Source organism: Amblyraja radiata, chromosome 12 (assembly GCF_010909765.2).
Source record: "Amblyraja radiata isolate CabotCenter1 chromosome 12, sAmbRad1.1.pri, whole genome shotgun sequence".
NCBI lineage: Eukaryota > Metazoa > Chordata > Chondrichthyes > Rajiformes > Rajidae > Amblyraja > Amblyraja radiata.
In genome coordinates this window covers 47,096,061-47,158,127 of record NC_045967.1, presented here as the reverse complement: position 1 = coordinate 47,158,127, position 62,067 = coordinate 47,096,061, and the positions used below count along the sequence as shown (strand labels likewise).

At 42.0% G+C, this 62,067-nt stretch overlaps 2 protein-coding genes across 5 annotated transcripts in view; one reads left to right on the top strand and one right to left on the bottom strand.

The window, feature by feature from the left end:
* Positions 1-1,881: 1,881 nt before the first annotated feature.
* On the bottom strand, positions 1,882-29,783 carry LOC116979179 (myotubularin-related protein 8-like). Of its 4 annotated transcripts, none has more exons than XM_033030714.1 (15): positions 29,603-29,773; positions 24,588-24,819; positions 22,842-22,964; positions 22,091-22,253; positions 19,129-19,286; positions 15,921-16,049; positions 15,702-15,836; positions 14,097-14,229; positions 12,789-12,898; positions 12,094-12,219; positions 11,447-11,496; positions 9,984-10,184; positions 8,503-8,631; positions 7,061-7,187; positions 1,882-5,988 (listed from the first exon to the last, which is right to left on the bottom strand). In XM_033030714.1, exons 2-15 carry the CDS (start codon positions 24,636-24,638, stop codon positions 5,686-5,688), a joined length of 1,938 nt encoding a protein of 645 aa, XP_032886605.1. In that variant the 5' UTR covers positions 24,639-24,819; positions 29,603-29,773; the 3' UTR covers positions 1,882-5,685. The 4 variants fall into 4 exon arrangements, with proteins under 4 accessions (XP_032886605.1, XP_032886606.1, XP_032886608.1 ...); XM_033030715.1 differs by having other exon boundaries at positions 1,882-5,985; XM_033030717.1 differs by lacking the exon at positions 24,588-24,819 and having other exon boundaries at positions 1,882-5,985; positions 29,603-29,783.
* Positions 29,784-50,073: 20,290 nt separating this feature from the next.
* LOC116979178 (protein shisa-1-like) overlaps positions 50,074-62,067 on the top strand; it is a 15,424-nt gene continuing 3,430 nt past the window's right edge. The window contains exon 1 of the mRNA XM_033030713.1: positions 50,074-51,010. Coding sequence (XP_032886604.1) covers positions 50,722-51,010 — 289 coding nt within the window. The 5' untranslated portion in view covers positions 50,074-50,721. The remainder of the gene's footprint in view (positions 51,011-62,067) is intronic.

The window sequence follows — 62,067 nt, the reverse complement described above, 5'->3', positions numbered from 1 at the left end:
AGCATTGGCAGTTCCAGTTAAACTTGTGGTCAATGGTGAACTCAAGGTAATGGTAGAGGATTTAGCAATGGCAATGCTATAGATGTACACATGACCCCTGCATTAAGCAGTGAGGGGTAGGGGTCCATTCCTAGAAAATGGTCCATGTCCCTGTTTTTTGCAAGCTGCGTTATACTGAAGTTAGTAGTAGAGGATTTGGCAATGGCAGATACAGTAGATTATGCAGAAGACTCCCACATTAGCAGGGGAGGGGTTAGGGATTCATTCCTAGAAAATTGTCCATGTCTCACTTTTCTGTAAGATGCAGCTGCATCTCCTGTGCATCAAGAAACGAGAGTTGAAAGAAAGTTGGGTGTTTATTTTATTTCATGTGAATTCTGAGAGCTAATTTTGCTCTTTACCTGAAATTTCTGGGTGGTGATTTGTTAATTTGTAAATCTGAGGTAAGTAGTAAGGGCCGGTGGAAAGATGAGCCAACAAGTCTGTTATAAGGATAGGAGAAGAGGTTGCCAAAGGAAATTCTGTCTTGTTTTAAAACATGAATAATGAAATAAAAGGTTGGAGCCGGACAGATTTTTCTCAAGTCTTTCCTCACAACTCGTTATCACCTACCCCACAGCCAACAATTAACCATTGTGGGCTCAACCTTTCCTTGATCATCATTGTTTTTTGGATATCATTCATTCACACAATGTACCTTCATATCCCTCATTTCCCTTTACCCTGACTCTGTGTGAAGAAGGGTTTCGACCCGAAACATCACCGGTTCCTTTTCTCCAGAGATGCTGCCTGACCTGCTGAGTTGCTCCTGCTTTTTGCATCTATTTTCCTCAATAGACCGCCAGACCCAGGACTTCATTAATGGGTAGAGTGCATCAGAAAAGTGGTGGTTTGCATTGGGGAAAATTCCTACACTTGGAATCTGCCGTGTGTTTTATTCTCACAAAATACAGGAACATTAGAAATGGAAGAGTCTATATGGTCGCGCAAGCTCATTTTGTCATTCAGTGTGAGGTATGGTCAGATTTTGGCCTGAACTCAATTTTCTTGTCTGATCCCCAATGTAATCGATTCATTTCTGGATTACATTGGATTGATTCAAGAAGGCTATGGTTACAGATTTGTACTAACTGTGCCCCTCTCATTAGAAAAGGCAACCATTAACTTCTTCCATGATCAGTATCCTAATTCCTACTGGAAGACCAAAAGCATAAATACATATCTGATCACATTTCATCCTGATATAATACCAACTATTACCAAGAATATTTTGTTTCAATTCTGTGATTATTCATGTTATCAGAGGACATCTGGTGTTCATGGAACTAAACTTTCAAGGTATCATCAGAACAGGAAGGGATGGGATAAAATTGGCACGGTAACAGGACGCACAGGAAACAACTGTCCTGCATTAATTTCCTTATGGGGAAAATCCAACCTAACATTTGTATTTTCTATACAGGACCCTGGAAACAGGCCATTTGGCCTACCGAGTCTACGCCAAACATCAATCGTCCATTCACACTGGTTCTACATCCCACTCCCTCATCAACTCCTTGCACACTAGGCTCACCCGCCAACATTTCAGTCACTTGCCCGTCTCAGTTTTCTATGAGTGGGTCAAACTTTGCCCTCTCCCTTGTACTCTCTTTACACATTGCCAAAGGAAACTTTCCTGAACACATTTGACAAATTCTACTCCATCTATGCCCTTGGCACTATGGCAGTCCCAGTCTATATTAAGAAAGTTAAAATCCCCTACTATGACAACTCTAGATCCTACAATCCCAACCCTGTGGCATGTGGAAGGTAACTGGAGCGCTCGAAGGAAACCTATGCTGTCACATAGAGTATGTGCAAACTCCACACAGGCAGCATCAAAGTGTTTACAGGGAAATTTGTCCATTTATTTGGAAGGAAAAACGTTCAAAATTACAATATCAAGTTTAATAATGTAAAGGAATGACACAGTCCTTTTTGTAGAAGGCTGAAGCTGGGACGATACAGATGGGAACATTTTAACATGGCTGAACAAACAGTTCCAAAACATTACTGGCCAGAGAAACAGATCAAAGTGATAACATTTCAGTTTTGTGTTAGAGATAAATTAAATACAACCGGTCAAGTGCACTAATAGAAAAATACATTTTTGAGCCTGTCATTAAACATCTTGATAATTCGATAAGACAATTGCAAAGTGCTGTACAAACCAAGAGGCCACTTTTGCTTGTTTAGTTAATAATTGAATACAGTTTGAGCAGCAACAGCAAAGTTTCATGGTTTAAACACTATGTAAAAATCACCAAAGAAAAAAATACAGGTATTGGAAATCTGAAATAAAACATTGCAAACCAGTGTCTGAGTTCAAGTCACAATCTTGATCAGTTCTGCTGTGGCACGTGACATACATGGCACAATGCAGGCAGCATAAAGTAAATGGCGGTCTACAATTAAATTATATCACAAATAGAAATGAACAGTTTTAAATTGGTCCAAAGGCAGAGGTGGACTGTTAGTGGTCATTTCTGAGGCAAAGACTACTGCTAATAAAAGAAAAATCTCACGAGTCATTTTCTACAAAATCTCTTTGGGGGTCACTTTCTTTTTGCTTAAATGGCATCTTACGCTACGTTTTAAAATGCCGTCCAAGAGTCTGTAAAATTCAAACATGGCAGACCATTAAATGCTTACGACGAAAAATATATACATGACGGATGGTTAACTGAACCATTAAAAGCACAAGATCTTGGGCTGATGCCAAGTCTGTTCTGCATTATCTCATTTAATCTAGCATGGTTGCAAAGTGCTATTAAATCCATTGGCACCCTGAGGGAGGAAATGTCTTTGTGGAATGTCAACAGAATTTGGCTTCCTCCCACCAGCAGTTGATTAGATCGCTCACATCATGTGGAATCCTGCATCTTGGTTGAAGCCATCGGCATAGCAGATGTTTGCACTCATACGGAGGAGAACACTGGTTAGTAGTTTAAAGAAATGAGCAAAGAAAACTGGAGCTATTTTATAAAAAGATCTCCTAATCTTTCACAACTTTCTTTAGACATGCTACTGGGACACCAACCAACAACAAAAACATAGCATGACAAAAGTGGTTCATAAAGTAAAGGGTGGCATACAATTAAATTATATCCCCAATTCAAAAGTTTTAAATTGAAAGACTAACGTTTTAAACCATCCATTCCACAAATTGCTGGTTTCAAACAATTTTTGCATATTTACCAAATATGCAATAAGTTACATTAAAACAGTTATCCTGGGTATTGAAAGAATTTAGCTAAATAAATATGTTACTTCCTCACAATTTTATTTATTCATCACAGTATATTAGTGTTGCGGACTAGGGCAGTACTCGTTGCTAGCAGTAACTGTCCCTGAACAGAGTGGTTTGGAAAATCCTTTCCAAGGGCATTTAAGAGTGTTTTGTCACCTGTGGCCCAGTCTGCTGAAGGATGCTAGATTTTCTTCCCTTAAGGACATAAAGGTGATTTCATGGAGCCCATTTACTGATAACATTTTTTCATTCTACGTTTTATTTAATATTTGAATTATGTTCACTCGCTGTAATTGTGAATTTCAGTCACCCAACCAGCTCAATGTTCCAGGCCACCAGCGACTTAACCACAAAGCTATCATATCCAGCCTTGGTTGTGCTATGGTTCATAAGCAAACTAATTGGATTTCACGTTAAATGTTTTTGAAAAATACCATCTCTAATCCAATTATATTCAACAGAACATGTACTGACTTCGAAGCAAAACATAAAGTGGTCCAAATGCATCTCATTTGCAGCACTTTGCAGCTCCAAGTGAGTAGACAGAGAAGGCAAGGAGAGCAGGACCTAGTTAGCAAATTAATACATTCACAAATATGAATCAGTGTAATTTTAATTGCAACGGCTCATATTTAAGCAAGCACTCTTGGTCTCACTGTTAAAATGTGAACCAAATGTCCACACGGCACACGAACAATACTTAAGACAATATATGGTCCATTTTAGTCACAAAAATCCTGTACACTTTCTGCATTTAAAACAAAACTATGACAAATAGTCTTGAAGGGAAGCTGAAGCTTAACAACTTACAATTAAATTAAAATGTACTCATCTGCTGTTGACGGGACTTTGTCACAAACAACACACAACACCAGTGGACATGGACACTGCACTTCTGCCAAAAGATTCTGCACATCCTCAGTCCTTGAACCATTTCTCCTAAAGGAACCGCAAAGGAGAAAGCCTATCTGAATGACTCACTGGGGCATGCATTTAAGGTCAGCATCGAGAAGGGTACTGGGGCTTTCCAGATGAGATTAGATAACTGAATCTGGAGGCATAGCAAAAATAATAAATGAAATTTGACTAACCTGGCGTCCACCGTCAGAAAAGAAATGATAGAAAACAATAAACCAAACATGTTACAAATACATATGACAACTCTTTAATGATTAGAAAAACATACTGTTTTGAACCGCTTGAAAACGTGTGCTATTTCTAATGCCCAATAAAGCAAGAAATCAAGATTAATTTGGCAGTAATTATAGCACCAGAGCTACTTTTGAACAGTGAATGTCAAGTGATAACCTCACAATAACATTGAAAGAACACCAAAAACGTTTGATAATGTTCATAATTCACAGATTGATAGTACAACCAACTTACAAGGCATTCGGCAAAAATAACTGAGTTACACAACCTCATCCACTGACCCAACCGACTAAGGTCTTTCCACATTAAAATTGAAAACCATAAAACCACAGATGTATTTCCTTTCTTGTGGTGACTTACTTGATCATAAGTGAGACAGCAGCTGGCCTTCGCTGAGGTCCGTCCTATCCAGAGTTAATGCATAGCATTTAATAACAGCAATTCAGCTGATTGAGGTCTTACCTCAAAATGCTCTGCACCAACTATAGACGGGGAATGCAAGTGTTGAGAACGTAGTAAGATTCGTTTATAACTGGGGGATAATTTGGCACGCAAAGAATAACCAATTAGCCAAAATATCAGGCAGGTATAAAGCCATAGCAAAAAATATGTAACTGAAAGGCAGCTGAGGGGAAATAAAATGAATTAATTAAAGAGGGAAATACAATCATAATCTGATTAAACATTAAATCTAACACGTAATAATTTTTAATTATAGAAAACATATAGAATATACTCATTATATACAAAGCCGTCAGTTTGGTTTTCAAAAAGGCCTTGTACCAAATGTTGATTTCCTCAAGTTTACTGCAAAGAAGCTACTTGCTAAGATTGGACTTTCAAAAGTTGAGAAATGCAATAAGACAAACTTGCAATAACTGGACAGATTATAACATCTGAACCTCATCTCTACAAACACATCAGAAATTCAGGAGCCTCACTACTCGGGACCAGAATAACCAGAATTTTCCATCCATTATGGACATTCACCTAAATATCCACCAGGGCTTCCTAATGGATAAATATTCACACCAAGAATGTGATTTTTATAAAATTGTCTCTCTGAAGTAAGTCATGCGATTTAAGCAGTGAGATTCCCTTTCCAATCCTGAAATATCTTCCCTCCATTACACAGCTATTTCTTGGCATTTTTTCCCTTTTTGACACTTCAGCAGATGATATAAAAATATCGAGAACAAATATGTTTGGGAACCAACACATACGATTTGTTTTAAAATGATGAACTATTTTTCATCCTTAGTTGGACATATTTCAAGGTGTTCTTCATCTCCTTGTGCGTTCAATTTGTTTAGGGTAAGGGAGTCACTGTGATTTGAAGCTGACTGGTGCATTAATGAAGAATCCAATACGTTTTCCCTTTCTTCAGTCCCATCAGAAATAGTTTCTACCAACTCTTCCATGCCATTTGCCAGTGGATTTTTGTGTTCTTCTGTACTGTCCTGAGTCTGGGGAGAGTGTTCCTCATTGGAAAGCTTTGATGGCAAGTTAAGAGTGAAATGGGATTCATGTGGATGGAGAGGTTTCTGCTTGAAGGAAAATAGAAAAATCAACAAAGCAATATGTACCAGCTCAAGCTATTTAGGCTAAAATTCAAATTATAAATAGGACATAAGTCACATAATAGTGGACAATTTTTCATAGCTTAAAAACACCAGGTGGCACAGTTGCGCAACGGGTGGTCCGAAGGCGTGACGGTAGAGTTGCGGCCTTATAGTGCCAGAGACTCGGGTTCGATCCCAAGACTACGGGTGCTGTCTGTACGGAGTTTGCATCTTCTCCCTGACCACGTGGGTTTCGTCTGGATGATCCAGTTTCCTCCCACACTTTAAAAGGACGTACAGGTTTGGAGGTTAATTGGTTTTGGTGAAAATTTGTAAATTGTCCCTAGTGTGCAGGATAGTGTTAGTGTACGGGGTTATCGCTGATCAGCGCGGATTTGGTGGGCCGAAGGGCCTGTTTCCGCACTGTATCTCTAAACACCACTAGCACGGATTACTATTTTGCATTCGAACTGATGCACAAATGGGCAGAGTTTTAGTAATCATTCCAAAGACATGGAGTTTGTTATCCATAACCTGTGCACAGCTTGGTTGGCTACGTAAATAGTCCAGCTACTCTTATTGTACTTCTGTTCTAATGATGGTCTGGGTTCATAAATTCATATGTTCTAAGAACAGAATTAGGCCATTCGGCCATTCAATCATGGCTGATCTATCTTTCCATGGCTGATCTATCTTTCCCTCTCAACCCCATTCTCCTGCCTTCGCTCCATAGCCCATAGCCCAACACGTTTCGGCCCGAAACGTCGCCTATTTCCTTCGCTCCATAGATGCTGCTGCACCCGCTGAGTTTCCCCAGCAATTTTGTGTACCTTCGATATTCCAGCATCTGCAGTTCCCTTTTGAACACCCTTACAAAGCAAGCTGTACACTGGCTCAAATTTAGATACTCACCAGATAAGCAAGTAGTTATCAGATTCTCTTCTATACAAAACTAAAAATATGTTGGCACAAGGAACTGCAGAACATTTATTTGCATTACAAATGAAAATATCAAAAAATATATTTTCTTGTTTTGAAGACCTTTTAAACCTTTTACCTGATTCAGATCTTCCACAGTTTCTTCCAGTTCTGTTTTCTGTTTCATTGCAGCTTGCAGAGATTCTAGAACCGATTGCTTTGGTTGCATTCCTCTATCAAAACGATTATACATTCCACACCAGAACCTAGAGAGAAGTAGCAGTGATATTTTAAAATAACTGTTATGATAATTCATAATGCCCAAGGAGTTTGGCCAAGAATGGAATAAACAGAAACTTACAAAGTTATTATTTTTTCCTTTCAAATGTGTGCCAGCGAGAACATGCATTGCTTGACCCAAGGGCAGCAGATTGGCTGGTAGCTGGTGGAGCTGCTGCCTCACAGCGCCAGAGACTCTAGTTTAATCCTGACCTCAGGTGCTGTCTGTGTTGTTTGCACATTTTCCCTGTGACCGCGTGGGATTCCTCTGGATGCTCTGGTTTTCTCCGGCATACCAAAGATGTGCGGTTTTGTAGGTTAATTGACCTTTAAATTGTCTCTAATGTATATTGAGCGGATGTGAAAGTGGAATAACACAGAACTAATATGAACAAGTGACAATCAAAGTCCCATACATAGCCATCTACACTATCATTTCAGGGACAAAAAACCTCTAGTTCACTCTTTTGACCGCACTATATCCATTCCACTTTTCACTGCCCTTTTGCCTGCAACCACAGGTATTGCAACATCTTTTATCTTACCAACCAACTAGAAAACAAAACACTTTCCAGCTGAGAGATTTTTGTATTTTTTCTACTTAATACATGACATGCAATTGCCTACAATGAGAACAGTGAGAAGATCAAATGCAGGTTGAGTGACGTCTTTGACAGTCTCCTTTGTGCATACAGCAAGCATGATCCAAGCTTCTAGATATTGGTCACTAATGCTCTACCCTACCTTCCCAGACTTCTGTTTTCTTGCTTTCAAACTCAGTTTTAACTAAGGTCAACACTAGCTCAAGGACCAGCAAACGAAAACAAAAGATTACAGATGGCACAAAACCAGGAAAGCTGAATTGTGCAGAAGGCCTTCCAGGAAATGATATGAAGTGATTCTCTTTTTTGATTCTCTTTCCACAGATGTCATCTGATCTGTTCAATATTTTGTAGTTACAAGTCCTTCTGACTAACCTTCTGTTCACTTGCTTGCCACTTTCCAATCCACTTTCACCATTATCCCTTTGTCATTAAATGTATCCTGCCTGCCATCTTCATTCTCTCCCCCCTCACTGTTCCTTGCATCTAGAATCCTGTTCACCTCACTTTTCCTGGTCCTGATGATAGATCTTGAACGTTAACTGTTTCCCTTTCAACAATGATGCATGACATGCTGCTTCTGATACGTCTTTACAAGTCAACTAACAGCTGTCTTCTCATAAAACTACTTACCAAGTTTTTTTTTAAAAAGGTAGCACCAAACCAAAACAAAAAGTTTAAGTTTCAGATTCGCACTTACCTGAAGTTAAAAGGGGCAGTATTAGGTTTCAATACAGTATTAATTGCGCTGGGCTTATACAGGGGATTCCGATACTGGTACTGCTTCTCCAGCAGGAATGGCCACAAGGAATGAGTCCTTTCTTGGATTCTGTCATCACAAGAAAATATCTAAAATTATATATGAAATTATAATATCTAAGTAGATGATTGTAATTTTTTATTAATTGATGAGAAGTTAACAAGCGCCATTAAATCAAATTGTCCTCTCCGCAGCAGATCACATTTAAATGAAGAACAGGTGTCTTTGCACTTTTTTTTAAACTCCATCCATCTCATTCAAATACCCATTTAGTAACTGTGATCGACAATTATTGAGAGCATCAAATAAATAACAAAATCAGATTTCATCTGGCAGTCAGTTAAGAATTATAAAGCATCTAGGAATGAGACTTCTTTTTTTGTCAACATCATGAAACGATCTGTGGCGATCTGTGGCACTCCTGTTGCTACGGTCCATGTCAGCTAATACTACATTAACTAGCAGTTCTAATCTTGATGGCCCAACAGTACTGTTCCTTACACAGACAAAATGTACTTTGTTTCTCACCCTATAGTTCCAATGTAAAACAATTAATATTAGTCAGGTCATTTGTTGTATTTGATGCAAAAGTACAGAACTGTACATGGCAGGAAAAAGCTCTTCAGCTCACGTTTGTGCTGAATATGATCACGACAAACTTTTATCTGCATGCATGTGATCCTTATCCCTCCATTCCCACTATATCCATGAGCCTATCCAAAAGCCTCTAAAACGCCACGAGTGTATCCACCTCCACTACCACCCCTGGCAGCTTGTTCCAAGGCACTCACCTCCCTCCCTGTAATATAAAAATTGCCCCGCTCATCTCCTTTAAACCATGCACCTCACACCGTAAAGCTATACCCTCGAGTATTTGATATTTCCACGTTGGGAAAAAGTTCTGACTGTCTCCCCGACTATGCCTCTCATAATTGTATATACTTTATCAGGCAAGCCACTCTTCAAAGGGGGAACTGTTTATTATAAGGCCTTAAAATTACAATGCTGGGATCCAAAGACAATTCAATACAACATAATGGTGGGGCGGGCATACTGGCCAGAGGCCTGGGTTCGATCCAGACTATGGGTGCTTGTCTGTACGGAGTTTGTATGTTCTCCTCGTGACCTGCATGGGTTTTCTCCGGTTTCCTCCTACACTCCAAAGACGCGCAGGTTCGTACGTTAATTGGCTTGGCATAATTGCAAATTGTCCCTAGTGTGTGTAGGATAGTGTGTGTGTAGGATAGTGTAAGTGTACGGAGATCGCTGGACGACGCGGACTCAGTGGGCCTAAGGGCCCATTTCCACACTGTATCTCTAAACTAAACAATAACCAATAAGCATAAAACTAAATAGGGCTTCAAAACCACAATGGTACTGGTCTAGTCGCTTCATAATGTAAATGTTTACATTAAGCTCACTTTAACTCTTGACGTTCTTTCTGGGAGTTTCCAATGAAGTTACCAAACTGACAGGAGTAGATGTGGTCATGGATCTCCAGCAGATACGTCTCGTTAAACTCAAAAGAGCACGGAAACTGTTCCATCAGATGCCAGATACATTCAATAAATTGAGTAAACACAGGTGAAACCTCCTTAGGGTCACTATCTCGATGGCCACATCTGTGAATGATAAAGGGGAAACCGAGTTTAAAAAAAACACAACCTTAAAATGAAATATTAAAAAAATATAATCTGCTCTAACTGCTTTATTTGACCTGAAGCTCCCTGCGACTGGGTGAGTTTCCTCCCATTTGTTTTGGTTGTAGTTTGTTTTTAAGGAGCAATGTGCTAGGAGTGATCGAGGAAGGTACAATAAGATGTTTAAAATACATTTGAACAGATACATGGATAGGAAAGATTTAGAGGGAAACAAGTCAAATGCATACACATGGTACTAGCTTTGATGGGCATTGTGGTTGGCAGGGACGAGTTCAGCTTATCGCCATGCTGTATGACGCGATGATGCTTCTGTGTGACTTACTGAGAGTTTGGAGCATTTTCTGTTCTTACTTCCAAGTGCAAAATTCGCACAGAGGGCTACCAATGCAGTTACAGCAAGAATTAAGAAAGCAATTGTAGAAAGTAATTAAGAAAGTAAAATGCCTGGGGGGGGATTTGAATACGAAAGGGGGGGGGGGGGTAATGATTCAGTTACATGGAGTATTGGTGAGACCTATCTAGAGTGCTAGAGGTCTCCCTATTAAAGCAAGGTCTCCTTATTAAAGAATGAGTTGTCAGCAGTTCATTGAAAGTTTACAGATCAATACTTGTAGTCTGCAGTTTGCCTTAAGGGAAATTTGATAAGGCTGAGATCATGTTCACTGGAGTTTAGATGTGAATGAAACATACATGATCTTGACAGGGTGAATGGGGGAAGCATTTAGAATAAGTAATCCCCTTTGAAAAATAATGCAGTCCATTTTTTTCTGAGAGTTTTGAGTCTGTGGGGCTCATTTTCTCAAAGGGCTGTATTACCAGAGTTTTTGATTTTTTTTTTTAAGCAAAGATAGAAAGATATTTATTAAGCAATTGGTGGTGGGATTATAGAGGAGGTCAAACAGCCACACTCTTATTAAACGGCAGGACAGGCTTGAGGGACCAAGTGACCTACTGCTGATGGGTGACGTTTCGGGTCGGGACTTTTCTTCAGAGTCTGACGAAGGGTCCCAACCAAAAACTCCACCCATCCTTTTTCTCCAATGATGCTGCCTGCACTTTGTGTCTTTCTTTGGTATAAAGCAGCATCTGCAGTTCTATGTTTCTACGTTTCCTCATATATTCACTTGTTGTATACAATAGGACAAGTGCCATAAAAAGGATCTGAACATGAGGATTATGTTTATTTTGACATCGTTCAATTGTCCACAAGGGAGCATAATTACCTTTGAGAAAATTTGTGTCCCATAGAGATCCATTCTTTTTCTATAAGAACCTTGAAAAGAAAGGCAAGTGAGAGACAAATCATTAGAAATAAATAATTCTTTATGATGTCCTTTGTGTAAAGAATCCAAATCATCAATAATGGAAAAATGAGCAATTCTCATTAAATTTAAATAAAGGCATATATAGTCCAGACTTTCTTCTCATGTTTTCATGAACAGACCCCTGCTGTCTCTCCACACATCTCCTATCCCAATAGCAATTATCCCACACAAAATGCATTAATAGTTCAATAGGATTACTGATGGAAAGACATTTGGACAGATGGATATGAAGGGTTTAGAGGAATATAGACCAAACGCAAGCAAATGCCTGCAAGGCTCGCTCAATATGCCAATTTTGTAAGCAAGGAGAAAGTGGGCTGAAGGGCCTGTTCCTGTATACAACTCTATATGACTAATCCAGTTCTTGGCTGCACACGATGATGCCACACAGACCAATCATTTAACTACTTGACCTGTTAAATAATATTAAATTAATAACACAATATATTTTTATCAACAGAATTTAAACACAAGTCCACCTGGTTAAGTCATTGGACAAAGGTAACAAAACCCTCAAAATAGGAATATGTCGGGTAAATTCTCACCATAAATCCCTTTATAGTCCGATAGTAAGAGTCTAAGAGAAGGCCAGCCAACGAGCAAACTTGAACCGTTCGATCCCACCCATCAGAACAATGAACCAACACACTGGCATTTTCTTCAGCCACTGCCTAGAATCAGGGAAAGAGTTATGAACATGAAGTTCTTTATTAATACCTTATAATGAAAATTTGAATCACACAACAGATTTTTCCCAATTACTTTGCTTTATTTAAGGACAATTTGAAGATACTGTAAATAGAAATGTATTAATTTGTTATGTTATATTGACAGTTTATTATTGTCGTGTGTACAGGCACAGCGAAAAGCTTTTATTAATAACAGGAGGAGATTTTTTACAGGAAATACTACTTTAAGAATACATTATTTCACAATTACGATTCAAGAAATGTTTCTCCATGTGTTAAGGCAATTAAGGATGTAAAAAAATGGGCAAAATGCTAGTGATTTGAAAGAATTTTGGATACCAAAATCTATTTGCATGAAGAGGCTAGAACAATCTGCAAAACTAGCTGTAAAGTAGTACATTTTTACCTTTGAATATATAGAAAGTCTGATACGATTGTTTCTCAGAAGAATTACATAGCTCTATTAATGGCTCAGCCACTGAATCGTAGTATAAAAGGATTCAACATCTGCATGAATATTGACAAATTAAAAAAAAAACTCAAGCCATTACCTTCGATATAAAGAAACCAGCATCCATGACAGCTTTAATATGCCGCAGCCAGCCAGAGTTTTCCAAGCCCGTGAGAAAGTCACTCATTGAAGGCGTTTTCAGCTCACATACTAAAAGTAAAATCATTCCCTTCATTTATATTTCAACATAATTTTATTTGCCTCTTGCCCATTGACACAAATAAAGACTGAACGTTTGAGGCTCGCACATATGAAGGTGCATCATCAGTTCCTCATATTTTTCTTTTATTGATTTTTTTAATATATTTTTTTATTAAAGGTAATCAATTACAATGCTTCAAACAACTTTATATCAAATTAATTCAATTTGCATTAAGTAAAACACTAGTAATACTTATCTACTGTTTTTTTAGAAATAATGATAGAGAAAGAATAGAGAAAGAATAAATCATTAAGAGAGGGATTAAATAATAATTTGATTATATATAAGAAAGAAAAGAGAAACGAAAAAAAATAAAAAATTTTTAACTACTTATTTCAGCTTCTTCATGATATTCTTTGCAATTACATATTTTCTTTTCCAATTGAAACTAATCCATTCCTTCAAAATTAATGCAGAGTATTCTGCAGAGCAATATTTGCAGATAAAAGTAGATGCAGTGAGAATATTCTTAAATAAACATAATTGTTGAGAGCAATTTGCATACAATGGTAGTTTAGTTACAGCATGGAGTTACAGCGTGGAAACAAGTCCTTCGACACACCCGGGTCCATGCCAACCATCGATCACCTGTTTACACTGGTTCTATGTTATTCCATTTTTCTGCACACCAGGGACAATTTTACAGAGGCCAGTTAACCTACAAACCCGCACATCTTTGGGATGTGTGAGGAAACCGGAGCATCCGAAAGAAACCACACAGTCACAGGGAGAACATGCAAAATCTACGCGGACACCAGAGTTCAGGATCGAACCCGGGTCTATGGTGTTGTGAGACAGCAGGTCTACTCCTGCGCCACTATGCTGCCCTCATATCATTGCTTAAGCAGCTTACATCCCAGGAACCAAAAATAATTCTGTATTCATGTTATTTTCTAAACAATTTTTAAGCCAACAAATACAAAAGTTTAGTTTTGCTATACAGCATGGAAACTGGCCCTTCAGCCCACCATGTCCACACTAACCATCAATTACCCATTCACACTAGTTCTGTTAACCCACTTTTGCATTCGCTCCCCACACACATTTATTGAAGGCAATTAACTTACAGACCCCAGGTATTTGGGATGTGGAAGGAAACTGGAGCTTCTTTTTTTAAACAATGGCAGAAGTAAAATGGTAAATTACCTTCTAAAAGCTTTTGCAAGCTATTCCTCATCACATGTATGTTCTCAATACCAACAAACTGGAACCTAATGTTGGAGTAATTATCTTCATTTTCATATCCTTTCCCAGCAGCCCGATTTGCCATGGCATTCAGCTAACAAAAAATATAAACCAGGAACAAGCAGCTTAATAATTCCCATGCATGGAATTTTATTATATATTCAAGATTCATGATTCAAGAGAGTTTATTGTCATGTGTCCCTGATAGGACAATGAAATTCTTACTTTGCGTCAGCACAACAGAACATAGTAGGCATGACTACAGAACAGATCAGTGTGTCCATATATCATTATATAAATATATACACACATGAATAAATAAACTGCAGTCTTCAGGCAGCATATTGACAATGAAGCACAAATTGAATAATCCTCCTGCAAAAGTTATCAACATAACAAGAAATGCAGAAAATATTGAAGCCAGGGAGCATCTGTTGATTGAGTTAAACCTTCAAGTTGACTGCTTGAGCGGTTTAGTTTAGTTTAGAGATAAAGCGTGGAAATAGGCCCTTTTTGCCCACCGAATCCACATCAACCAGCTGTCTGAAGAAGGTTCTTGACCCGAAACGTCTCCCATTCCTTCTCTCCAGAGATGCTGCCCGACCCACTAAGTTACTCCAGCATGTTGTGTCTACCTTCGACCAACAAACACCCGTATACTGGTTCTACCCCACGCACTAGGAACAATTTACAGAAGCCAATTAACCTACAAACCTGCACGTCTTTGTAATGTGGGAGGAAACCGGAGCACCCAGGAAAAAACCCACACGATCACAGGAAGCATGTACAAACTATGTACGGACATGATACAGAGTCAGGATTGAACCCGTGTCTCTGGCGCTGTAAGGCAGCAACTCCATTGCTGTGTAATTGTGCCACCCCAATTCAATATTTCCAGCAGTTTCTATTTATTTTATTTTTTTAAATTCCAGCAACTAAAGCATCATAATCAATTTAGCCTGGTGAAGATCAAGGTAAATTTTAAATTAGGTTTCATTAGCAATTAGCAATTAGCAATTCATTCTTTGTGTTGCCTTAATGTTGTGCAGAAATTCCTGGACATACTCAGCAAAGCAGGCAGCTTCTTTTGATAGAATTAAATGTTGCCGGCTGATGACCAACGAGGAGTTCTGATGGAGCATGAACACTTTCCTGACAAATGTTGCCCTGCTCACCAAGTGTTTTCAGTAATTTTGCTTTTATGTCATATTCCCAGCAATGAGAGTCCTTCGCTTCTGTGTCACTTAAAATGACTTTTCCTGCTCGCTCATCATTTATATGATGTGATCACATATCTACAGATTTGAACACTCATAGTTAACTCCTCAGGAATAAATTTGAATTGCAGATAAGTGATATTTGCTCGTGGCATCAATAACAGGTTTCTCGGTGATGACAATGAAATGGTTTGACAATGGTATTTGATCCTGTCCTCACACTCATGCACGATAGCTATAGGTGAATTTTGGTATTAATTGCGAAACAATTGTAAAATCTGAAAATCGCAACGTGCCAACCTATTGCCTCGTACGCAGTCTTGAATGAACAACTGGCAAAGTAAAATACCTTTGGTCTGGTATCCACCACATATACGACAGAGCTGTCTGGATTGGAACTATTGATTGCTTGTAGCATTTGCTCATCTTCCACACACCTGGTGCTGAATCCTGATAACGGCTGACTACACCTACAGATGGCAGCCTGTTGAAACACAATTATCAAGGAATAAGATGGTGGAAAATAATGTTAAATTAGCAAAGTTCACTTATCTACAAAGATACCCACATTGTTAGCCTTGAAAAAGTAAGAAAGAACAGGAAATCGTCCTTTACTTCTGAACTTTGAGCTGCCCACTATTGTTGGCTTGGTGGCTTCTCTTGGTACGTACAGACTTGATGAATAAGTGTTACAAATCTAGAAAAAAATCAAAACAAAATTACACAGTAGAATGTGACAAATACAAATGTTCATAAAACTGATTAACACTACAATAAAAGAATTGTTGTTATCAAAGTATAAAGCCACAGAAAAGTTGAGAATACTTCATGCCGACAATTCATATTTCAAAATGTAGTTAAAAAGAACTTACTACGATAACCTTGGGGCAAATAAAAGGACACAAAGTGCTGGAGCATCTCAGCAGGTCAGGCAGCATCTCTGGAGCAGATGGATAGGTGACATTTTGGATCGAAATCCTTCTTCAGACCTTCCACATATCAATCCAATCTGCCTGAAGGGTCTCAACCCAAACGTCACCTATCCATGTTCTCCAGAGATTCTGCCTGATCTGCTGAGTTACTCCAGCATTCTGTATCCTTTTGTGCGTTAGCCAGCGTCTGCAGTTCTTTGTTTCTAGCCTTGGGGTAAACCTGAATTGGGGGAATCATAGAGCCCTGGAGGACAGAAACAGGCCCTTTGTCCCAACTTGCCCATGTTGACCAACATCTACCTACACCTTTATCTATTCCCCTCTTGATCATATACACCTCCGTAAGACCATCCCTCATCTCTCTGCGCTCCAAGGAATAACTTCCAAGACTGCCCAACCTTCCTTGGCTGGTTTCCGTGCTCTATGACTATTAACCATAAAAGCTTCTCTTATCAAATAGATTACGTGCAATGGACTAGACTAGGATTCGTAGGACTAAATTCGGCTCGAAGGAACGAATGGCCTCCTCCTGCACCTATTTTCAATGTTTCATGTAAAAATGGCTACTCGATGGATGGCACAGACCGAAGGGCCTGTTTTTAACATGTATATCTCCATCACTACATGGGAGCCTGAGAATGCCTCCAGGAATTAACATTCTCGCTGAGTTCAAGGCTTTGAATATTTATTCTTCTGATATCTAAAGTTTACACAGTTGCGAGAGGATTTATGTCAAGTACAACATACATTTTTCTGCCCACCTTTGGATTAGGCTGCACTGCAAGATATTGCATTTAGATCTCTTCAGAAGAATTGAAGACATACTTAAGCACCGATCATTTGTACGAGGCATGGAAGAAATGTTTTACAAAGTCTTTAAAATATAATAAATTGCAGATTTGTTTATATCTTTCGTCCAGATGTTCCAGAGAAAACTAAATTGGACTCCAGACTTCAGAAGCAGACTAAATTCTTCAATTAAAATTTGAAGAATGGCGTTCAAAACTACATCTGACAATCCAATGAACTGTAAAGCCTTAAACTTGTTAAAGTTTTATATTCACATCAGGAATGTCAGCTACTGGAAAGCTGAAAGGTATTTTTCACCAAATAATTAAGAAGTGGTTTGATTAGCTCAACAAATTGAATCAGCAAAACGTAACAAAGCTTGTGTAAACAAAAACATGACATATTTTAGAATAGCTCCCTCTTAAGGGACATGTAAAACGATTCCACCATTAGCCTGCCATTCAGCCTAGTAAATTCATGCCAAGGATCGAACCAAATAATTCCACTCCTGCATGTTTTTCTAAGTCAGCAGTTGATCTTATTTCCTTTTCAAAGTTGTTTCTGAATAAGATTCCATTACCTTATCAGGCTACTTAAATTAACTACTGTACCCTTAACTACTTGGAAACTTGTTCAATGCCAAGAATGGCAGAAATTAAATAACAAAGGTAAATATAAACAAGTTAGTCAAATTGACGTTTTCTTGAAATTAACCTATCACTGGCAGAGGGAAAGTGAAATTCCAGTTTGGAAATCCATCAGGACACTGAACAGGATATTAATTCAGCTCTTAAAAACAAGGAATGCAGCTTCAAAAGTCAAGATTCCAGGAAATGCAGAACCTTACTAAAAACAACTTAAAATAACATAAATGTTGAAAACATTGTATCATTTAGATCCAGACTTATTTTGTGCCTGGGTTGAAAATAATTTAATGTTACATTAGGAATCTGTACGATTCTGTTATTATTCCAGGGACACTCATTCTCGTTGTGTTATGGTTTTAGATCGGCTGCCTTCCGAAACCTCAAATCACATGGATTATTTCCAAATACAGGTAGTTCTACTATATTGCCGGTTTCCATAAGGTAAATTGTATATGACACGGTTGATGAACTGGGGAAAACTATTCGGATTATGTGATTTGTATTTGTATACAACATGATTTTGGTCAGGAACAAGAAAACTGCTTAAAAGTTGCTTTGGAAGCTGGCAAGCAGAAAATAAAAGCCACCTTGGGAAAGCAATATGTAGCCTCCCACAGAAATCAAACACCGTTGCCTCTTAAGAATACTTTCACCATGGGAGACCATTGAATTCTTTTGATACTTGTGCTATGATATTCTATTAAACAATGTAACATTCAGCCATAAGTATTTTTATTGCTGGAACTAAAATTATTTAACGGCAATTAAAAAATACCTCTATTTTTGAAAATCCTACAGGGAAAAATAACTTTGTTATTGTGAGTGTGAAACTGACTAGTTCCTAACCCCATTTTACCGATTGACCAATGGCTTTAATGTTTCTTAATAATAATTTAACGTTTCTTAATAATGCAACTACTGCATTATAGCAGAACTACCTATATAAGTAGTGTTAGAAGGTGACTTGAGAGGACAACAAACTTATTTGATGCCAATTTTCACACTATCTGGAGTAAATAGGAAAGTAAGTAAAACTGTAACCAAGTTTTTCCTCTTTTTTATATCCAAGTACAGGTAGTTATTTTATAAAACCTGTTTTTACAATGCAAATTGGATATGACACAGCTGATGAATTGGGGAACACTATTTGTATTACGTGATTTGTATTTGTATATAACATGATTTTGATCGGGAACAAGTTACTTGTTCTGCTCAATAGTTACTGCTCAAATTAGTTACTGATCTGCTCAAAAGTTACTTTGAAAATTGGCAAGCAGAAAATAGAAGCCGTCTTGAGGAAAGCAATATGTAGCCTCCTGCATGTTATCACAACTATTTGGGAACTGTGATCCTATTGAATCATGGACATAACTGGCCAACAGGAAATGTACAAATCACCATTACTCACCTCATAATTTTCATTTACATCAGTCTGTTCCCAATGCACATTAGGTACTCCCATTCGTTGAAATTCTTCCCTTATATTTATCATTTTCCAACCTATGCCTCTGTCCATTTCCTTCTGCTTAGGGTTGTATGAGATAGCATATAGCTCCTCATAATCCACTGAAATATAAACAATTTTGATGGAAAGTTAATAAATGTTAAAACATTTGTGGGGAAAAAGGAATGTTCGTAACCATTTAGCACAGAATGCCATAGGACATCGTTTTTCCCTGTGGCTAACAAACTGTGAAACTCCTCCCCTTTCTGTCGGGGGGGGGGGGGTAGACTGACTCCCATTACCCTTCCCCTTTCTCCCCCCCACTCTCCCCAATCTTTGCACATCCCAAATCCTAGACTTTCCACATCTCTTTAATTTCATGTTCCATGTATCGTGTTGTGCTTTATGACTGTTGGCAGACTAATTTCCCTCCTGGGATAAATAAAGTTGTATCGTATCAACAATTATATGCATATATAAACTATAATTAAAAATTTTGTTCCATGTCACGTTTTTTTCTGATCTACCAAGTCTCCTAAGATTTTTATTGAACTGAACATTGTCAAATTCAGGTGAGGGTTATCAATTGAAACATCCACAACCATCCATAAGATTCTTAAATCCTACTTTGTCCCACCCCACCTCTTTTCCAGCTCTCTCCCCCACGACAATCAGCCTGAAGATGCATCCCAACCCAAAACGTCGCCTTTCCATGTCCTCCAGAGATGAGATGCTGCCTGACCTGCTGAGTTACTCCAGCACTTTGTGTTGTACGTAATATTTTTAAATCAGACTGCTCCTGTATGACAAGTCTCACAAACCAAAATCAATAGCATTCTGGTGCAGGTTGGTGATTGAAGGCATGGGGAGCTTTGGATGGAGGAAGGCCATAGGTGTGCAGTGATGCTGCTGAATATTTTACAAGTAACAAGAAACAAGACAATCATGCCTTTACAACGTCCTATATATTGAGTGAGGATCAGACGCCAACTTTGATCCAAATGAGCCCCTATGAGAAGACTATAATTGGGTTTTGCATGCAATTCAATTCAGGTAGACCACTTTGCTTTTCTTGGGTATGATAGATATGGTCTTGAAGCGGGTGAGCTATCCACAGACGCGAGAGGTTGAAAATGTCCTTGAATACTCCAGTTAGTTGGTCTGTACAAATCTTTAGCACTCAATTAGGTACGCAGTCTGGCTAGATACTTTGTGTGGATTCATCTTCTTGAAGGATGCTCTGACATTAGTCTCAGTGGCTGAGATTAGAGTAGTCAGGGACAGTGAGGGCTTGTACAGGTACATGCATTAAAAGATGTTGAGCTCATCTGAAATGATGCTTCATTGCTACTGGTTTCACCTTGTCGGAGGTGATAGCATGCAAGTCTTTCCGTAGCTGGTGAGTGTCCGTCTGTGACTCCAGCCTGGTTCAAAACTGTCTGTCCGCGCTCCTGGTGGGCTTCAAGATTATGTACCTGAACTTCTTGTGTGATGCTGAATCACAGTCTTAAATGTTACAGATTTTGCCCAGAGGAGGTGATGTCTCCTAGTTCATCCAAAACTTCTAGCTAGAGAATCATATTATCAGAAAGCTAAACAGTATGGAATGTCCACCCTTTGTCCACCTTGTCCATGGTGACCAAGGTGGGTATACTGGGCTGGTCCCATTTGCCTTGCATCCCTCCATAACTTCCTCTGGACCTAGTGTGAAAAGGTTACCCCCAAGGCTCCTCTTAATTCTCTCTCTTCTCACCTAAAGCCGACGCCCTCTAGTTTTAAAATCCTCCACCCTGGGAATAAGGACAGTGAGCGTTACTTTATCCAGGCCCTTCTTGTACACCTCAATAAGGTCAGCCTCCTATGCTCCAAAGAAAAAAGATGAAGCCTAACCAACCTCTCCCTATAACTCAAGCCTGCAAGCCCAGGTAACATCCTGGCGAGAAAAACAGCTAAATGCTGGATAACTCAGCAGGTCAGGCAGCACCTCTGGAGGACATGGAACGGCGACTTTTCAGTTCAAGATCCTTCGAGAATCTGAAGAAGAATCCCGACACAAAACGCTGCCTATGCATGTCCTCCAGAGATGCCGCTTGATCCAATGAGTTACTGAGTTATACCAAAGCCAATTAACCTACAAACTTGCACGTCTTTGGAGTGTGGGAGAAAACCCACAAGGTCATAAAGAGAACGTACAAACTCCGCACAGAGGGCCAGGAACAAACCCAGGACTGTGGTGCTGTAAAGCAGCAACCCTTCGGCTGGGCCACTGTGCCGCCCCTAGTTCATTCAAAGTAACTAATAATATCCCCATTTTGAAATATGTGACAAGGTATTATAACAATGCATCAACTAATGGAGAGAACCAAATTCATACTCAAGTGAAAAATGCCATGAAAATTTACACAGCATGGTTTGGGTATAGCTCCATCCAAGACTGCAAGAGATTGCAGATTTGTGGAGGTAAGTCCAGACAATCACACAAACCAACCTCCCTTCCATTGACTCCATCTGCACATCACACTGCCTCGGTAAACCACTAGCATAATCAAGGATGAGTCTCACCCTGGTCATTCCCTCTTCTCCACTCTCCCATCAGACTAAAGGTACAGAAGCGTGACAACGCATATCCCCAGATTCAGAAATATTTTCTTCCCAACTGTTTTCAGGCAACTGAACCAATCTATCACCAACTAGAGAGCGGTCATGACCTCACATCTACCTGACTGGGGACCTTCGAACCATCTTTAATCGGACTTTACCTTGCACAAAACTTTATCCGGCCTTGGTCCTGTATCTGTACACTGTGAACAGCTTGATTGTAATCAATGAATCGTTTTTGACTGACTGGATAGCACGCAACAAAAATGCTTTTCACTGTATCTCGGTCCGTGTGACAATAAATGAACTAAACAAGGATGTACTGTACCTGGCTGTGAGAGCCTGAGAAGTGAACTGTAAACATCATGACAATCACGCTCTCGAGTAATAACAAAGTGTGCAACTCTGAAGTTCTTGCAATGAATCAACAACGGGCACCCTGCTGAAGTAAGGGGAAGCTTCTCCAATGTTGAAATATGATGGTGCAAAATCTATAAAAAGTAATATTGAAAATAAATTAGTTTTAAGTGTCTGGCTGTGAACTCTATCTTTTTTTCATTTGGCAACAACAGTTTCAATCCTGCAGGGCGTTTTCAATTCTCTTGTCAGATAAAGTTATCAAATGAATCTGAAAACAAATATCACTGTTAGCCAGAAGAAATCCAAATAGACCTTGAAAAGGAAAAGGAAAATATTGTTCATATTCCTGACTGACACTAGTCATAAATACTTTAAATTATGCATTGGGATATTGAGGAATACATAATCTCCCTGCTGATTATGGGAAACCAGGAAAATTTAGAAATAAACAGCAATTAAGATTTAAGGTTTTAAACTTGCCTTTTTTTTAAATTTGCTTTTCATTCACAAAACAAATTTTCATGAATTTAGTGAAAAATTGATCCTGTTCTCGAGGGATGCTACCTGAATCGCTGAGTTACTCCAGCATTTTGTGTCGTTTTGTAAACCAGCATCTGCAGTTCTTCGTTTCTACTAAGGTTTAAGTTGAATTGGGTACTCTTACTTTCAGAGTCAGAAGGTAAGACAAACGCAGTGGGCAGCAAAATGCAATTACATACCCATGTCTCTTTACGGATCTCCGATGACGATTCTACAAATATCAGATGTGTTGCAGTCAAGTAAAGTGTTCCCAAAGTTGGTTTCTTGGAAGTAAACCGGTCAAGCAACTTCACATACTCTACCTGCAAGATAAAACGGGCAAATAAAAACTAGACTATGACATTTCTGTAATATTCGAGCTGTTAAATTCACGGTGGATGAATTAATTGCCAGGCAGTTCACAAAGACTGGCCAGATACATATGGCAATAAGCTTAGGCCATATGGAAGCCACCAGGACAACTTATCCCTGAGAAAAGCACGGTGTGATTTACGTTGACAACCAGCCAGCCAAGGCCTTCGTAAAACTCATTAAAAATTCCTGTTATAATCAAGAGTTGGTGTATATTTCCAATGTTGCAGAACATTAACCTACTAATGCCATTGGCAGCAGATAGGCACAAACATTTATTACAAATGTGGACGCAGAAATAAATTATGGAAAATTGGCATGACGGCAAACTTACCAAACATTACACAATCCGGCATCAGAATGAATGTTTTAACTAGAAAATGACTAACATCGATACACTACTGCTGGAGTATCTCAGCGAGTCAGGCAACATTACTGGAGAACATGGATAGGTGACGTTTCGGGTTGGGACTCAACCCAAAATGTCACCTGTCCATGTTCTCCACAGATGCTGCCCGACCCGCTGAGTTAATCCAGCACTTTTTTTTAAACTCAAAATTCCAGCATCTGCAGTTTCTTGTGTCTATCTATATAGTATTGTCTTCCTTCATTAGAAGCATAGTTTGTCCATCTAATTATTAGGTCTATTCCCAACTCAATTCTGCCACTGGCCTGCCTTTTAGTTTATCACTATGACTGTGCAAATCAATCTGAAGCAGCAGCTTTGCCAACAAAAGCGACAACATTTACTTAGCAATTTTATATTTTCATACAAGGGAGGCAGTAAAACTGAGTGTTTGTTCAAAATATTTTTTTTAGTTTATCAGCAGCTGTCAGAGCACTTTGAAGCATGGTATCAGTTTATGCTTTATATTTATTGTAAATAATACAACAGATAAAGGATCAAATAGATTTGCATAGCATTTCAATTTAAAATAAACTTTGCTGCATTCAACTAGTGCTCCTCATCAACAACAAACGAAGGAGACTATTTGTAGACAACATTGTAGAAGACAAAATGTTGTTTTTTAAACAACCGATACTGAAGTGAATGAGTATCTCGATTTCTACCATAGTACAACTGTTACACAAATATAAAAAGTGAAGCAACAAAAACACTTCAACAAAATGCCATTTATCAGAGTAACATTGATATGTCAGAGATTTTATCTTTAATGTTTACACAGGCCTTGTAGGTATAAATGCCCAAACGGAAAGTGATAATCTGAAGGAGTCTCGACCAGAAACATCACCCATTCCTTCTCTCCTGAGATGCTGCCTGTCCCGCTGAGTTACTCCAGCTTTTTGTGTCCATCTTCGTGATAATCAGATTACTATTTCTTTATTGCCATGTAGCTTTGTCACACAAAGCAATATATTTCCAGTTCCAAAAGTAAAAATACCATAAAATGTAATGTATTCTTTCTTTGCTCAAAATTCTAGTATCTGCAGTTCCTTGTGTCTTTCTATATAGTATTTCAATTAATTTTTTCAATTATTTAGGTTCATAATTTTAATAAGTTATTGAAAGACAGACATTTATATTTTTCAAACTTAATTTTTGACAGACCAACCAGCCAAAGTTGAAGACGAAGTTTGCCAGCTGTCAAAACATTTAGTGACATTTTATCAATCTAGCACTGTTGCCTCCATTTACTCCCAGGACCTGCATACTTAGGCCCAGTGAAATTGCCAGTCTGCTTATGAGTCAGTTCATTCTGGATGTGGAAAGACCTCATGTGGCACTTCTAGATAAGCAGACTGGTCCAAAAACATCCTTGTCTCCATCACCATCTCCATTGAATCCTGAATTTTAAAGATCAATATCAGTTCACTTCTAATCACTTTATTATCTAAAAAGCCAAGTCCCTTATCCCTCCAATCTTTCCTCAGTTGTTTGTTTTCATTCTGATACAATCTAAACATTGTTTGGACTTTCCACATTGCTTCTTTGTCCTCTTTATAGCATAGTTTGTCCAACTTAGCTTTCTAAGTACAACCTGACCAGAATATAAGGGAGAATATCTTTACAGCGTTATGAAAGGTCTAAAATTTGAAAATCAAGGGTCTTAGATACATTGAAACAGAAAATAGGTGCAGGAGGAGGCCATTCGGCCCTTTGAGCCAGCACCGCCATTCATTGTGATCATGGCTGATCGTCCCCTATCAATAACCCATGCCTGCCTTTCCCCCATATCCCTTGACTCCACTAGCCCTTAGAGCTCTATCTAACTCTCTCTTAAATCCATCCAGTGATTTGGCCTCCACTGCCCTCTGTGGCAGGGAATTCCATAAATTCACAACTCTTTGGGTGAAAAAGTTTTTTCTCACCACAGTCTTAAATGACCTCTGCTTTATTCTAAGACTGTGGCTCCTGGTTCTGGACTCGCCCAACATTGGGAACATTTTTCCTGCATCTAGCTTGTCCAGTCCTTTTACAATTTTATATGTTTCTATAAGATCCCCCTCATCCTTCTAAATTGGGTCGTGCACCCTTATTATAATGTACAAATCATCCACTAAAATCTATCTGGTGCACATTGGATCTCACCAGTCATAATTTCCAGGGCAAACAGTAATCAATGGGAAATTGTCCCAGGCACAATTAATTGCAGCTAACATCTGCCTGGAATTAGCCCCACATCTAAAGACATCATAGGTAGCACAGTGCACGTTTCCTCAATTGCCAGCAGAAATTGGAGCTCTGAAAATTAAACCATGATTTTAGTTCCCAACTCAAAAAATAGCTACAGGTCCTCTGTTTAGACTTTAGAGATATCTGTAGTCTTTAGAGATACAGTGCAGAAACAGGCCCTTAGGCGAACAAGTCCACGCCAACCAGCAATTGCGCTATACACTAGCACTATCCTACACACTAGGGACAATCTACAATTTACCAAAGCCAATTTACCAACAAACCTGCATGTCTTTGGAAACTGGAGCACCTGGAGAAAGCCCACGTGGCCACATAGAACGTACAAACTCCGTACAGACAGCACCCATAATCAGGATCGAACCCGGATCCATGGCACTGTAAGGCAGCAACTCTACCGCTGCACCACAGTGCCATCCTGACTCTGGGATACACCTGTATATAGAATCATGAGGTAAATAGATAGGATGATTGCACACAGTCTTTTTCCCCAGGATGGGGGAATCAAGAACCAGAGGGCTTGGGTTAAAGGTGAGAAGGGAATAATTTAATACGACTATGAAGGAGATCTATTTTTTGCAGAGTGTGCTGGGTAGAAGAAATGAGCTGCCAGATGAAGTAGTTGAGGCAGAAACAATAACAATAATACATATTTGGACAGATATATGGCAATGAAAGGTTCAGAGGGATATGAGCCAAGCATGGGCAAATGGTACCAGCATCTTGGTCACCATGGATGAGTTGGGCCAAAGGGCCTGGTTCCATGCTTGGTAATTTTACGACTCTATCACCCGTGGAAATCCCATACATATGAACAAGCATTTGGGAGACCGGCAGGATGGAATTGCTGGCTAAAGAAAGGCCATGGGCACATTAGTATCTGCCAGATACTAATGGGGCATTTTTAGGTGCCTTTTCTCACCATAGGGACCCTCTCCACCCAACTCCCTGCCACAAGGCACAACAATGGGGGGCTGGGTCAAATCAAGCAGAGCTGGGATTGCTGAGCAGACTCACTTGCTGAATCAGTGATGCTCGTCCTGCACTCGCTTGCTCTCCCCTCACAGCTATTTCAGTGATCCTCTCCCACACAACATACATCTGTTCATAAATAAGTTGTCCCTCCAACCCATGTTAAATCTTTCCCCTCTGGCATTAAACCTATGCCCTCTTGTTTAGTTCGGAGATGCAAGGCAGAAACAGGCCCTGTGGCCCACCGAGTCCACGCCAACCAGCGATGCCCATACACTAATGGGGCTGTCCCACTGGAAGAGCTAATTCAAGAGTTCTCCTGAGTTTCCTTTGATTCGAACTCGGAGAATTACGGTAATAGCCGCTCGTGGGTACTCGGGGCTCTCATGGACCCTCATTGTGAAAAACTTGCCGCTCGTGTTCCTTTTGAATCTTTCCCCTCTCATCTTAAATTTATGCCCTCTAGTTTTAGACTCCCCAACCCCGGTAAAAAGTCAGTGATCTAGTAAAGTAACAATGGTGAGGCATTTTTCTGATTCGCAGAATTCAAACACTAAGTAACATTCACAAACAGGTCAGGGTTCACAAGCCTTGGAGCCACAAAATGTCAGTGTTCAAGGCCAAAGGGAAATATAAACCACGACCAGACCACCTAAGTCTTTCCAGCTCAAACTGTCATTTAGTGAAATCATGTTTCTCAAGACCTAACCCTCTAGCTTTTAACGTCTTTAGTTACAAAAAAGAAACTGTCAATCTTCATTCAAAATTAACAATTGATCTATTTACAGCAACTGCATATTTGTTTTGATTTTCAACTTTTATCTCATCTTTAAAACCTGTTGCTCAAATCAAAATGCCTTAATAGCTGGACGTTTGTGCATTCACCAACATCGGTTTCTGTGCTACACCTGCTCACCAATTATATACATTCAGCTATGGCTTTGTATCGGGACAACATTCTAATTGGTTTGGGAACAGCTCCATCCAAAACTGCAAGAAATTGCAGAGAATTGTGGACGCAACCCAGACCATCACACAAACCAAAGAAGGGTTTTGACCTGAAAAGTTACCTATTTCCTTCGCTCCATCGATGCTGCCTCACCCACAGAGTTTCTCCAGCATTTTTGTCTACCTTGTTCCCCTTCCACTGACTCCATTTATATCTCACGCTGCCTCTGCAAGGTCACCGGTATAATCTAAGACGATCGCACCATGGCTACTCCCTCTTCTCCCCTCTCCTATTGGGCAAAGGGTATAGAATTGTGAAAATGCACAATTCTGGAACAATTTCTTTCCAGCTGTTATCAGGCAACTAAACCATACTATCAACAACAAGAGAGCAGTCCTGAACTACCAAGAACTGCAGATGCTGGTTTAAATCGAAGGTAAACACAAAATGCTGGAGTAACTCAGCGTGACAGGCAGCATCTCTGGAGAGAAGACATGGGTGACGTTTCGGACTCGACCCAAAATGTTACCCAATCCTTCTCTCCAGAGATGCTGCCTGTCCCGCTGACTTACTCCAGCATTTTGTGTCTAGTCCTGAAATACTATCTACCTTTCAAGAGGGAGTTAGATTTAGCTCTTAGGGCTAAAGGGACCAAGGGATAAGGGGAAAAAGCCACAGGAATGGGGTACTGATCTTAGATGATCAGCCATGATCATATTGAATGTCGGTGCTGGCTCGAAGGGCCGAATGGCCTACTCCTGTACCTATTTTTCTATGTTATTGTAGACCTTCGAACTATCTTTGATCTGACTTTACTGGCTTTATCTTGCACTAAATGTTATTCACATTATTCCCTTTAACACTGTAAATGGCTAGATTGTAATCATGTATCGTCTTTCTGCTGATTGGATAACACATGGGTTAATGGGGGAAGTGGAGGAAGGGTGTATGGCGGGGGGGGGGGGAGAGGGGAGGGTGGATGAGGGGAGGGTGGATGAGGGGAGGGCGGATGAGGGGGGGAAGAGGGGAGGATGGATGAGGGGGGGAAGAGGGGAGGGTGGATGAGGGGGGGAAGAGGGGAGGATGGATGAGGGGGGTGAAGAGGGGAGGGTGGATGAGGGGAGGATGGATGAGGGTGGATGAGGGGGGGGATGAGGGGAGGGTGGATGAGGGGAGGGTGGATGAGGGAGGAAGAGGGGAGGATGGATGAGGGGGGGAAGAGGGGAGGATGGATGAGGGGGGAAGGGGGGAAGAGGGGAGGATGGATGAGGGGGGGAAGAGGGGAGGGCGGATGAGGGGAGGGCGGATGAGGGGGGGAAGAGGGGAGGATGGGAGGGTGGATAAGGGAGGGTGGATAAGGGAGGGTGGATGAGGGGGGGGATGGGGGGAAGAGGGGAGGATGGATGAGGAAGGGGGGGAGGGTGGATGAGGGGGTAAAGTAGGGAAGGTGGATGAGGAGAGGGTGAGGGAGAGGGAGAGGGGAGGGTGGATGAGTGGGGAAGAGGGGGAAAGAGGGGAGGGTGGATGAGGGGGGGGGGGATAAGGAAGGGTGGATGAGGGGGGGAAGAGGGGAGGATGGATGAGGGGAGGGTGGATAAGGAAGGGTGGATGAGGGGGGGAAGAGGGGAGGGTGGATGAGGGGAGGGTGGATGAGGGGAGGGTGGATGAGGGGAGGGCGGATGAGGGGGGAAGAGGGGAGGATGGATGAGGGGAGGGTGGATAAGGAAGGGTGGATGAGGGGGGGGAAGAGGGGAGGGTGGATGAGGGGAGGGTGGATGAGGAAGGGGGGAGGGTGGATGAGGGGATAAAGTGGGGAAGGTGGATGAGGAGAGGGCGAGGGAGAGGGGAGGGTGACGAGAGGAAGAGCAGGGTATAGGGGAGCGGACGGGTCACGGGTGGAGTGAGAGGAGGAGAAGGGAGAGGAGGGTGAGAACAGGGGCCGGTGGGTTGAGGGAGAGTGGAGGGTAGATGGGGGAGGAACTCTGAGGCTCTGACTACCCTCCAGCAGCCCCTACCTTTGGCGTGATGATGTGCTCCATGGCCGGGTCTGGCAGCGTCCCCTGCCCCGGGTGGGTGGGTGTATGCGGGCGGGCGAGGGGTTGTCAGGCGCGGGCCCGGGACAGCGCCTCAGAGCGGCCGCCCGTCGCCATCACCACCGTCAGTGGCCGCCATTTCCGGCAGCACCACGTGACCCGCGGACGCCAGCCCCGCCCCCGGGAAGGAGGGGCATCGTGCTCTCGCGAGACCCGTGGCTGAGCAGGAAGATGGGCGGGGCTATCTGGGGGCGTGGCTAGATGCGGGCGTGGCTGAGGGCGGGGCCTCCTTGCCCATCAAACTTTGGCTTAAGGGGCTGTCCCACTGCGGCAACCTAATTCGCGAGTTCAGACGCGTTTGCCCTCAACTCAAACTCGCATCATGGTCGTCATGAGGTCGTAGGAGGTCGTAGATAGGTCGTGATGCTAGTTGTAGGTACTCGTGGCATCAAGTAGGTCGGGGCGTTTTTCTAGCCTGATGAAAAATGTCCACGAGTAAAAAAGGTTGTGAATTAGGTCGTTAAAGTGGGACAGGCCCTTAACTCTCCTTCATACTCGAGAGTAGTCCCCGTGTACTCGAGGCTTCAGCTTGGCCGTGGCGTATTTTTCAACATGCTGAAAAATGCCCGCGAGTCGCCAAAGAAAAAATAGATTTTTTTTTACTCGTGGGTTTAGTCGAGGTAGGTCCCAGTAGGTCATAATGCTATTTGTAAGTAGTCAAAGTCAATTGAAGTTAATTGAATGTAGTTGAAGGTAAAGCTTGTTGAGAAAAAAAAGGTAAGTAAACCGACCAGTAATGTTAAATGCCCGCTAAACTTTATTAAACGTTGTCTGGCTTCTTAAAAGTGTCTCTACTCATTCTCTCCCCCCCCCCCCCATCTCTCCCCTACTCTCCCCCCCAAACCGTTTCTCCCCCTCTCTCCCCCCCTCTCCTCCTCCCTCCCCCTCTCTCCCCCTCTATCCCCCTCTCACCCCCTCTCTCCCCTTCCCCCCCCCCCCCCCCCCCTCCGCGCTCTCTAAAGGACTTACCGAACTGTGCCAGCCCTCTTTTACCTTCCTGTTCATCGCGGGTGTAAATTTCAGACATCGTTCCCCCGCTTTTGTGTGTGTGTGTGTGTGTGTGTGTGTGTGTGTGTGTGTGTGTGTGTGTGTGTGTGTGTGTATGTCTGTGTGTGTGTGTGTGTGTGTGTGTGTGTGTGTGTGTGTGTGTGTGTGTGTGTGTGTTTGTGTGTTTGTGTGTTTGTGTGTTTGTGTGTTTGTGTGTGTGTGTGTGTGTGTTCGAGTGTTCGAGTGTTCGAGTGTTTGACGGGCGATCCGGTTCGACGTTTTTCGACAAATGCTCTTGAGCTTGAAGGTCGAAGACTGTCGCTGAAAAGTCGCGTCAGTGGGACAGGCCCAGGATGTGTGTAACATCCGGTAATAGCAGCAGAGAAGGTGGACACACAAAAAGCTGATAGTAATTCAGTGGGACAGGCACTGTCGCACTGTTTCGGGTGACGTTTAGGGTCGAGACCCTTCTTCAGACTGATGTTAGGGGAGTGGGCGGTAGCAGAGACCCAGGCCCTTTGGCTCAGCCTGGCCAAGGTGCCCCATCTACACCAGTTCCCCCTTGCCCTCCATTGACACATACCCTTCTAAACCTGTCCTTCTATCCATGTCAAAAGTGAAGAGTCATATGGCCCAAACGGAACAATGAAATGACAACAGAACAAAGGAGGATGAGAGGGTATCTTATAGAAACATATAAAATTTTCAATGGATTGGACAGGCTAGATGCAGTAAAACTGTTCCCCATGTTGGGGGAGTCCAGAACCAGGGGTCACGGTGTAAGAATAAGGGGTAGCCAATTTAGGAGTGAGATGAGGACAAACCTTTTCACCCAGAGAATTGTGAATCTGTGGAATTCTCTGCCACAGAAGGCAGTGGAGGCCAATTCACTGGATGTTTTCAAGAGAGAGTTATATATAGCTCTTTTCTCAAACGTCACCCATTCCTTCTCTCCAGAGATGCTGCCTCTCCCTCTCAGTTACTCCAGCTTTTTGTGTCTATCTTTATGTAAACATAGTACTCTGTAAACAATATAATAAACAAAACAAAAGGCCGGAAAAAATAACCATGTTCTGCAGAGATATTGGCTGACCCGCTGAGTTATTCCAGCTGTGTCTCCTTCACAGGGGCCAGGCTGTCAACTGACATCTACAACAAAGCTACCAACTCCTGGACTACACCTCCTCCCACCGTGCCTGCTTCTCTGAATTCCTTTGGGTCTGCCGCATCTGCTCCCAAGATGAGGCTTTCCATTCTAAGACATCCGAGAAGTACTCTCTCTTTAGTAAATGTGGATTTCCCACCCCCTGCTATCATAGTTAGATCCATCACCTGTGCCTCCTCTGTGTCCCCTGGTTTGGCTCCCACTCCCCCTCACCCCAGATGAAATAAGGATCGATGGAGGTTCTGCGTACCTTTGACTGCGTAGCCGGTCTTAGTGCGAACTCCATCATCAAGTTCGCCGATGACACCACTGTGGTTGGACGAATCACAAATGGAGATGAGTCAGAGTATAGAAGTGAGATCGTCCGACTGACCAAATGGTGCCAGCACAACAACCTGGCTCTCAACATCAGTAAGACCAAAGAACTGATTGAGGACTATAATAGAGGAAGGATGACGGCACACAATCCTGTTTATATCAATGGTGGAGAGGGTCAATAACTTCAAATTCCTGGGCGTGCATATATCAGAAGATCTTTCCTGGACCCTGTACACCGATGCAATTGTAAAGAAGGCGACTCTACTTCCTGAGAAGATTACGTAGATTCAGCATGTCGAAGAGGATTCTCCTAAACTTCTACAGGTGCACGGTAGAGAGCATTCTGACTGATTGCATCGTGGCCTGGTTTGGCAACTTGTACGTCCAGGAGCGAAAAAGACTACAAAAAGTTGTGACCACTACCCAGTCCATCACCGGCTTTGACCTCCCCACCATCGAAGGGATCTATCGTAGTCGCTGCCTCAAAAAGGCAGCCAAAATCATCAAGGACCCACACCATCCTGGCCACACACTTATCTCACCACTGCCATCAGGAAGAAGGTACAGGAGCCTGAAGACTGTAATGTCCAGGTACAGGAACAGCTGCTTCCCCACAGCCATCAGGCTATTAAACACAACGAATAAGCTATGAGCTCTGAATTGCAAAAAACACTTTATTATTATTTGTTACTTGCACCATATTTGTTATTTATTGAACTTTTTTTATATTTTCCCGTTATATACCATGTTTACATATTCACATATTCTGTTGTGCTGCAGCAAGTAAGAATTTCATTGTCCCGTCCAGGACATATGACTCTTGACTTGACTCTTTCACAAGCCCCCTCATCCAATGCATCATCCCCCTACATTTCCACCCTCTTCAACATGATCCTACCACTAGTCACATTTTTCCTTCCCCACCTCTTTCCACCATCTGTAGAGACCATTCCCTCCTCAACTCCTCGGTTCATTCATCCCTTCCCATCCAAACCGTCCCCTCCCAGGTACTTTCCCATTGTGAGCGTAGATGATGTAACACGTGTCCCTATGCCGCCTCCCTCACATCCATCCATCCAGGGATCCAAGCAGTCCTTCCAGGTGAGACAGAGGTTCACGTGCACCTCCTCTAACCGCATCTACCTGGCAACACTATGTACGTGTAGCAAAACACAATGTGCTGGCTGGCAGTCGTCAATGGGTCAGGGCAGCATCTGTGGAGGAAATGGACAGACGACATTTGCTGCATAATCCTTCATTTCATTTCCTCCACAGATGCTGCTTAACATGCTGAGTTACACCAGAACGTTGTGTTTTGAACAGGATTCTAAAGTTCTTTATGTCTCCTACATTTGTATGAACTATAAATGAAAAGAAAGCCCTATACTGTTTTGTTTTTCTTGTATATATATTTTTTAAGAACATATGATTTAAAAAAAAATTTAAACTTCCTCTGCTTTTACAATCCCCTTCACTACTTCAAGACCACCTGTTTTTGTGCTGTCAATGGAGTGTCTGTTCTGGACTCAACATTTTTTCCTCTTGGCTAATCTCCAATACTTCAACTTTGACAAAATTCAGCTTGTCCAGTTTGCCCAACATCATGTTTATATTTATTGTCGTTGGCTTCCAGGTTCTGAAGACCTTGGTTAAACATTGTCACCATCGCCTCTGAATACTCATTGAGCCTATTATTTTTTTTATCTCAGTAACTTTCTATAGATCATTACCAAATTTTCTGCCCACTTCAGGCTATCTTTGCTCTATTGGTAGATTGTGGCTGCAGTCCCATCTTTTGTGATTCCTTTGTCAAATTCATCCACATCTGCTCTAATAAAGGATCCCGCATGGTCACAATATGAAATATTGTGGAACATTTTCTATATTAAAGCACTGTATAAAAATGCCAGCAATTAACAATGGTATACCCAAATCTTCTTTGTCTGCTGGGAACTAAAATAAACCAGTTCTGGCCCTTGGAATCCATCATATTTTAAACTCTCCAATTTGCACCAAATTAGTTAATCTGACCGACCATCTATTTTCAATCCATTTTATTCCACTTATAATTGCAATAAACACGTGCCTTGACTTTGCAAGTAAACAGCACAACACAAAGAGCAGGAGTAAATCAGAGAGTTACAAAAAAAGACAAAATGTGCTGGAGTAACACAACGGGATCTAAAGAAGATACCATGTGCTTGAGTAACTTAACATGTTACATAAAAAGACACAAAAGGTGGAGTAACAATGCGGGTTACAACCATCTCTGGAGGACATGGAATGGCAAACTTTTGGGTCGGGACCTTTAAACAATAAAATGCTCAGTACAGCTGATTCCCAAAATCTAACCATTCGGGTAATGGCTTTCATTGCTGGATTCTCAAATACCAAAGGACAAAGGACATTTATTGTCACATACTAATTGGTGCAGTGAAATTAGAGTTACCATGCAGCACACAAATAAGATAAACACAGCACGATAGAATTTAACATAAAACATGAAGAGCGGAATCAACGTTTCCCACTGTGAGGGAAGGCAACAAAGTTCAGTCCTCTTCCTCTGTTCACCCATAGTCGGGGCTTATTGAGGTCTCCGCAGTCACCGCACGGCAGCCCGATGTTTTAGGCCCTCGAACGAAAGAACACTCTTAGCGGCCCGGAGCCTCCGAATCGTCCGCTTCCTACCGGAGACCGCTGCTTCCGAAGTCCACAGGCCGAGCTAGGCGAGAGATCCCAGGATCTGCGATGTCAAAGTCAGGGCCACCAGTGGCTGGAAGCTCCCGCCGCCCGTGGCTGGAAACTCCGCAGACCACAGCTCCACGGCGCTCGAAGTCGACAGTCCCAGCACTCCGGAGCTCCAGCATGGTGACTCCCGGTAAGGCATCACTGGTTATCATTGGAATATCATTGGATTCTTTCAACTTTTCTGTTTCTCATATCTATTCATTATTTATTGACTTATTCGCCACCTTTATTATCCACTCGATTTGTAATACATTATGTATACCTTAACCAACTTTGCCCCAAATGTTTTGTTCTTCAAGGCAATGGTTACCTTTGCCTAATTATTCTTCTGTTTTGGTGTGAGTTACTTGCTCCTTTTATTGCCTGAACAAAATCACACTTTGAATAATATCAATACTGAAGGGGAAAAAATGGTCTTCCTAGAAGTCCTGGATGAATTCTATAGTCATTCACCACTTTGGTCAAATGGTTTATTCCAACATATTTTATACAGGTCATGTTGTACAATGTCCGTGCCTGTTCTTGTACATCTCACTGAAATACCTACATCACCTGGTGAGCCGTGATGCAAAATGAGAAATTGTTAACTTTGCCTTTCTTAACTCAGTCCATATGGTTTCTGTCTCAATGCAAACTCCAGAACATCGCTGCATTAGTTCTGTGATGAAATCCTTTACCGCAAAAGCCATCTCCTTTCTCTTCTAATTTTTTCTAAAAAACTTAACATCCAAGAATATTAAATTACCATCCTGTCCAAAACGTGATTGTACAAAATCATTTGCTCGGTTACTAATGTTTCAAGCTCTTCTCGTTTGCTTTGAATACTTTGTGCATTCATATGCATTCCAATCGATCTCAGCTCTGATTTTCTGAACATTGATATTTTAATTGTTTGACCTCTTTGCGGTAAAACAAGTATTTCACTCTTTAGTAGAATTCCACACTTGCTCCTTTCTCTAATATGTTCATGCCATTCATTTTTAACAGCGCCTTCTGAATCCAACTGAATACGTTTTTTGTTTTTTTTAATAGACAATAGACAATGCTGGTGCAGGAGTAGGCCATTTGGCCCTTCGAGCCAGCACCGCCATTCAATGTGATCATGGGTGATCATCCCCAATCAGTATCCCGTTCGTGCCTTCTCCCCATATCCCCCACTTCGCTATTTTTAAGAGCCCTATCTAGCTCTCTCTTGAAATCATCCAGAGAACCTGCCTCCACCGCCCTCTGAGGCAGAGAATTCCACAGACTCACTACTCTCTGTGAGAAAAAGTGTTTCCTCGTCTCCATTCTAAATGGCTTACTCATTATTCTTAAACTGTGGCCCCTGGTTCTGGACTCCCCCAACATCGGGAACATGTTTCCTGCCTCTAGTGTGTCCAAGCCCTTAACAATCTTATATGTTTCAATAAGATATCCTCTCATCCTTCTAAACTCTAGAGTGTACAAGCCCAGCTGCTCCATTCTCTCAGCATATGACAGTCCCGCCATCCCGGGAATTAAACTTGTAAACCTACGCTGCACTCCCCCAATAGCAAGAATGTCCTTCCTCAAATTAGGTGACCAAAACTGCACACAATACTCCAGGTGTGTTCTCACTAGGGCTCTGTACAACTGCAGAAGGACCTCTTTGCTCCTATATTCGATTCCTCTTGTTATAAAGGTCAACATGCCATTCGCTGTCTTCATTGCCTGCTGTACCTGCATGCTTACTTTCATAGACTGATGTACAAGGATCCCCAGATCCCGTTGTACCTCCCCTTTTCCCAACTTGACGCCATTTAGATACTAATCTACCTTTCTGTTTTTGCTACCAACATGGATAACCTCACATTTATCCGCATTAAACTTCATCTGCCATATATCTGCCCACTCCCCCAACCTGTCCAAGTCACCCTGCATTCTCACAGCATCCCCCTCACAGTTCACACTGCTACCCAGCTTTGTGTCATCTGCAAATTTGCTAATTTGAAATGCATTGAGAAGACACAATTTCCATCCTGGGTATTGGAAAGGCACCCTGCTAACAACATTTTAGATTTTTACGCTAGGTTGAGTTAAAGCCAAAGGTAATTTCCTCTAGAATGAATAAATAGTAAATACTCAGCCTTAATTTATTTATAGGTGCACCCTTACTTTCCAGCATGAATAATATTGCATGAAATTTTGGACTCCATGACAGATGCAAACCTTTTGTGAGATCTGGGAATCTGCCAAAACGTTCGAGAAACCTTTTGCCATTCAGGCCCTGGCTTTGAGGTGGTTTACATTTGGAATTACTGACATTTCAGTAAAGGTCTGATACTCATCAGTGGTTCTGTGGGTCACGTGTTAAACTTTGCTTTGACAGTGAATGATGCATCATTATTTCATTTAATCCGCGTTTTAACATGAAGAAAAAAAGCTGCACATTCCATGAACCAGCTGCCATGTGAGTGGGAAAAATCCAAACAATCAGTGTCACGGGTCTGCGGGAACAATAAAATGAAGATGGAGGTTAACACATAAAAGGTGTGTCGGCAGAAACTGCAGATGCTGATTAAAATTGAAGATAGACACAAAATGTTGGAGTAACTCAGCGGGACAGGCAGCATCACTGGAGAGAAGTAGTTTTGGGTCCACACCCTTCTTCAGTCCACTGCAGATACTAGTTAACACACAAAAGGGCACAAAGTTCTGGAGCAACTTATTGGGTCAGGCAGCATCTCTGGAGAAAAGGAACCAGTAACATTTTGGGTCTGAGGAAGGATTCCGACCTGAAGTGTCACCTGTTCCTTTTCTCCAGAGATGCTGCCTGACCCACTGAAAGGACACAAAGTGCCTGAGTAACTCAGCGGGTCAGGCAGCATCTCTGGAGAACATGGATAGGTTATGTTTTGCTCAAGTTTGAAGAAGGGTCTTGAACCAAAGCATTGCATGTCCATGTTCTTCAGTATCACGGTTTTCTTGGATATTAAACATTATGTATAAAACCTGCTTATGTGGATACTTCTTCATCAATCCCTCAACGTTAATTAGATACCTTACCTCAGGCTCCTGTATTTTAATTGTTGATTAATTTAAAAATGTTCATTAAAATACAGAAATACATCAGACTGAAAGAGCTATACAGAGGAAAACAAATGTTTGGTGACAAGAATAGGTTCACCACCAGTTCTAACGATAGAGTTTGGGTCTGTAAGGATAATGTTAATCTGTCCAGACCTGTAGAACTGGTATGTACAAGTTGGAGGTGAAGGCATGCCAAAATATATAAACTTCTCTTGGGAACTTTATTTCATTAGCTATAAAATTTAAACAGGATTTCTCCTTGTCCAAACAACATGTAAATCAAAATAAAACTGCAAATGCTGGAAATCTGAAATAAATACAAAAAGGATGAAACACTCTGCAGGTCAGGCAGTATTTGGGGAAAGAAAAACAGTCTCAGAAAAACAGCCACGCCCCTCCCCTGAAACCTGGCTGACCTTGTGCCAGTTACTCCCTTTCCTCTCCTCCTCACCCTGCACCATCATCCCTTCCTCCAGCTTCACGATTCACAACTTTTCCAAACCTGAACTTCATATTTTGCAACTCTTTATCCCTTTTGGCTCAGACCTGTTCGTTCATCTCTGGCTTTTGCCCAACAATCTGCCTGGCGAAACGCTCCCTCGCCTGTGTTCACCAAATACCGGCCAATCTCTGCCCTGCCCATCCTTTCCTCCAGCTTTCTTTCCTGCCCCCCACCCTTCCAATCGGTCTGAAGAAAGGCACCGACCCAAAACATCACCTATCCACGTCCTGCAGAAATGCTGCTTGGCTCGCTGAGTTACTCCAGCATTTTGTGTCTTTCTCAGGTTGGAGTCACTTTGTTCCAAGTTTAATGAAGGGTGTTTGACCTGAGATGTTACGTTTACTTTTCTCACAGAGTGTGGATTTACGAAGAGGGCCTGAAAAATGAGGTCCTTGTCACAGTTCATTACGAACATCTCTGTTACAGAGGACACATTCTGAGACGGACACTGAGTGCTGGTGGAAGGTCATCAACTCGGTGAAGGACGCCCTCTGTGGTCTTCCCGAAACTTGTTGGCCTCCCAGGCGCAGTGAGATGTCTGTTAGGGAATGTTGCCAACAGGCCCATTCCAGACGTGCTGAGGGACGCACTGAAGCTCGGTAACGCCAAGGCTCTGTGGGGGAGGATTACAGTCCAGGGACTTTCTGCTTTTGGACATTGAGAGGCAGAGTCTGGTCGAGACCCCCTTCAAACAGGGGAAGGGAGATCACCCCAAAAGGTCACATGAGTGGTAAGAGCGTTTTGTTTAAAGTTAGGTGGAAACACACTACTGAGTATATTCAGTACTGTGTACTATAAAATCAGGCACTGAGAATGTTTGAAGCGTTTTTGCAGTTTTTGGTTTGTATATATTTTTTATTCTGAATAAAGTTTCTTTTAGGATATGCAAAAACCCTCTATTTCTCTTTCCATAAATGTTACTTATCCATCTCAAAACACACAGCACCGTATTTTTAAAGACCCAGCCAGATGAGCTGATAGAAAATCAATATATTTATAATCGCAATGTGATAATGTCTACTATGGTAGTGGACGAGTCTTATTCAGCAAGAACTACGGTGCAAACATTCCTAAAAAACAAACACGAATATGAACTATTTACCTTGCTTGTTCACACATAGTCTTTTTTTTCTTTTCCTGGCATTCGATGGTGCCTCAGGGGCTATCTATGAATATAAAGTAGGGATTTTTTGTTAAAATCAATGACATATTGTTTTAATAAAGTTACTGTTCTCATTTAAATACAGTGCTTTTAACTTCCTCCTTTCCTGATAATTTCAAAAGCAACTTGCTTAATGTTTGCTGCAATATATTTCCATCTCTCTTTTACTTTTGTAAATAAAAAACAGTAACATCATAAAGCACGCTACAATACATTATTTATTAAAAGACCTTTTCCATTGTAAATACCTTCACTCTTACACATATATGCAAGCACACACACACAAATATTCTATTGTGCAGGGCTTATAAGTGGTGGGTGTATGGAATGAGCTACTGGAGGAGGTATTTGAGGCTGGTACCATGGGCGGAAAACCCAGGGGGGCCAGAGGGGACACGTCCCCCCCCCCCCCATGTTTTGAGAGGTGGGGGTGTTTTTGTAATCCGGATGTTAAAACCCGGTAAAATCTCCGCTTTCCGCAAGACAGTGGGGGTGGGACTGATGATCGAGGGCACCGATTGGACGAGAGAGATGTCGGTCAGCAGGCAATGGGGGCGGGACCATGATACTTCAGCACGATGATTGGAGGAGGGAGGAGTGGGGGTAGGGGGGGGGTGGGACTGAGAATAGAGTGCGGTGATTGGAGGAGGGAGACGTGGCACAGACCTGTGCTTCATCCGCAGCCAGGATCGATCCCGGCCGGGTCTCCGGCGCTGTCCTGTCCCCTCCCGAGTACCCCCCCCCCCCCACGGGTGGCCAGAGAGGTCGGCAGCAAAGATCCTCCGCTATAGGATCTTTGCTCGGGAGTCAGACGGGCGCAGCGCCTCCAGGCCCACAGCCAGCGCAGAGAAGCAGCGCTAAACCCAGCTCAACTTTGCCTGTCCCGCCAGGTGAGCCTACAGCCCTCCTGGACTTGCGGGTAATATGGCCAGCGCGGAGAAGCAGCGCTGGTATCTCGTCAGTCCAGACAGGGCTGTAGTTAACCCGGTGAGACAGGCAGAGTTGAGCTGCATTTAGCGCTGGATTGAGCCTCCGAAGCCTCGTGGTGTGTGTGTGTGAGTGTGCGCATGCGCGCGTGGCCACCAAAAAATTGTGTCCCCCCGGTCCCCTCCATGTTTTGATAGCTCTTGGCTGGTACTATCACAACATTTAAGAAACATGTAGGCAATTACCTGGATAGGACAGGTTTAAAGGTTATGGGTCAAACGTAGGCAGGTGGGACTAGTATAGATGGGACGTTTGCCGGTATGGGCAAGTTGGGTTGAATGCCCTGTTTCCACGCTGTAAGACCCTATTACTCTAGCAATAAGGAATGGGGGGAGGTTTACCAGAATGCTGCCTAGATTAAGGGGTTTTAGCTACAAAGAGAGGTTGGACAAACATAGATCGCTTATTCTGGAATGCCGGAGGTTGATGGGAGATCTGATAGGAGTATATAAAATTATGAGAAGCATAGATTCCATGGACAGTCAGAACCTTCTTCCCAGGGTGGAATTGTTTAGAGGGCATAGCTTTAAGTTGACAGGGACATAGTTTAAAGGAGATGTGAGTGGCAATTTTTTTACACAGAGGATGGTGAGTGCCTGAAAGTACTGCCAGGGGTGGTGGTGGAGGCAGATACGATAATGTAGTTTAAGAGGCTATTAGATGAGCACATTGATAGGCAGGGAATGGAGGGGGTATGGATCATGTACAGGCACCTTAGTTTAGCATGGCATTATATTCGGCACCGACATTGTGGACCAAAGGGCTGTTCCTATGCTGTACTTTTCAATGTGTGGGAAAGAACTGCAGATGCTGGTTTAAATCGAAGATAGACACAAAATGCTGGAGTAACTCAGTGGGACCGGCAGCATCTCTGGAGAGAAGAAATGAAGAAGGGTCTCGACCCGAAACGTCACCCATTCCTTCTCTCCAGAGGTGCTGCCTTTCCCGCTGAGTTACTCCAGCATTTTGTGTCTGTACTTCTCCATGTTCTATGTTCTATTTCAAGAAAACAGTGGATCGCTGGGTAATTATAAATGAAAGGACATGGGTAATTAGAAATGATGTCAAGCTTATTTCTGTTTCTTATTTCTACGGATATATTCACAGCAACACTTTGCAGAGTTTTGCTGAAAAGGTCTTCTGATGTCAGCTGGTGCAGATCCATTTGGCTTTGTGACCTGCCAATGCACGGCAGACCGGTGTGCTGAGGAGTGTTACTCACCTCTCTCCTGTGCTGAATCAGCACTTTGTTGATGTAAATGTTGAGAACATGTCTTTCATGAGGGTGAAACATTACATGAAATTTGACACAAAATGCGTGTGTGGCCAGGTGAGAAGGAATGAATGGGTGACGTTTCAGGTCGAGACCCTTGGTTTGTCTGTTCATGGTACAATGTGTTAATAGAGTGTAAATGTTTGGCAGCTGGATATAATTATTATTCAATGAATAAAATTTTAAAATTTTAGTCATATAGAGTAACATAGCTTCAGCTGAACTACTATCTCCCTCGGTGGTGACCATCGGACTATCCTTGATTGGACTTTGCCTTGCACTAAATGTTATTCCCTTATCATGTATCTACACACTGTAAATTGCTCGATTGTATTATCTTTCTGCTGACCGGATAGCACACAACAAAAAGCTTTTCACTGCACTTTGGTACATGTGACAATAAACAAAACTGAACATAGCTTATGACTTACCCACTTCGACCAACTTGTCCCACTAGTCCACCCTGCCTGCGTGTGACCCATATCCCTCTAAACCTAGCCTATCCATGTACCTGCCCAAATGTTTCTTAAACGTTGCGATAGTACTGTACTTGCCTTCTCCAGCAGCTTGTTCCATACACCCATCACCTTTTGTGTGAAAAAGTTACTTTTAATTCTTCCCCCCCTCACCTTAAATCTATGTCCTCTGGTTCTCCATTCTTTGATATGCTTTCACTTTGATGTGTTGGACAAAATTCATTCCTTTATTCAGTTAGCAAAGCAAAGTGATGTTGTATCCATTGGAGCACAAAATTCAGACCAGCATTCATGTTACAGCACTGACAAAGTGCTCCAATATCAAAGGATCAATATTTAGAATATGATTTTAAACTGAGGACGCATCTGGAATTTTGAATGAGTGTAAAATCCTTCTGTATTTGAAGAATAATTCTCACTGTGCCAGGTTTAATGTTTAATCCTACATCCCCATCACCATAAAAAAAAAACATGATCCATTCATTTCTGAGTGCTTGCTACATGCCAAATGCTTGGCACTTAAATTATATGCCAAGACCGAATACATTTAGAAACAGTTCTTTGCTGGATGTAAACCAATTTGCTATATCCTGAGGTCGTAAAAGACATTGGGCTAGAAATTCCTACTGTGTGCTGCATTTTATTAGTCCTTTTTTTATAGGTTATACTCTTCCGGAAGTCTGATCCAGAATATGGAAGTGTCTGACGGGCATGGAGGCTGCCAGGCCTGCAGAACGGTATCAAAGAACATGCAGCTCATATTTAACCTCTTTTAGGCATTCAAGGCCTCTGAATATTGAATGCTGACACTAAAGCAGATACAAACTGGCGAGGCTTGTTTTGGTCTTAATTAAGAGGGACCAAACTAACCTCTTCCACCATAAAAAAGACACAGCGTGCTGGAGTAACGCCACAGGTGTTCTTAGAATAGAGGGGAGGTCATTTAAGACCGAGGTGAGAAAAAACTTTTTCATCCAGAGAGTTGTGAATTTATGGAATTCCCTGCCACAGAGGGCAGTGGAGGCCAAGTCACTGGATGGATTTAAGAGAGAGTTAGATAGAGCTCTAGGGGCTAGTGGAGTCCAGGGATATGGGGAGAAGGCAGTCATGGGTTATTGATAGGGGACGATCAGCCATGATCACAATGAATGGCGGTGCTGGCTCGAAGGGCCGAATGGCCTCCTCCTGCACCTATTTTCTATGTATCTAGGTCAGGCAGAATCTCTGGAGAACATGGATAGATGACGTTTCGAGTCAGGCCCCTTTCATGGATCCTATCCATGTACTCCAGAGAAGCTTCCTGACCCGTTGAGTTTCTTCAGCACTTTGCTTCAGTCGTTTGACTCTTTTATTATAAAACAGTATCTGTAGTACCTTGCGTAGCCTCTTCTATCACCCTCGAATACCTGGCATCTGTTGATTTGCAGGAAGGTCCATCCTTTAAGCACATTTCTCACCTCCTGCTTCACTTAGTTTAATTTAGTTTAGTTTAGAGATGCAATGCGGAAACACAGCGATCCCCATACATTAACACTATCTTACACACACTAGGGGCAATTTACAATTATACAAAACCAATTAGCCTCCAAACCTGTACGTCTTTGCAGTGTGGGAGAAAACTGGAGCTCCTGGGGAAAACCCACGCAGGTCACGGGGAGAACGTACAAACTCCGTACAGACAGCACCGTAGTCAGGATCGAACACAGATCTCTGGTGCTGTAAGACAGCAACTCTACCACTGTGCCACCATGCTGCCCACGTGATAACATTCAGGCTATTACATATATGTCCTACGACACCCGGGACCCTTGCTTACTTTGATGTCTTTCACGCTCCGCGTCCTTGGACATTGACCCTATTTTGTGTCCACCACCACCCACCAATCTCTCACCCTTCTTCCCCAATTGCAACCTCCCTAACTTTGATCCCTAACTGATCAGTCTGAACAAGTGTCCTGAAACATCGCCTATCTACTGTATGTTCTCCAGAGATGCTGGCTGACCCACTGAGATGCTCCAGCATTTTGTGTCTTTCTGTGATGACGGAAAGGTGTTTTTCAGATTGGAGACCGATATCAATGGTGTGCGTCTGACAAATGTAGGTCCCCTACTATCTGAGACAGATGAATTTATAATGGGAAACAAGGAAATCGCAGAACAGTTAAACGAGTACTTTGGTTCTGTCTTCACTAAGGAAGACACAAACAATCTCCCAGAAATACTAGGGAACCGAGGATCTAGTGGGGATGGAGGAACTGAAGGGAATCCGCATTAGTCACAAAATTGTGTTAGGTAAACTGTTGGGACGGAAGGCAGATAAATCCCCAGGGCCCGATAGTCTGCTTCCCAGACCATTCAAGGAGGTGGCCCTAGAAATCGTGGATGCATTGGTGATCATTTTCCAATGTTCTCTCGACTCTGGATCAGTTCCTGTGGACTGGTGGCTAGCCAATGTTACAAAGAAAGATGGGAGACAGAAAACGCGGAATTATCAACCAGTTAGCCTTACATCAGTAGTGGGGAAGATGCTGAGTTGATTATTAAAGATGTTATAGCAACGCATTTGGAAAGCAGTGACATGATCGTTCAAAGTCAGCATGGATTTATGAAGGGGAAAACATGCTTGACTAATCTTCGGGATTTTTTTTGAGGATGTAACAAGTAGAATGGACAAAGGAGACCCAGTGGATGTGGTGTAACTGGACTTTCAAAAATCCTTTGATAAGATCCCACACAAGAGATTAGTGTGCAAAATTAGAGCACATGGTATTTGGGGTAGAGAACTGGTTGGCAGACAGGAAGCAAAGAGTAGGAATTAACGGGTCCTTTTCAGAACGCCAGGCAGTGGGGTGCCGGAAGGCTCGGTGCTTGAACCCCAGTTATTTACAACATACAGTGGCTTGCAAAAGTATTCATACCCCTTGAACTTTTCCACATTTTGTCACGTTACAACCACAAACGTAAATGTATTTTATTGGGATTTTATGTGATAGACCAACACAAAGTGGCGCATAATTGTGAAGTGGAAGGAAAATGATACATGGTTTTCAAATTTGGTGGAAAACTAACACTGCACATCACCCTGAACACACCATCCCCACTGTGAAACATGGTGGTGGCAGTATCATGCTGTGGGGATGCTTTTCTTCAGCAGGGACAGGGAAGCTGGTCAGAATTGATGGGAAGATGGATGGAGCCAAATACAGGGCAATCTTGGAAGAAAACCTGTTAGAGTCTGCAAAAGACTTGAGACTGGGGCAGAGGTTCACCTTCCAGCAGGACAACGACCCTAAACATACAGCCAGAGCTACAATGGAATGGTTTCGATCAAAGCATATCCATGTGTTAGAATGGCCCAGTCAAAGTCCAGACCTAAATCCAATTGAGAATCTTTAGCAAGACTTGAAAATCGCTGTTCACAGATGCTCTCCATCGAATCTGACTGAGCTTGAGCTATTTTGCAAAGAAGAATGGGCAAAAATTTCAGTCTCTAGATGTGCAAAGCTGGTAGAGACATACCCCAAAAGACTTGCAGCTGTAATTGCAGCGAAAGGTGGTTCTACAAAGTATTGACTCAGGGGGGCTGAATACTTTTGCACGCCACACCTTTCAGTTTTTTATTTGTAAAAAAAATTGAAAACCATTTATCATTTTCCTTCCACTTCACAATTATGCACCACTTTGTGTTAGTCTATCACATATAATTCCAATAAAATACATTTACGTTTGTTGTTGTAACGTGACAAAATGTGGAAAAGTTCAAGGGGTATGAATACTTTTGCAAGCCACTGTATATTAATGATTTAGACGAGGGAATTAAATGTGACATCTCCAAGTTTGCGGATGACACAAAGCAGGGTGGCAGTGTGAGCCGTGATGAAGATGCTATGAGGCTGCAGAGTGACTTGGATAGGTTGGGTCAGTGAGCAGATGCTTGGCAGATGCAGTATAATGTGGATAAATGTGAAGTTATCCACTTTGGTGTCAAGAACAGGAAGGCAGATTATTATCTGAATGGTGTCAGAGTAGGAAAAGGGGAGGTGCAATGAGAACTGGGTGTGCTTGTACATCAGTGACTGAAAGTAAGCATGCAGGTACAGCAGGCAGTGAAGAAAGCTCATGGCATGTTGGCCTTCATTGCAAAAGGATTTGAGTTCAGGAGCAAGGAGTTGTACAGGGCCCTGGTGAGACCACACCTGGAGTATTGTGTGCAATTGTGGTCTCTCAAATTACTGATAATTGGGATTTCAGATACACCCCACATTTATGCAGAGTATTATTTTTAAGGCAGGAATTTACACCAGGAACTATTTCAGACAAGCCTTATGAATAGCGTGATATCCACAAGTTACACTGTGTAATCAGGAAATAAACACAGATGTAAAATTTAGGATGCCAATTTCTGCTGTTGTAAAATGTCACGTTAACTGCAAATCCTTTTCCTATGTATGTGAGCATGGGGAATTGCAACGGCAGTATCATAATTGAGTCTAATTCTGACCTACCTCCATATTCAGCTCCATTTTGTTCAGTTGGAACTGCACCAGGGAGAGTTCCAGTAGATATTTTGGTTTGTTAATCTAGAACTGTGGAGCCTCCAACATGGTTGAATTCAGATCACAATCCAGCTCGGAATCTTTTCATTACGTACGGCTCAGTGCTCCAATGGCAATAAGTTTGTAATTGAAGTGTTATAAAAGTCCAATTTTAACAAGAAGGTGATTTACTTTATAAATAAATAAATAAATATATTTTATGCATTCATATATACAATAAATTACATCTTCTTATCTCATTTCACCATCCTAAATTAAATATTAACGCTTTAAGACACAGACTAAAAAACTCCCTTCCAAACCCTCCTGTTCAGCAAAAGCAAGGCGGATTTGCATCCTGCAAACCACAAGATTTCAGATTCCATGTGGGTAATCTGGAAATAGCAACAAATCATGGCTTATTTGATCCTTGGGTTAGACCTTCGAGATCAAAGAAACACACGGCAAGGAAATGATTCCTACTGCTTCATTTTATTTTGTGCCACCTTTTAAACAGAATTGGCCTCTTCCATATCATTTCCCTGCAATTTCCCACATGAATAATCAGGGCACCTGGCACACACGAAACACAGCCCCTGCAAGGCAGAGTGTCTGCAGAAATCCTGTGCCCTTTGTTGATAGACCCTGTGTAGGAAGGAACTGCAGATGCTGGTTTACACTGAAGATAGACACAGAATACTGGAGTAACTCAGCCGTCAGGCAGCATCTCTGGAGAAAATGTATAGTTGACGATTTAGGTCGAGACACCTCCTCAGACTCTTACAATACCTTACAGGTAAAATATCTGGCATTTTGCCAAATGAAAAAACAAATTCCCTTGACACTTCCGTTGACATGGATTTAACCTACTTCAACCATTTTGTTTTGAACTGCATGATCCCTCTGTTAAAAATAGCAAATAACTAACTTAATTTATATTCATAAAATATTAATTGTCATTCTATAGTTCCAATCAATCAAAAGCTAGTGATGTGCTTACCAAGGATTTGTTTCGTTTGACTTCTTTCCCCAAATATTTTTCTTTGATAATTTTGCCACTTTTACTCTTGAATATCAGTCTCAACTTCAAGCGCTGCTGGTGTCTGTTCACAAATTCTCACACTGCTGGTAAACCGCGTTCCTTAGCACCTGTGGTTTGTTTCAAGACGGGCCCAGTCCGACGGGCTCACGATGCTCAAATCAGCAGACAACGGGGGCTAAAGTGTGACCAACATTGCCCTCATCCTTCATGACAATCTTCGTGTGTGGCCACATTAAGCTGTGTATAGAACAAAAGCACGTGGGCACTAAGTGTCACTCCCTGCTGAAGTTCTACCTGTCCCTGGTGTTGCGAAGGATGGGCCTGGCGCAGATGCCGTGCAATATGCCAGTTTGCAGGATATTGCAGCAACACCTGTCCTTTGCAGCAAGGTTCTTTCAGACCAACACCTTTGACCACAAGTCAATCAGGCAGTGGGCTGCACCGAACATCCTGCAGGCACTGCAGGAAAAGGACTTGATGGATCCTGTGGCGTGGTTCCCAGAGCAGACTGCCCGGCTGGTCTGGTGAAATTCCTCATCTCCAGAACTCACCAACAAGCACCATAGACCTGGCTTGGCTGGCAGTGAGAAGGGCCCTCCCTGTCAGATCCTTCTTGTACCGTCGAAATCTTACTACCAGCATACACTGCCCTCGTGACGGCTGCTGTGGAGAGGAGATGGTTGTCCACCTTTTCGCAGATTTACGAAGAGAGTCTGGAGAAGGATGCAAGGGTCCTTGTCACGGTTTATCCCGAACAACTCTGTAATAGAGGACTCGCTGATTTACAGACTGTTCCCAGGGAAGCATTCAGAGACAGACGGCAAGTGCTGCTGGAAGGTCATCAACTCGGCGAAAGACGCTCTTTGGTCTTCCCGAAACTTGTTGACCTCCCAGCAGAGCGAGATGTCCATGAGGAAGCACTGAAGCTTGCGTAGGTGGCAAGGGTGTTGGGTATAATGGTATTTCTGCAAACACTATCAAATACGACACTAATGAATGTATCTATAGCCGCTGAGAATGTCGGAAGAATTTTTGCACAGTTCTTGGTTTGTATATGTTTTATATTCTGAATAAAGTTTATTTTGATTTTTTTAAAAGATAGGTGCGAATACTACTGAGCATGACACTATTGAACAGATAGACACTGGGACTACTTGAAGAGTTTATGCATAGTTTTGTTTTGTGTACATTTTGTACTCTGAATAAAGTTTATTTTTGAAATTATAAAAAGTTCAAACACTACGACAGTATTGCATGTATGGACATTGAGATGGCTTGAAAAGTTTTTGGGACTTTTTGGTTTGTATATATACGTTTACAATTCTGAATAATCTTTATATATTAAGTTTTAAAAGGCACAATCACCACTGAGCATTAACTAATGAATGCATAGACACTGAGAATGCATGAGGAGCTTTTGCAGTTTTTATTATTCGCTCATTTCATATTCTGAAAAGTTTTCATTTGTAAATTCAGGAAAAGATGCAAACATTCCCGTGTGATACCACTGAATATATAAACCGAGACATTCAAGTTCATTTCTGAAATTAAGAAAAAGATGCGAACATTACTGGGGGATACCCAGTATGGGCATTTTGACGAGTTTTTGCACAGTTTTGGTTGTATTCATTTTGAATTCTGAATTGAGTTAAAAGTAAAATTTAAAATATTGCAGACGCCGTCTTTTTGGTCTTTGTTCCAATTGATGACACATACTTTTTTTTCACAGTTTAAATTTTTAAAAACTATTTACAGAAAATACACACAAAAATACAAACAAACACACCACCATAATACAAAATAGACAAATATTATTAAATATTATATTAACTACTTCCCCATCCCTATTGAGGATACCCTCCACCCCACGCGGTGTCCAATGGTCACGGAAATCTCCCATGGACAGCCTTTCCAAAATCACACGGGTGTGGACGTAACCCTAGAAATTGATGGGACATGCTGTGCTGTGAGGTGCAGAGGTCGGTTGTGTGGACCAAAGATCCTATAGGATCTATGGTTGTGTGGACCAAAGATCCTATAGGATCTATGGTGTGGACAAGGGTAAAGGTTGTGGGTCATGCGGGCAGCGGGTGGTGGGTGGACGCTCTCCCCGGGACGCGGAGCCTCAACACGGGCGGAGCCTCGCTGGTCTGTCTCCTGGTGCCGGATTGGTGAAAGAAGTCCAACCTATGGAAATTCACTCAGCAGAGTTTAAGTGAAAGATCAACTCCCCACCAGCCCCCCCACCCCCCCTACCCCCCCTCCAAAAAAAAAAGCAGCAGACTGCGAGGTAAAGCCGAATGGAAGGAGGACAAGGTTTAGTCGCCGCTGCAGCGTGTGCATCTCACACATTGTAGCGTGTCTCATACATTGTAGCGGGCTGCTGGCGTGTCTCATACATTGTAGCGGGCTGCTGGCGTGTCTCATACATTGTAGCGGGCTGCAGCGTGTGGCTACACTTGTCCCATTGTTGCACATCGGTGGAGAGCGGCGCTCGCAGATGGAAACATCGGCGGCGATCCTTGTGCTGGAAGTTTGGCCGGCGAGCGCCATGAATGGAGCTATGTTACACTGAGGAATGAAGGAAAACTCCTGCAACCCGCCCCCCGTTGTCCGCAGTCTGAGCCCGGGGACAGCAGCGTGAAGAAAGAAGGCGACAGTCAGGAGACTTTGCTTTAACTTATTCTTTACTTCCCATTTTCTAATTTTCTTCGACTTTTTGTTGTTGTTCGTGAGCCGTGTCGCTCTACTTGCACCGGGATTTGTGTGTGTGTGTGTTTTTTTTAATTGGTAGCAATGGGGGCTGCTCGGTTTGGGACCTTGCTTCTCTTCCTCGCCAACAGGCTGTGCGGTGTTCGCGCCGCCTCGGGGGAGTATTGTCACGGCTGGTCTGACAGTAACGGCAGCTGGCACGCCGGCTTCCAGTGCCCCGAGAGGTACGACGGCCAGGAGGCCACCTTGTGCTGCGGCTCTTGCGGTCTCAGGTATTGCTGCTCGCTCCTGGACAACCGCCTGGACCAGGGCGTCTGCGACAACGACAGGGACGTCCACCAGGAGCCGGGAACCCAAGGGAAATCTGCATCAGGTATGGCCACTTTCTCCCCCACCCACAGGTCCTTCGTCAACTTAGTTCCGAGTTAGCTTTAGCCCTTGGGGCTAAGGGAATCAAGGGATATGGGGGGAAGCAGGATACTGATTTTAGATGATCACCCATGATTATATTGAATGGCGGTGCTGGCTCGAAGGGCCGAATGACTGCAACGTCCAGGTTCAGAAACAGCCGCTTCCCCACAGCCATTGAACTCAATTCAAACAAAACTCTGAACATTAATATCCCAATAAAGTGTTTTATTTATTGATGTGTATATATTTATACAATGGTATATGGACACACTGATCAGTTCTGTATTTATGCCTTCTATATTCTGTTGTGCTGAAGCAAAGCAAGAATTTCATTGTCCTATCTGGGACACACCACAATAAACTCTCTTGAATCTCTTGAATCTTGAATGGCCTATCCCTGCACCCATTTTTCTGTTTCTTCCATCTGATTCTGGAGATGCTTCTTTCCACAGATGTAGTTTTCAGGAGCTCATAGTTCTCTTTGAGTATGTAGATAAACACCTGAAGATATGAGCACTTCCAACCCAGAGCATCAGTCTGAAGAACGGTCTCGACCTGAAACGTCACACATTCCTTCTCTCCAGAGATGCTGCCTGACCCGCTGAGTTATTCCAGCATTTTGTGTCTACCACAGCATCTTGTCGTAACCAACCCACCATGCCAGTGGTTTATTTTATTTACTGGACTTTTTGTTTGTTTGAAGATAGACACAAAGTGCTGGAGTGCACAAAGTTCACACGTTTTAGCAGGATAATTGGGCCATTCGGCCCATCAAGTCCACTCTGTCATTCAATCATGGCTGATCTATCTTTCCCTCTCAAACCCATTCTCCTCCCCATAACCCCAGGCAAAGTTCTAGTTTGTTATGTTATCTATTGAGTGCTGTGTTTAAAAACCTGTTGTGCTGCTGTAAGTAAGAAATTCATTGTAAACACAAGGGAAACAAAGTGCTGGAGTAATTCAGCTGGACAGGCAGCATTTCTAGAGAACACTTCATTCAAGGACTACGTTGTCCTGTTTCTGTACACATGACGATTGAACACTTGACTCGTGAATTGATGAAAATAGTTTGTTTCCCTCATGTTAATTACTCTTATAAGATGTTTTACTAACATGACATGGAATTTACAGGAAGTTAGTTACAGGGTAAGACATAAATTGATTAGTATGGGTGTCAGAGGTTACAGAGCAAAGGCAGGAGAATGGGGTTAAGAGGGGGAGATAGATCAGCCATGATTGAATGGCGGAGTAGACTTGATGGGCCAAATGGCCTAATTCGACTCCTATTCCTTATGACATGACATAATGACACAGGAGCAGACTTAGGTGGTTCAGTTCATCGAGTCTCTTCCACCAATCAATCACGACTGATCTATTTCCCCCCCTCCAACCCCATTCTCCTGCCTTCTACCTGTAACCTTTGCTGTCCTTCCTAATCAATAACCGATCAATCGCCACTTCAAAAATACACAATGTCTTGCCTTCCACTGCCATGTGTGGCAATGATTTCCACACATTCACCTCCCTCTGGCTAAGGAAATTCATCCTCATCTCCATTACAGCTAATCCTCAAAATATGTGGGCTAACATCTTGATAATTTGTCAGAGGTCCTAATGTCTCAGATTTGGTCCTCCTTTCTGATTACAGCTGTTAATTCCTTTTTGCGCTAGCAATGAACCATTCTTTACTGCATTGGAAGCCATTTGGCCCATCGTGCCTGTGCTGGCTATCAGAAACATGTCTCAGTTTATTTCCCCTCTCTGCTTTTCTCCATTATTACACCTCTTCAAGGTATTGTGGTGTTTGCTGAAACTATTGCTTCTGGGAAGCATTATTGTCATAGTTATATAGCACAGAAATGTTTTACAAAAGTAAACTTTATGCAGATTTAAAATTATACAAAACCAAAAACTCTTCATGTATTTTTGGTGTCTATACCTTCAATAGTGTCATGCACAGTATTTGTGCCAATCTTTAAGAAAATGTCCTTGCCACTCATGTGGCCACTTTTTACATGAGCACAGAAGTGGGCTTCACTCGGTCCATGTAGGTCATTGAGTACCCATCTCACTTTCCAGCATTTAGCCAGTTCGCCTTCTATGCCATGATGATTCGGGTGCATGTCTACATACTTGGGGAACTATGGGCTCTTAAAAACGACATCTGTGGAAAGAAATATCATCAGAATCAAAGTGAAAAGGTACTTCATCAAGGTCAACTGACTTGTTAAAATCCTCTTCTGAAGATGTTTAATCCATTCTTGAGGCATGCCTCTCTGGGATTTGGCATCTTAAATACTTTCAATTTGCCATTGACCTTGTGAATGTTGGCAATGATGTTGGAAGGCTATACAATTCAAAATCACAGTGGTTATAGTGCGCAAGCAATTTGGCCGATGTACCACAACAATGCAAGTACAATCTAGCTGTTCCCACCTCCTCACTTCCTCCATATAGTTGGGATTTATCTTTTCCCTCTCTGATGATAATCCATTTCCCTTTTGAATGTCACAATTGAACAAGGGCCTCACTTCTACACCTGGTGTTTCTGTTAGATCTTAATCACTCCTTAATATTAAAAAAAATCGGTATGGGATTCGGTTCTCTTGTCAATCACCTTCACTCTGTCCTCTAGGTCTTTACTTGAAGTATTGCACAGAATAAGATTCTGTCGCGATCTAGCAGCCCTGTGCAGCCAATATTTAGGATTAGAAATCTTGGAAGATTTTCGCCTGTCTAATAGAATCTGGCCATGTTGGACCCCAAGCTCTGGCCCTTGAAAGAGTTGGTTAATTTGGTCCATTCCTTGGTCAAACATGGGGCCATATAGTTCACAAACTTTTTTTCTACTACAATCTTGCTCCCTGCATTGATTTCTTTCTTGCCAAGTACTTGTCCAACTATATGTTGGATACAGTTATTGTCTGTAATGAACATTGTCATGTTGCAACTGCCATTGGAGAGAGGGAGTTTACCATTTCTATCGATGATCCTCAATCCACGCATTTGTGTGTTCTCGAGGCATCATCCAGAAGCTATCTAATACTATATGTTCATAAATTATTGGAGCAGAATTAGGCCATTTGGCCCATCAGGTCTATTCTGTAATTCAATCATGGCTACTTTATCTAGCCCTCTCAATCCCATTCTCCTGCCTTCTCCCTATAACCCCTGACACCCTTACTAATATCCTCTTTGAAAACCTTTAATTTTTCTCTTAACTTTACAGTTGGATATTTTTAAGGTGGCGATTGACAGATTCTTCATTAGTAAGAGTGCCGGGGGTTATGGGGTGAAGGCAGGAGAATGGGGTTGAGAGGGAAATATACATCGGCCATTATTGAATGGCCAAGTAGACGTGATAGGCTGACTAGACTAATTCTGCTCCTATAACTGGTGGAGTTATGAACAGTTCTAGTGGAAAAAGCTAATTCATTCTCATGGTACAATCCTAGTGAATCTTAAATGAATCACTTCCACAGCTCCAACACGAGTCAGTCGTATTTTTCTACTGTTAATATTAAAATGTATATTTAATATCTTAAATGACAAAGTTTAAAATGGCCCTCGACTGGTGTTGCCAAAATATTCAATAAGAGCTGGAGAAAGTGTACAGAGTGTGTTTGTGCATGCGTATATATATCTTTACATGAATAACTTCCATTGACTAGGTGGTGAACCAGGACACTCCCCTAGTCCCAGAACAAACTTTCTTTCTGCCAAGTGGAGATTGCATGAGAAAAAAAAAATGAGGCCAGGCTGCTGAAGCCCCAAGAAGTGTGTTTATAACTGGTTATGAAGTTTTGTAACAATCGGACTCCATGTAGTAATTTTAATCCAACCCACATGTTGCAAAATCCACTGGATCAAGACCACTGTCCCTTTTTAGACCACATTTGATTTGACTCTGAACAGTGACCAGTCAGGGTATAAAATGAATGCCTGACTCAATCCTGTCAGTTTTCTTCTGGCAAGTTAAAATTCCTTCCTGTCCTAAAAGTGCAGTTCTAAATGTGTTCTGTTTTGCGACAAAAAAATTCCATGATTTAAAATGAATGTTTTTTCTATATAAAATTAAGTGCTTGCGCAACAGAATTACCATCAAATCTGTCCCCTTCTATTTCAGAGCTGCTACTAGTTTCTATCTGTATGTGGTGATTATCCTTCACTCTCTTGCCCACTTGGGCCTCCTACATGCACGGTTTCAGGGGATGATTCTTGGTAAATTGTTTATCCGTGCTGGCGGGCAGAATGCTTGACAAACATGATCCATCATCACTTGATGTTATAACTGAACACATCCCACCAGATGTCACTTGATACAGGAAGAACATAGAGCTAGTGTATGGGTGATCTTTTTATGGGCACAGACTCAGTGGGCCAAAGGGCCTGTTTACATGGTAATACTTCTGCTAATTGATCTGTGTTTTAAAAATTGCCTGGATATGACCCAAAACGTTCTCGTTTTAGAAATTTAAATTCGAATCATATGGACAACTTGTGTAGAACAACAGATGATTTTTTTTTTGTCTGATGTACTGATCTTGAAACAATTTTATAACAAACTAACAATATGTACATGCTCACCAGCCACCCTTTTTAATGCAGTGTGGTTTAGGCTCTGTTAGACCACATGTTTCAAGGCATTTTATTCCAGCTTTAACACAAATAAAAACACTCTTTCCCTTGCTTCCTAAAAATCACCAATAAAATGGTCACAGATCATTTCCCTTTCAGCAAATTATGTTGACCATGTCTGATTGCCATGAATTCTTCCACATATCCTGATATTGTGTCTTTCATGATTGTGTCTAACATTTTCCCCGAGACTGACATTAACATAGAAACATAGAAAATAGGTGCAGGAGTAGGCCAATCGGCCCTTCGAGCCTGAATGATCAGCCATTCAATATGATCATGGCTGATCATCCAACTCAGTATCCTGTACCTGCCTTCTCTCCATACCCCCTGATCCCTTTAGCCACAAGGGCCACATCTAACTTCCTCTTAAATATAGCCAATGAACTGGCCTCAACTATCTTCTATGGCAGAGAATTCCAGAGATTCATCACTCTCTGTGTGAAAAATGTTCTTCTCATCTCGGTCCTAAAAGATTTCCCCCTTATCCTTAAACTGTGACCCCTTGTTCTGGACTTCCCCAACATCGGGAACAATCTTCCTGCATCTAGCCCCTTCTGTCCAACCCCTTAAGAATTCTGTAAGTTTCTATAAGATTCCCCTCTATCTTCTAAATTCTAGCGAGTAAGTAAATTAAGCTAACCAATGATTGTTGACTTTGCCTGAAGAGCCATTGAGCTGTGAATGGGGCCCTTCGGCCCACTCTGTCCATGCTGACCGTTGCACATCTTCATTGATCCCTTTTGCCTGCAATAGGACTGTATGCTTCCTCTATGCAGGTGTCTGTGTAAGGGTTTCTTGAGAGTTGTGATTGTATCTGGCTCCGCAAACTCTTCAGACAGCATGTTCTAGATATCAACCATTCTGTGCATTTAAATCTAAACCATTATTACCTTTCGAATCCCCATCTAAAATTTGTTCCTCTGCCCTCTTGTTTTTGATATCCCTGCAACGTGAAAAGATTCTATCATTCCCTATTAATGGCGCTTACAGTTGTATATGCTTCTATCAGGTCAGAACTTCATGAGTCACTAAAATTCATCCCATGCTCTCAAAGATTTATTCCTTGTTTTAAAAATAAATATCATCACTGTATGTCATTTGGATGTAAATATTGGAGATAAAAAATAGTAAGCGATCAGATGACAAGAAATTTGGTGGTGTGGGTAGTGAAGGTGGTTGGTCAACACTACAGACCATATAGATTAGTTGGGTGGAATGTCAGCTCGTGCAATTTAAGCTCGACAAGTGTAAGGTGATGTATTTTGGCAAGTCAGATAGGTGAAGCACATGTATACTAGGAAATGGCAATGCTCCAAGGACTACTGATGAACAGGAGGACCTTATGGTGCTGCTGTACGTCAATATTTGCTGAATTCCATCGTTTCCTGAAAGTTGCAACACAGACGGTTAGAGTGGTGAAGAAGGAATATGGTTTGCATGTATGAATAGAATACAATATGGGACCGCCATTTTAACTCCCCTTTCCATATCATTACCATTCCATCCTCCTTTATCAGAATGAAGCTTCACGCAAACGGGTGGAACGACACCTCGTATTTCCCAACGATAGGAAGATTGAATTTTCCAATTACAAATAACACCTCTGCCCCCTCTCTCTTTCCTGTGCTCACATTCTGGTGGAAAAACCCATTTTCCCCACACCTTTTTTTGAAAGATGGCAAGGCCAAGCACGCCAATGCTGCTCACCAATATATGATTTGAGGATTATGTGAAGTAATTGAAATTTCATTCTTTAAGAAATGCACTTTTCGTTGTTAGCTTTGCAGAACCAGTAGGTACCTAACCTATTCAATGAAGGAAATGCAGTTTCTGTCTTTGCATGAATATCTTATCCGTTTCACTCACCAGCACATTTGTTAGGTGATGAGGATAATTAATCGTGTAGGCCTTAAAACAATTAATTTATTGCATGTGTGGATTCTTTAGCAGGACTTAATGGTAACTGGACACTTAAAAAAAAATCACAAGTAGTTTTTCATTCTTCCTATTTCCTTTTTATATTTCTCCCCCTCAATCCAATCTTTCCATTTAAAAAAAAAAACATGTGAGTTTCACAGTCTTTAAATCTAACTTAATCATGACCCAAAACGTCATCTATCTTCTTTCTCCAGAGATGCTGCCTGACCCGCTGAGTTACTCCAGCACATTGGTGTCTATCTTTGGTATAAATCAGCTTCTGCCGTTCTCTGTTTCTAGTTAAGATTGTAAAGAGTTGTTTTCCCCTGTTCACTCTGATCCCAGTTTACTTGATTTATTTCATTCACAGTCTTGAATTAGAGAGGGTCATAGAGAGAGGCACTAAAAACACATTGGCAGCAATTTACAGTGGCCCATTAACCCACCAACTGACAAGTAGGATATGTGAGTATCTGGAAAATAACTAAGATGTGGCAGCAGAACTCCAGACTGACACACCAGGATTGAACTCAGCAGGCAGTATCTCTGGAGAGAAGGAATGGGTGACGTTTCGGGTCGAGACCCTTCTTCAGACTGAAGCTTCTGCCTGAAAAAGGGTCACGACCCGAAACGTCACCCATTCCTTCTCTCCAGAGATGCTGCCTGTCCCGCTGAGTTACTCCAGCATTTTGTGTCTTGTCTTTGATGTAAACCAGTATCTGCAGTTCCTCCCTACACACCAGGATTGAGTCTGGTTTGATGAAGCTGTGAGATGGCTCCGTCAGCACCAATTCTGTGCTACACCCAATTAAGCAGTAATCATATTAGATAATTGCAGGATTTTTTTTAAAGCATTAGTAAAACTTGGGACATTTTTTAGTACATACTATTTGTCATTATTTATTTCATGTCCTTACAAATGATTCATAAAAAATTGACCTTATCATCACCAGCACTCGACTTCATGTACCAACTCAAAACAATGTGGAGATCTGAAATAAAAACAGAATCGGTTTAAGACTGTCACAGTCAGGCAACATCTGATAAACCATCACTGACCTAAAATGTTAACACTCTTCCCAGCTGTTATCAGGCAGCAGCTGTCAGAGGTTATGGGGAGAAGGCAGGAGAATGGGGATAGGAGGAAGAGATAGATCAAGCATGATTGAATGGCAGAGTGGATTTGATGGGCCGAATGGCCAAATTGTACTCCTATTCCTTACGACCTTAGGAACTGAACCATCCTACACGAGTGGGTTAAAACTAAACAGTGGGGGGGTGGAGTCAACAACATGGAAGCGTATGTGTGCAGTTAACGGGAAAGCGAGTGTATTAAAGGTCACGTTCAAACAGGGCTGGGGGATGGGAACCAAGGCAAGGAGACAGAGGGCCATAGAAGGACAGAAGCGAAAGGTAGAAGGGAGATAAGAAAAACAAACCGGAAAGCTTTGTGCCTTAATGCAAGGAGCATTCGTAATAAGGTGGATGGATTGAATGCGCAGTTAGTAGTTAAGGGATATGATATAGTTGGAATTACAGGGACATGGTTCCAGGCTGACCAAGGCTGGGAGCTAAACATGCAGGGGTATTCAGTATTCAGGAACGATAGACAGAAAGGAAGAAGAGGTGGGGTGGCACTACTGGCTAAAGAGGAGATTAATGCAATAGCCAGGAGAGACATTAGCTTGGATGCTGTCGAATGGGTATGGTACGGGTAGAACTGCGAAATAGCAAAGGGCAGAAAACGCTTGTGGGAGTTGTATACAGACCACCAAACAGCAGTAGGGAGGTTGGGGATAGCATCAAGCAGGAAATTAGGGATGCATGTAGCAGAGAGACAGTAGTTATCATGGGTGACATTAATCTACATATAGATTGGGCCAACCAAATAGGTAGCAGTGCTGAGGAGGAGGATTTCCTGGAATGTGTACGGAGTGGGTTTTTAAACCAAAATGTAGAAGAACCAACTAGAGAGCAGGCCATCGTAGACTGGGTATTGTGAAATGAGGAAGGATTAGTTGGCAGAGCCCCTTGGCCAACAGTGACCATAATATGGTGGAATTCTGCATTAGGATGGAGAGTGACACGGTTAATTCAGAGACTAGGGTCCTGAACCTAAAGAGAGGAGACTTGTGAAGGTATGAGATGGGAATTGGCCAGGATAGACTGGCAAATTATACTTAAAGGGTTGATGGTGTAGATGCAATGGCAAAGATTTAAAGACCGCATGGATGAACTCCAGATATTGTTCATTTCTGTCTGGTGAAAAACTAAAACGGGGAAGGTGGCTCAACTGTGGCTAATGAGGAAAATCAAGGATAGTGTTAAATTCGGGGAAGGGTCATATAAATTGGCCAGAGGAAGCAGCAAAACGGAGGACTGGGAGAAATTTAGAACTCAACAGTGGAGGACAAAGGGGTTAATTAAGAGAGGGGGGAAGAGCATGAAAGAAAACATGCGGGGAATATAAAACTGACTCTATTGATTGAATTGATTGAATTCCTTTATTGTCATTCAGACCTTACGGTCTGAACGAAATTACTCTCCACTGTCCTCCACTGTTGAGTTCTAAAAGCTTCTTGTATGTAAAAAGGAAAAGATTAGTTAAGACAAATGTAGGTCCCTTACAATCAGAGGTGAATTTATAATGGGAAACAAGGAAATGGCACAACAGTTAAACGATTACACAAAAAAGCTGGAGAAACTCAGCGGGTGCAGCAGCATCTATGGAGCGAAGGAAAAAGACAATGTTTCGGGCCGAAACCCTTCTTCAGACGTTAAACGATTACTTTGTTTGTATCTTCCTTAGTGAAGACAGAACCAATCTCTCAGAAATACTAGGTGAATGAGGATCTAGGGGAGGGAGGAACCGAAGGGAATCCACATTAGTCAGGAAATGGTGTTAGGTGAACTGTTGGGACGGAAGGCAGATAAATCCCCAGGGCCCGATGGTCTGCTTCCCAGACTAGTCAAGGAGGAGGCCATAGAAATCGTGGATGCATTGGTGATCATTCCCCAACTGATCTTGACTCTGGATCAGTTCGTGTGGACTGGAGGGTAGCTAATGTAACTTCACTTTTTAAGAAAGGAGTGAGAGAGAAGACGGGGAATTATAGGCCAGTTAGCCTTACATCTGTAGTGGGGAAGATGCTGGAGTCAATTATTAAAGATGTTATAGCAGCGCATTTAGAAAGCAGTGACAGGATCAGTCAAAGTCAGCATGGATTTATGAAGGGGAAATCATGCTTGACTAATCTACTGGAATTTTTTTGGGATGTAACAAGTAGAATGGATAAGGGAGGGCCAGTCGATGTGGTGTATCTGGACTTTCAAAAAGCCTTTGACAAGGTCCCACACAAGAGATTAGTGTGCAAAATTAGAGCACAAGGTATTGGGGGTAGGGTGGATAGAGCACTGAATGGGAGCAGGAAGCAAAGAATAGGAATTAACGGGTCCTGCTCAGAATGGCAGGAAGTGACTAGTGGGGTGCCGGCTCAGTGCTGGGACCCCATATATTTACTATATGTGTTAACTATTTAGATGAGGGAATTAAATGTGACATCTCCAAGTTTGTGGATGACACAAAGCTGGGTGGCAGTGTGAGCTGTGAGGAGGATGCTTTGAGGCCGCAGTGAAACTTGGATAGGTTGGGTGAGTGGGCAGATGCATGGCAGATGCAGTATAATATGGATAAATGTGAGGTTATTCACTTTGGTGGCAAGAACAGGAAGGCAGATTATTATCAGAATGGTGTCAGATTAGGAAAACGGGAGGTGTAACGAGACTTGGGTGTGCTTGTACATCTGTCACTAAAAGTAAGCATGCAGGTACAGCAGGCAGTGAATAAAGCTAATGGCATGTTGGTCTTCATTGCGAGAGGATTTGAGTTTAGGAGCAAGGAGGTCCTACTACAGTTGTACAGGGCCCTGGTGAGACCGCATTTGGAGTATTGTGTGCAAATTTGGTCTCCTAATTTGAGGAAGGACATTCTTGCTATTGAGGGAGTGCAGTGTAGGTTCACCGGGTTCATTCCTGGGATGGCAGGGCTATCACATGATGAAAGAATGGGTCGACTGGGCTTGTATTCACTGGAATTTAGAAGGATGCAAGGGGATTGTATAGAAACATAAAATTCTTAAAGGATTGGACAGACTAGATTCAGGAAAAATGTTCCCGATGTTGGGGTAGTACAGAACCAGGGGTCACAGTCTAAGAATAGGGAGTAGGCAGTTTAGGACTGAGATGAGGAAACATTTTTTTCACCCAGAGTTGTGAATCTATGGAATTCTCTGCTACAGAAGGCAGTGGAAGCCAATTCACTGGATGTTTTCAAGCGAGAGTTAGCTTTAGCTCTTGAGGCTAAAGGAATCAAAGAATTATGGGGAAAATGCAGGAATGGATTTTAGATGATCAGCCATGATCACATTGAATGGTGGTGCTGGCTCGAAGGGCCGAATGGCC

What these genes read in the sequence shown, in the direction of transcription:
- LOC116979179 (XM_033030714.1), bottom strand. Translation starts at nt 24,638, where the DNA reads ATGTCACTAAATGTTTTGACAGCTGGCAAACTTCGTCTTCAACTTTGG. An exon ending in CTTGCAAAAGCTTTTAGAAG is followed by an intron (nt 12,899 to 14,096) that starts GTAATTTACCAT and finishes TTTTACTTTTAG; the next exon opens with TATGTGAGCTGAAAACGCCT. An exon ending in GGACTATAAAGGGATTTATG is followed by an intron (nt 11,497 to 12,093) that starts GTGAGAATTTAC and finishes TTTCTTTTCAAG; the next exon opens with GTTCTTATAGAAAAAGAATG.